Source organism: Vombatus ursinus, unplaced genomic scaffold (genome assembly GCF_900497805.2).
Source record: "Vombatus ursinus unplaced genomic scaffold, bare-nosed wombat genome assembly UNPS02014923.1, whole genome shotgun sequence".
Taxonomy (NCBI): Eukaryota; Metazoa; Chordata; class Mammalia; order Diprotodontia; family Vombatidae; genus Vombatus; species Vombatus ursinus.
In genome coordinates, this window is record NW_020954701.1 from 53,555 (window position 1) to 121,737 (window position 68,183).

At 37.2% G+C, this 68,183-nt stretch overlaps 1 protein-coding gene across 2 annotated transcripts; it reads left to right on the forward strand.

Moving 5' to 3' along the window:
* The first annotated feature begins 17,105 nt into the window (after positions 1-17,105).
* On the forward strand, positions 17,106-55,539 carry UNC93A (unc-93 homolog A). 2 transcript variants are annotated; one of them, XM_027843562.1, is made up of 8 exons: positions 17,106-17,301; positions 30,053-30,234; positions 30,681-30,910; positions 40,714-40,839; positions 44,047-44,261; positions 51,410-51,545; positions 53,224-53,355; positions 55,195-55,539. In XM_027843562.1, exons 1-8 carry the CDS (start codon positions 17,215-17,217, stop codon positions 55,458-55,460), a joined length of 1,374 nt encoding a protein of 457 aa, XP_027699363.1. In that variant the 5' UTR covers positions 17,106-17,214; the 3' UTR covers positions 55,461-55,539. The 2 variants fall into 2 exon arrangements, with proteins under 2 accessions (XP_027699363.1, XP_027699364.1); XM_027843563.1 differs by lacking the exon at positions 30,053-30,234.
* The last annotated feature ends 12,644 nt before the right edge of the window (positions 55,540-68,183 follow it).

Sequence of the window (68,183 nt, forward strand, 5' to 3'; positions counted from 1 at the left end):
ATTCATACTACCACTCCAGACCCTTATTTTCATGAACCTCATTTTGTGACCACAGCAGAACACAATAAGTTGCCTACCATGTTCTCAATTGTTAGTGTGGGGTAAAAGAGAAGTATATTTGAGCTGGCAGAGAAAAAGCAGTTTTTTCATGCAATGTTAACACCGGAATGTATTTTTCTGGAGAGTGTCAGTCTGGTACTCAGGGACTAAATAAGATGCATCTGGGATCCAGATGACCACTTTGGTCAGGCAAGAGATCTCAGCTCATTGCCAAAGTCTAAATATTTGAGAACACTTAGCAGACATGGCTGTGTTGGGTTTTCAGTTCACAACAGTAGTAGCTCTCTCTTTCCACAGAAAGAAACGTGGGCCAACTGTGGTAGGAACTCTCCTTTTTTTTTGTGCTGGGGGGTGTTGCTGAGGAAGGCTGGTGGGTTACTGTGCCTGCTTTGTTGCTGGTCAGTGCAGATCATGGTCACATTCCCACTGGCCTACAGCAACTGACCAAAGTGTCCTACTTTCCCTCTCCCTACCTCTTGGATCTTTTTTCACCTGTTCCTTTGATAGTTCCTGCCCTCCTAGCACTCCATAAATTGGACCGATCCTTTGAAAAGGAAGAGGGTAAAGGTCATTTTGATGTTTGGGTAAATAAAGTATAAGTGGCTTAGCTTGGAAGGAAATTATTTGAGAGCAAAGGTTCTTATTCTGGAGTCTGTGAACTTGTTTTTAACAATATATGGATAACTGCATTTCAATATAATTGATTTCCTTTGTAATCTTATGTATTTTGTTTTATGCATTTAAAGACATTCTGAGAAGGGTTCCAGACTACCAAAAGAATTCAATATGCAGAAATAGTTAAGAACCTCTATTTTAGAGGTTATTCCTGATCTCCAATTGCCTATAGGTCCTCTTTTCTAGAGACAGCAGTATCAATCTTTGAATTTCTAATTAGTAACGTGGCTTCTACGAGATTTTCTTTTTGTTCTACAAGTGTGTCGTATTTTAACCCTCCAACTTGAATCATTAGACTGGCCTAGTTTAAGCCTGACATAGAACGTTAGCCTTGTGATTGCTGCATTTGCAACTTTCAGTGAAATGCACCATTCTCCCATAAAATCAAATGTTCCTGTAAATATTTAGGACCCAAGCACATAAGCTGTTAATCACTCATTATGAATCACAGGGAATATTGTATTGTTTAATACACAACACAATAGTGTATTGTTTAGTCGATTATTCATGTCTGACTCTTCATGATACGGGGGTGGTTTGTTCTTTCCTTCTCTAGCTTATTTTACAGATGAGGAAACTGATGCAAACAGGATTAAGTGACTTGCCAAGAGTGATACAGCTGGTAAGTGTCTAAGGTCAGATTTGAACTCAGGTCCTCAGGACCCACACTCCATCCACTGTGCCACCTAGCTGCCCCCTCAAAAACATATACTTAGCTGAATTCTTCAACTGAGGGAAGGGTGTCTCCCCCATTCTTCTCCTCCTTCCTCCCAAGAGCTAAGCTCAAGCACAAATCTAGGAATAAATAAATGATTACATTTATCTGCAATAATACAAAAATGCCATAGGAAAATGGCAGATCAAGAATACTATCTAGGAGGATGCCTAGTATATATTCACAGTTGATCCTAGTCCAGTGGCCCTACCCTTTGCTCAATTCCACACTGGACTGTGTGACTCAAGAAAGGAAGAGCTAGAACAGGGGTGGGGAGCCTGCGGCCTCCAGGCCACATGTGGGCCTCTAGGTCCTCAAGTGTGGCGCTTTGACTGAATCCAAACTTCACAGAACAAATCCCCACCCCCAAGCTAGAGTCATGGGCACTACCATTTTGCTTTTATACAGTTATTAACATCCTTCATAAGTTCAACAAAGCTCATTTTTCAACTTGTAGGAAATGGCATATTTCTCCCCTTCCCCTATATGAAACAATAAACCTAACTATCCCACTTGCTTCGAAGGGGCGGAGTCATTGAGAACATATGCTGGGATGTAGATTGGAGTAGGGTTGCTGGTGATAAAGAAATGCTTTTTTCCTTATTTTTACCTTTATTTACTATATTGCTAATGTACAATATGCCTGTATCTGATGATTAAATACCAATTGTGCACTAGAAAAAGGTACATGGAACACAGGTGAGGTAGAAGGTGGGGGAAGGGCAGTTCTCACCAAGCACTCATTTCCTATGGAGGAGGGGGGACTTGGCAAAACTTGTTATAAATATGTCATTTTATTTTCAGACATCTTCCATTCATTCAACGAACATTTATTAAGTGCCTACCAAGTTCCAGACATAGTCCTAAGGACTATGATCTGGCACTATGGTAAAGTCTATGGATCTCTTATCAGAATAATATTTTAAATGCAAAAAATAAACACACAGATTACAAAGAAAACCAATTAACCAATTATATTGAAATGCATGTATTAATATATGTATGTATATATATATATATATAGAGAGAGAGAGAGAGAGAGAGAGAGATTTTATTTAAATAACTTTATTAACAAGTGCTTGCAGTTTGTGGATTTAGGGAAAAAAAGTTAGGTGTACTTTTATGCAAACTAAAAATGAGATTCTTAAAAATCTCAACTTGACCAGATAGGAAACAATTAAAAAACCTTCAAAGATGTATTGTGAAAACCAGGCTTTTAAAAAACATGTTTGTCATTCCCAAAAAGAGATTTCTTTAGGTAAAAATAGTAACAACCCCATGCTGCATAGATAATGCAGAGAGTTCTAGTTATCTGGTCAACAGGAAAAGCAAGCACATAGGTCTTCCATTCCAAGTCTTTTGTTCATTTCTTATTATTGCTGTAATTGCATATTCTTTCTTCTTGTATGATGACTAAACCGGATGATGATAGAGATCGTAAGCCGTCATTTACACGGTCCACCCTGCTCAGCCTCAGGAGCTGACGTATTCTCAGCTGGTGGTTCGGCTGTTATTCTCTCTTTGCCATCTTGTGATTTAGGGTTCTGTAGGCGTCTGTGTTGGTAATTGAAGTTACAGTGGTACCGATGATGAGGTGGCTGCTGACCCTGGCTCTCATTACCTTGCTTCTCTTTGTTTTTTTTTTGTTATCTTCCCACTACCAATCAAACTCTAAAATATGTAGTGTGTGTGTGTGTGTGTGTATACATATTTTAAAACCAAGTTCATGGATGCCATGCTAAGATCCCTCAGTTTAAATAAACATTTTACAAATAGAATCAGACATATTCATAGATGTCTAGAATTCACAAAATTTAGCAATTTTTACTGAAATTCGAGATGTCCTGCCACTAAAATTATGTCACATAGCTTTTCCTGGTACATCTTATCACCCTTACTGAGCAGAGAGTACCCAAAGAATCAGGCAACTGAAAATAGGTTTGGGGGCAATCTGTTTATGAGTGACCTACTATTCTCCAAAGACTTTTGCTTCTTGGCATGGTCAAAATAAATATTACACAATAGTTTCACAACATACTTGCAAAAAAAACCATAAGTCAGCATTATCTTTTAAACTGAAACAAAATCAGAGAAATTCTTGGTACTCTGAAGTTTGCAAAAGATTGGAGCAGCAACAAACTTTCTCCTGTCCTGAACTCAAGAAAGCAATACAACTCAAGTATGCTTTCTATAGATGATGTTCTATTTTCTGGGGTTCTAAGTATAAAATTTGCAAATATGTATGTTGCCCTAACAAGCGTAGAGCTATCTTTAGAGTATTTGCCAACCCAGTTTAATGTCACTGTGGTTGTGTCTCCACCCTTGAAGTAGCAAATGGAAACCATTATTTGGTTGCTTCAAACAGGAATACTGTTTGCCCCTCACTTGTCTCAACATTCCAGAGAGATATGCCTGGCTCTCAGTTACCAAATAATAGCCTGAATTCCACAGTTCAATAAAGCCATGATTATCCCCATTTGGTTGAGTTTAATATTGCTAGAAGTGTCATTCCCACTTTTCTGTAGTATGTTCAAAAGATTCCCACCAATAGTAAGACAGGTATTTCCAGATCCATATTTGTAGAGCACTATGTTTAAACTGAACAAGGGAATCTTTGTGACCTCTTCTGCTATGTTTTTTAATAGATTTGATGTATGTATTTGTGGATATGTATTTATGTATATAACTCATTGATCAAGGGACCAGAAGTAAGAATAGGTAAGAAGGAAAAGGTGGAATGGTTTTCTTGATGAAGCCAGAAGTGCCCAGAATTCAGGGGGAAAAAATCTAGTGAAACATTGCCTGAACTCATGATTCATTTAATCTTAGCAAAGTTGACAGGAAGACTGAAAGCAGTGCCAAATGTGATGTACTGCAGACCTACCAGAGACTTCCACACTGTGGTACAAAATAAGGAATGCCTTAGCCTTATCTTAGGTCATTGGCAAGGATTCCACAGAATCCTTAGAAACGACAAACTTCTAGGCGTTATTTCTAGGTTTTCAGGCTGTCCAAATTTCCCATATGTGATATGAAGTAAGGCTAACCTTGGCAAAGGAGATCTTAAAAAAAAAAACACACTTCAGAGGACAGTCAAAAGCACTTTCAAAGTGAAACTACCTGGAGGGTTCACAGGATCTACATATAATGTTAAGATGAAAGGGATAAGAGGCTGAGTCTCTGCAAAATATTCTGATTCTCCTTTAGGGTCTCTTCCAGCTGAGACAGCTGGAAGTGAAGGTCAATGCCTTCTCCCGAGGATAATGGAAATGAGCTGGAGGGGTCTCAGATGAGCACCTAACAAACTGGAGTCTTATCACAAAAGCCATTTCCGTAATTGGGCCCCTTGTCTCTTCTCAGCTGAGCAGTGAAAGACAGAATGGCGAATGTTGATTGAACCTACCTCTGATTCATAGAGGTGGTTCCTCCAGAGCCAGGCTGAAGAATTTTGCGAGGGGAAGACCAAAGCTGCTCATCTCCTTTAAAGGCTCAGAGAGTGTTAGGGCTGGTAGGTACCTGGGAAATCATCTAATTCAACAACTTCAGTTGAAAGCCTGGTAGACTTGAATGCTCTTTTCAAAAGGCTACACGGTTTGGAACAATCAGCCAAAGGAAATCTATCCTCAAGCAACACACACACACAAGGAAGCTATATTCAAGCCTACACTACTGGAGTCCTGCTGCTTTCAAAATTTTCTTTGCAACACACACACACACACACACACACACACACACACACTTGCATTGCATGCTGTATATTTAGACACTGGGAATTCTTAATGAAAGCAATTAATTTTCTCCATTGTCCATGTTGACCCAAACAACCTGCAGAAAGGATTATGTCTTTGTTGCTGCTTTTTAAACATCAGAAATACCATTTTAAAATGTCAAGAATGATGATATTAATCTGCTTACGTGAACACTTTTTCATAAAAAGACCAAGCACTGATTGCACTTCCCTTAAAATCAAGAACAATCTCTGATTTCTTAGCAAGAAGTTTAATTATTTAAAATCTGATTAAATGAACTCATACCCTTCAAGCCTCTGGGGGTTGTGACAAACATTGAGCTACTGAGGAGTAGCAAAACAGAGCCATCTAGTGGCTAGAACAATGATTAGTTAATCAAACTGCATTTCCTGATCATGGCACTTAGCCATAATACCAGCCCACTGGAAGTGATAATCAGAATTCAAACAGATATAACCAAAACCTTATTCTGCACAAGGTGATAATATCGTATAGATACTAATCTTAAGGAAACAGAATATTACTGACATGTTTTGAGAGAACATTTATCAAGATCTTAAACATTTAAATATTATCTCTGCTTCTTGGGTCCATCAAATATTAATTTTAACAAGATTGAAGGTACTTCTAAAACCCACTTGGTATTTAAAACTGACCAGTCCATCCTTCCCTCCCTACTCATATGCTCTTCTCCTCTCCTCACACCCTCAATACACAGTAATTAACTTTCACTTAAATTCTTGGAGTGAATTAGATGAGCCCCTCAGTGGTCCTTAGCCTGGGAATCTGTATCTTAATTCAAAAAAAAATTACAGCTATGGTTTCCTTTGCTATCCTACATAATTTACTTTATACATTTAAAAACATTATTCTGAGAAGCAGTTCATAGGCTTTTCCATATTGCCAGACTGTTGTTGTTGTTGTTGTTTTAAGTTTAAACTATTTAAAATGTTTAGAAAATACAGAAAATCAAATGAGTAGAGTAACAAAGGTAAATAAGACAGGAAAGTACACAGTCAAGAGATTAAGGTGTACATTGCTGGAAAAGTCAGTGAAACTCAGAATCTAAGTGTAGGTTTAGGGAAAATTCTAAGAAAAATATGTAACTGCAGATTGAACAGGTGCTTTCCCTTGTTTTGCTGGAGGCAACAAAATTCCTTTTGGAAAAGAATTTTTCTCAATTTCCTTCATCGGAAATATCAAGCTTCCATGGCAAAGAAAAGGTTAAGAACTCCTGCTTTGGTAAGAAAAGGGTAAGGAAGCCACTGTGTAACTCCATTTAAAACTTTTTCTATTCAAGCAATATTTAAAGGATTCAGAGAGAAAAACTGGAGATGGGAAAGGGTCTATTTAGGCACATTTTGATCTGACAGAAAGCCAAATTATACAATATACCATTAAAAATCTCTTTTGACATAGTTAAGGTATTATTAACCAGTAAGGACAGAGGAAAAAAATTGAGGACCAGAGAAATATGGTTGTCCTAGAAACCACATAGACAACAGATACATTTTAGAGCTAGAAAGAACCTTCCAGATCATTGAGTCTGACGTCATTTTATAGATGATATTTCTTGATGGAAGAGGGGAAGAGAGTCTTAGAAACCTAATAGGGGGAAATATATACACCTGTTTGGGCGAGGTGGGGGTGGGAATCTGTTTGGAACCAAGAGAAAAAAAAACAGGAAATTGTGGGAAGTAGCAGAGAGAATTCCACTAGAAGCTTCTCTCCTAGTTGACAGAACTGAAGAGATTAAGAAATGCTTCAGTTCAGATTAAACTAAGCAGTTAAAAATCTGAGACTAGAGACAGACTTAGAAGAAGAAATGAGAAAGGCCAAATTAAAGCCAAAAGCCTTTGGAGGACTTCAAAGCCCAGGGTGTTTAGGTTAAAAAGTTTCCTGAAGTTCGAATGGAAGCCAGAAGAATTTGTCATAATTAATGATAAATGAAATTCAGTGTAAGGAGATACCATGTATTTTACTTACAGGTTCAGGGGCAACAATAGCATCATTAGGTAAGAGATAGGTAAGAGGGACAGAGATCTAACCTGCAGGATAGTAGCCAAAGGTCACCACTTGCACCCTGCCCTCACCTGTATTCTTAAATACTTCCTTGCCACTTGTTGAAACTCCAGTGATTTTTTTGCTAGTTTCCAAGGGCAACATGAGGGTTGAATGGAATTTCCTAGTGTCAACCTAAATATTGAGAAATCTGGGAGAAAACACACTGAGGTGTGATAAAGTTGTTGGGAGGAAGAAATCAATTTTGGCCAGAGGGATTTCCTTCTTTTTCCCTGTTGGGTATACCTTTGAGCCCTAGGTATATTTTGACCAGTGCTGTAGGATCACATTAAAAAGTTCTAACTAATGTTCCTATAAAAGAAAAAACCCTAGTAGCTTGTGACAGTGTCAGCAGATTAAAACAGCCCAGCAGTAGAGGATAGCAACAGCTCTACAGACCAGCAACAATCAGCAGCTTCAGAGATAGCAAGGAACAACAGCTGCAAACACAGAGTGTAGTTAGAGTGAGACACATTTGGTTGTTGGGAATGGAACCTTAAGGGTTTTTCCAGCTAAGAAAGTGTCCCAGGATGTGTGTTTTCCAGGGAATATTCCCTCTCTGACAGGTGGCATGGAGAATAGTACATTTGGAGCTCAGGGGGATTTTTTTCCTACTTATTTACTTTGCCATTCTATCCTAAATAAATAAATTCTATCCTAAAAAAAGAGTGATTTATCACTCTTAATCTTTGGATAGGGAATTCACTGGACTGAGGCTTGATTCAGACACCCTGTACCCAAAATACTCTGCACTAAACTTAGGATAACAAGGGATTCCAAAGTCATATGGAAAACCCAGGAAAAGCTACATGAAGGTCAATTTTGGGTCAGTCAGACAATAAACATTTATTTAGCGCCTACTGTGCGTCAGGCATTGAGCAAAATGCTACAAATTCAAGTGAAAAAAGAGAGTTTATGTTCTTACGAAGTTTACATTCTAATTGGGGAAGACAATACACAAGATGACGTTGAAAAGTAGGGGGGGAAGGGAGATGAAGGAAGCGGAGGTCCCCAGCACCAGGGATATGATGAGGACCAGAGAAGTCCAAGAGCAGTGTTGCTGGTGGGGAATGGAGAGATGACTGTACTAAACCCCTTTCTTAAATAGAGGCACTGCAAGCTCATGGCTCTACCCTCTGTTCCAGTTGGGGGAGCACTGATGAGATACGCACACTGAACTAATTCAATCTTGCAGGTTAATCAGATTTCCCAATGTGTTTTTTGAGGAAGGAAGGCCCGATAGAGAGACCTAGAGATGTTCCAAAGCAGTTTAGCTGGTGGGAAATAGGGACCAATTTTGGGTCAATACAAGGAACAATTAAAAAATAGGATTATAAGGAAACAATTGAAACAATCAAAGCTGTCACCAAATGCAATTGTCTTACTCGTGAGGGTCCTGTGGTGATGTGGTGAGAGTCTTGTGGTGATGACCACTAGATGACTGCTTGTCAGGGATATGGTAGAGAAGATTCCGAAACAGGGTAAGTTGTTTGACTATATGACTTCTAAGGTCTTTTTACAGTCTAGGATTCTACGATCATAGTTATTCAGATCTTGCTCCAAATAGTATTTGTACTTATAGTCAGCATATAAACTTAGGTGATTAGTGTCTAATCAATGTTTACATGATATTGTGGAAGTTTCCCCCCATTTTAATAGAAAAAGGTCTGTTAAAGACCTGCTTATGAGTATAATTCTATTTCTCTCAGTCTGAGTCTATAGCTAATTTCATCTGAGTGGAGATTACCTAACATGTTACCTAAGGATAATTCTTTTGTGGGAGGTAATTCATCAGTAGCAGGCCTAATGAATTTCTCACTTTATAGTGCTTTTTTTTTTTAATCTTACCCTTTGTACTCCAAGTACCCTGGCTTTGAATCTGTTATTTTCAGTCTGAGTAATCTATATCCTTGTCAAACTGCCTCAATTTTAATTTTGTTAAGATTTCTGACTTGTGGCCTGGGGACCGCTTACCAGCTGGTGTTTGGAATTTTTAGAACAGGATATTATAACTGTATCACCTTTCCTTTTCTACCAGCCACTAGGCACATTCTTGCCAATTTTCTTTTGCATTTCTTTGTGGCATTGGGAAATGTGATTTCATTAATTTAGGAAACTTCTGGTATGGACATTCCCTTCACAAAAGATTAAAAGCTCACCTTCCATTTTTAGTCTTGGAAAGTTGTTTAGATCACTGAGAGATTACATGACTTGCCTATAGTCAGACAGTATATGCCAGGAGAAAGACATGAACTCGATCTTGTCTCCAAACCTAGGCTTTTATATCCCCTATGATTCTTTTCCACAATACTTAGTCCATTTTTGGCATATAATAATTACATCTCTTAATAAATCTCTGTTGACTAAGATAGGTTGAGAATGATAGAGACTGAAGAAAGACCATCAGATGTGGTCATTAAAAATCGTTGATTAATTTAGAGTAAGCAGTTTCAGTTGAATGATGTTGTAGGAATTTATATTGTAAGGGTTAAAGAGTGCATAAGAGGCAAAGATCTTAGACAACTTTTTCTAGGAGTTTGGCTGAAAAAGAGAAGAGAGATGTAGAGTGAGAGCTTGAGGGGATAATAGAGTCTTTTAAAAGTTTTCAAGGATGGGGGGAGGGGCATATTTGAAGGCAGTAGAGAAGGAACCATTAGATTAGGAGAGGTTGAAGATTAGATATACAGGGTATTAGTGAGGTTATAATCTGCAGTAAAAAAAAATGTGAGTAAATGGAAATGAGAGCATATATAGAGGGATTTGACCTTGACAAAAAAAGACCACATCGTTGTCAAAGACTAGGGAGAAAGAAAAGAAAGCAGTTTAAGGCTTTATGAGATGGAAAGAAGGGGAGAAGAAGCTTTCCAATTTTCTCAGTAAAATAAAAAGCAGCATCCTCAGCTGAGAGAGAAGAAAAAGAGGGAGGTGTAGGAGACTTGACAAGAGAAGGTATGGAATAGCATCCATGCAGAAAAAGTCAATTAATTAGAAAGACATGAAAAGCCTGCCTTATGAAATGAAGGCTCAGGTGAGGTGAGATAAAATAAATTTAGAGTGTTCCTAGTCAGTACAGGTGCATGTCTTCTAGCTTCGTTCAGTGGCACATGAGTAGGAAAGGAAGAGACAGATGATAGGAGGAATTCTCTACTAAGGTTTGACAAGGAGTGAGCAGCAATAGGACAAGGAACTAAGGTTATTGAAGAGTTTAGGACAGTCTGGAGTTAATTGGCTAACCATAGGATCCAGATTGGTAAGGGAGGAAAATGAAATTAGAGCAGGTGTAATGGATTGAGAAAATGCTGACGGTTGGAAGTACTGGAGAACATAATGAGAACAAAGAACTGGTTTAGGAGTGGTTAGACAGGGTGGAATGACAAATAATGATCATATCAAAGAGCATTAATTAAGGAAGTATAGGTAATGGTGAGATCTACTCTTTCCTATCATCTTATCATCTAGACTATCGTTCCATCTCAGCCACACAAAGAAATAGTAAACAGCGTATCTCCCCATTTCCCACAAATGTTCTCCTTGTGTGACTGAGATGGAATGATGGAATAGGTTATAAGACTGTAAGAATCTGAGAAATTAGGAAGCAAAGGAGTTTGAGGGAGCATCACTATGGATGTTGAAGCTCCCTAGTATAAAGTCAGGAATTGGGTAGAAGAGAAAGGTTGTGAGTTACTTGCTGAACTCCTTGAGAAAGGAGGGAGAACGACCTGGAATCTGGTCATGTCAGTCAACAGGGATTTATTAAGTACTTCCTCTCTGCCAAGTGTGGGTTAACCAGTGGAAATAAAAAGAAAAAGCCACCATGACCTGAATTAGGTGGAAATTTTTGTTGGAGTAAATCCCAAAGGAAGAGAGATTGCTGAGTAAGGATAGGATAGTGATTTTCTAAAGGGCAATGGAAAGCCAGGAGTATCCCTACTTCCTTCTAGGAACTAGAAGAAACAGAATAGTTTGTATATGTGGGCATTGGGGTGGGGAGGGGAGGAGTGGGAATGAAGTCTTCTCTATCCAGGTGTAGGAGACTTGACAAGAGAACGTATGGAATAGCATCTATGCAGAAAATCTCTATCCAGTTCTAGAAAGGATGATAAAAGAGATGGAGTGTTATCAAGAGGAAGCTAGCCATTGAGACCTAATAGATAGTGAAAGAAAGAGGTACAGATTGATGGGACCTTTGATCATATGGAAGAGCAATCTCATGGTACAGTGGAAGGGGTGGGTAGGTTTGAAGTGAAACATGGGTGGAGAAGGGAAGAGGAACATGGGCATGAGAGAATGAGAGTGAGGAGGGTAAGAACAGTTTGCCCATGTATGGCCAAAATTTAAGTAATACAGGGAGAGGGGAGGTTATTAGCCCTGTAACAATGTTACAGTTTCAAAGAGATATTATTGCTGGGCAAGGACCATGGCATATAGAGTTAGCTTACCATTAGCTTCATCTTTCTTATATGAGGCTGGAGGAAGGAAGGAATAGGCAGGACTGCAGCCTACCCCAAGTGGCAGAGAGTACTGGCCAAAACTTGTATCTAGGTCACTACCAGCCTGCTTCTTTAGTGTGGCTAGAGTAAAAGGAAAACCTTAAGTAACTACAACTGATAGTTATGAAATGACTTATGAATTATGAAACATCAATCCAGTTCAGCAAGGAATAGTCTGGTACAGTGGAAAGATCGTTGGACTGGGAAACAGAGGCCCTTGGTTTGAATACTAGTCCAAAGACTTCTGTGACCTTTGACATCTACAAAATAAGGGAACTGGAAGAGAAAATTGGCTTCTAATATTAGCTCCATCTCTAAATCTATGATCCTAGGAATATTCATTAAGCACCTGCCACTTTCCAGGCACTGTGCTGGAGATACAAAACAAACAAACAAACAAAAAATAGTCCCTGCCTTCAAGGAGCTTTTATTTTATGGAAAACTAGAAGATAATCTTGCTATTAGAAATCCTCTGAACTATTGTTGGGGGCCAAATTTTCTTTTTGTCTTTAACTTTTCTCTTCAGCAAATAAATATTAAATATCAACATCAGGGTCTCCTGGATAGACAGAAGCTGAAAAAAATGGTAAAGTAACTTAATATGCACAGAGAGATATGATAATAACCAGTATTTCAAAGAAGCAGCTTGTTCAAAACAAGTAGTCTGAATGAGGTCTTCAAAATGGATTCCTTAACCTTTTTGATGTTATGGACCCCTTTGGCTCTAAACAAATTCTAGAGCAGCAGAACCCACAAAAAGACAGAGTGAAACACATTTCCAGCCCAAGACAACCTGGATGGTGGATTGGAAAGGTCCATTGCACTGGGAGAGAAATGCAGTTCAGCATGGGTGTGCAGGCAAAAACTAGGCCTCAGTGAACCTGAAACAGACCTCAGGAGATTGAATCATGGGCAGTTGTGGCAGTTTCCAGACTTCTCAACCCACAAACACCAAAGACAACTTAGAAGGTCAGTAGGAAAAGTCTATGACCACGGTGAAAGAGAAGCTCAGTCCCAGCCCCAGTCCTGGCACAGTCCTGGGTCGGCGGCTGCTTCCTGAACTCTTGGCCTACAGATGGAGGGGGAATTGGGTAGCTGATCAGAAGGAGATTGCAGGGATCTCCTTGCTGGTGCTGAGGCAGGATTCTCTTACTTTGCCCATGCTTGGACTGGGTCACAGTTCTGGGTGGCAGTGCTGGGGTGAGGAGGAGTGCTGGCATGATAGAGCTTATAGTGGCAGTGGAGAGGGAATCCTCCTCATGGTTCCAAAGCAGAGAAGAGTGCTTGGGGTCATTCATAGACCAGAGCACAGGCCAGAAAAGGAGTAAACACCTTGCCCTTGATCGTACCACCTTGGAAGAACTGAAAATTTATGGGTCCCTAGAAGTATCTCTGAAAACAATGCACAAAACCCCTGAAGCTTGGGATAGTACATTCTCCACACTGGAAGCAGACCCCTACCTTAACAAAAAGTTTAAAACTCAAGTAATTGGCTGGGAATATGAGCAAAGAGTGCAAAAAAAAGTGAGACCACAGAATTTTCTTTGGTGACAAAGAAGATCAAAACATACAACCAGAAGAAGACAACAAAGTCAAAGCTCCTATATCCAAAGCCTCCACGAAAAAAACATGAATTGGTCCCAGGCCATGGAAGAGCCCAAAAAGGATTTTGAGAAACAACTAGAGAGGCAGAGGAAAAACTGGGAAGAGTAACTATTGCCATCTCTGTTGTAAAATGTGGCAGTGACATCTAGAATTTAGGGCTCTGCTCTCTAAGAAAACTTTAGCAGCAATTTTCTGAAGAGCAGTCACATCAATGAACTTTAGGCCCATTGTTCAGAAATCAAATTATGGTTAAGCACATTCAAGGAAAGACAGTACCCAGTAGGGTACTTGCCAAAGGAGGATTTTAATATTGGATTCATCTGTTTATTTTATTAAAAGAGGGATTAGTAAGAGGAGCAGACTGGAAGCCACAGTCAGCAAAGATCCAATTTCTTCTCCTTTAATCTGTGTAGTGATTATGCTCTTCTTAAGTAGCATACAAATTGGGATTCTTTCGATGACAATGTGGGTAATTTTACTTCCACATATCAAGTAGTTAAAGGCCATTAGCCTGCATCTTATCTCAGGAGTCAGTTCAACAAAGGTTAAGGATTTTTGTCGTTATAAGGTCTTTTATTTTATTGATTGATTGATTAATTGATTTTTGGTTTCAATAGAATAAACAATATCCCCAAAATAGTTTAAATGAATAGATCTCCAGGAAATACCTACTCATTTCTTGCTCCCATTGAGTTCTACAGTTAATGAATAAGTGAATATTAGTCAAATCATATGCTGTTGGTGATTTCCAAGAAAATATAAACTGAGATATTTTACAGTATTAAAAAAGGTGGCACAGATAGGTGGTGCAGTGGATAGAGCACCAGCCTTGGAGTCAGGAGGACATGAGTTCAAATCTGACCTCAGACACTTACTAGCTTTGTGACTAGCTGTGTGTCAAGTCCATTAATCCTCATTGCCTCAAGCAAACAAACAAAAAAATGAATGATAAGGGACATGGGATCAGGAGAGAGATAAAGTTTTTGTTGTTTAGTGGTTTTTCATTTATGTCGAAATCCTCATGATCCCATTTAGGTTTTCTTGGTAAAGATACAGAAGTGTTGCCTTTTCCTTCTCCAGCTCAATTTACAAATGAGAAAACTGAAGTAAACAGGGTTAAGTGACTTGCCAGGGTCACACAGCTAGCAAGCATAGCTTAGCGAGTAAGATTTGAACTCAGGAAGATGAGTTTTCCTGACTCCAGGCCTGGTACTCTCTCCACTGCAATGAGTGATGAAAGACTTGGGTTCAGAAAAGAGAATAAAATTAGATACATTTATCTGGGAGCTATTTCCATGCAGATGATAATTCAACTAGAAGGAGTTAAGTGAATATTAGTCAAATGGTATGCTATTGGCAATTTCCATGAAAATATAAACTGAGATGTTTTACAGTATTAAAAAAAAAAAGGTGGAGGCAGCTAGGTGGAGCAGTAGATAGAGCACCAGACTTGGAGTCAGGAGGACATGAGTTCAAATCTGACTTCAGACACTTACTAGCTCTGTAACCCTGGTCAAGTCACTTAATCCTCATTGCCTCAAAACAAACAAACAAACAAAAAAGGAATAAAAAAAAGGAATTCGTGTATAATGTCCATGCCTCAGGAGGGTTAAAACATTTCATCAATGATAATCCATCAAACCATGACCTCTAGAAGCATTCAAAAATTACAAAACATGATATATTTAGAGGCCAAACAACATTTGGCTCTGCCATTTACAACTGGTACACCACAAACGAGTCATTTTACTTCTCTGGGTCTCGTTTTCCCCATCTATGAAATGAGGGGGTTGGGCAGGATGAACTCCTAGGTCCCTTCCAGCTCTGATTATATGATCCTAGAATGTAAGCTCCTTGAGGGCAGGGACTTTATATTTGTATCCCCAGGGTCTAGCACATTGCCTACAGTATAGTCAGTGATCGATAGATGCATGTTGATTGATCCCATGAGCAACAGCATTTAATAAACATTTACTGTGTTCAAAATGCTATGCTGGATGACAGAACAGATATTTGTTAATCAGTCATAGCCTACTCTAACCCCATTTAGGGTTTTCTTGGCAAAAATTCTGGAGTGGTTTGCCATTTCCTTCTCCAGCTCATTTTACAAATGAGAAAACTGAGGCAAATAGGAATAGATGACTCACCCAGGGTCACATAGCTAGGAAGTATCTGAGGCCGGATTCGAACTCAGATCTTCCTGACTCCAGGCCCTGTGCTCTATCCACTGCACCAACTAGCTGCCCAATGGTGGAGTAGAAACATAGTTTATATAAAACAAGGTTTATTAACCTCATGGAAAGAGAAAGAATGCAAAATCCACAATTTCATTACACTTCTGTCAACTGGGCAGGGCTTATAGCTAGCATCTCACCACTTGTTCCCCGGGCTTTAATTTTCTCTTTCTAGTGTTTTCCTGACCTTTTCTTTTTTTTTTTTCCTTTTTTTTTTGTGAGGCAATTGAGGTTAAGTGACTTGCTCAGGGTCACATAGCTAAGAAGCGTCAAGTGTTTGAGGCCAGATTTGAACTCAGGTTCTCTTGACTCCAGGGCCGGTACTCTATCTACTGCACCACCTAGCCGCCACCTAGTTGCTCCCTGACCTTTTTTTTTACAAAATCACCCTGGCTTTTTACCCATTGCTACCAAACTCAGATTAGATAAAATCAGTGTAAAGACGGCTTAGATCTTGAATTGAAAGATCTCAGATCAAATCGTGGCGCTGTCATTTAGTACCTGTGTGATATCTACTAAATCATGTCACTTTGCTGGACCCCAGGTTTCCAATCAGTAAGATGAGGGGAGTGAGCTAGATCTCTGAGTTCCTTCCCAGCTCCAAAAGCTACCATTCTGTATTTTGCCATGTCTTTTGAATCTATCACCCTTGGGGATCTACAGCTTTTTACCCCAGGGATTACTTATTGATTAGTACCTTGGATCTTTAGAATGAAGAATGGTACTTAAGTCTTTTTTCCCAAGCTGGATGATTTCCTTCTCACCATCTAACCTAGTATGGGGCTTCGAAGGGAAAGGGGGACACAGGAGATGGTTAATCCCCCCAAGGCATAAAGTCTGCACTATCTTAAACAGATTTCCATCGCTATACACATTGGTTATATTTGCCATAGTTCATAAGGATTGTCATGCAAATTCAAACCGATTTTTAAATGGCATAAATCACAAGCTTTTAAAAATTAACCTTCTAAGGTCAAATCAGAAGTTTTTATGTGGGAAAAGTTGTTATGGTTTTGGCTATATTATATAATCTCTAGTTTGTGTGTCATAATAAAGAAGTCTTTGACCATCAACAGTGTCTTATAATCATGTTGGCTTTTCTCAGGAGCAAGAACTGGAATTTACTCTTTGTTATTTTGGAGTAAAATAGTTTACTTTTTCTGTACCACCACACCAATTTCTGCACATTACATAGATGCATAGATGTCAGCCCACTATAATCATAGTATAGAATCATCATTTGTTTGTGGGGCCTTGTCTGCTCGGAAAGAAAAAACACAGACACACACACACACAGACACACACACACACAGACACACACACACACACACACACACACACCATTTGTCAAAAGTCCTCATCTTTTGTCCTGTTGGGAAAATTGCTGTTGCTGTTCCAGAGAAAGTGAATAATTAACAATTCTTTGTGGGAGTGTTGGATGTTAGTGATAACAAAGTTCATTGACTAGCCCTCATGGCTAACACAAGTTCTTTCTCTTTAGATGAAGAAGGGAAGCTGTCACGTCAAAGCCCAGACTCTTTTTTCCCTCTGAAGTTTTGGTTGGTTACTTAAGGAACTACAGATTTATCCCCTCAGCTGATGACTGAAGGTTTTCAATAACCAAAATGGAAAGAAACTTAAAGAATGTTCTTGTGGTATCCTTTGGATTTCTGCTTCTATTTACAGCATTTGGAGGTCTTCAGAATCTACAGGTAGGTGTGTATGTTTCATCTGGAAATCTTGAGGTTTTCAAAGGGTATATGTACCTTTCCTCTTTTTTTTTTTTGGCCTCTCTCAGCCTCCAAAGATACATGAAGATGAGACATATAATTATAATAAATATAACCTGGAGTTCTACGGCATCAGAAGGTTTAGAAAGCTTTTCTTTACTACCACTGTCCAAGGTAGGTAATAGTAGTAGTATCATTCCCATTTTACAGATAAGTAGACTGAGCATCAGCCGGACAAACTGACTTGCCCATGGTCATAGAGATAGCATTAGCTGGGACTAGAACTCTACTCATCTCATCTCAATAGGAGAGGAGAATTCCTTAAATAGAATGAAATAGGATAGATTTCAATGGAATCTGCATTCATTTTCCCAAGATCTTTTAAAATGTTTTTTATTTTGTTTATAAGACAATTTTTCTTAATTACATTCTCACTGGGCCTTGCCAACAAAATAAATCATATTGTACTCTTGGATGGGGTTTACCAAGGCCTGGGATTAATTATTTGGATTTTGCTTTTCTCTCTTCTTGGGAGTAGTTAAGACAGGTGGAACAAATCATCATGAATCATCTTCTGCTTCAAACCGTTTGACTTTGTGTTAGGTTCTATCATATGAATCCTTAAAAATCTCATAAAACCTATATGGTGCCTTCAGGTTAGGTCCCGGGCAAGCTTGCAAAGTACATGAAATTCAGTTTCCGTTCCCCTTTGTTTACCCCTTTCCTTTCACATTATTCCCTCTTCTTCCAGCCCCAGTGCCCTTTCCTAGCAAGAGTTCCTGGGAGAAAAAGATATATCAGTCATTTATATCTTAGTGTAAAATACAAAGCACTTGTGATGGGCAGAGAGGGGAGATTTGCCTTTCTTGGAAAATTTTTAAAAGGCTGTTAAATAAAAGTGTGTGTGTATGTTTTTAATGTTAAAGGCATTTCAAATTCTTCCATAGAAAAGAGACTAGAAAAGGTGTTACTTTGAACAGTGATTCTTTGTGGTATCCCTGAAATCAAAACTCGTTAGCTGCCATGTGATCCAGCTGTTACTTTAGCTGATCCTGTGTGTATTCATTGACAATATGGCGCCATCTGTGCTTTTCGAGGGTATCATTATAATGCACAACATTCATTGGCGTTTCTGGTGATGTTTTTGTGCTTTCTAACATCATAAACAAGTGGGCAATACAATAACTAACATTTACATGGTGCTTTAAAGCATTGAATACATAATTTCATTTGTGCTTCACAAATCTTTGAAGTAAGAACTGCAAGAATCATTGCCATATTCCAAGTGAGAGGACTAAAGCTCATACTTTGAGAGACAACATGGTGTAATGGATAGGAGACTGGACTTGGAATTAGATACTTAGTAGCTAAATGAGACTGGGCAAGTCTCTTAAACTTCTGTGCCTCAGTTCCTTCAATCTGTAAAAGAAGTGTATTGGACTCAGTGGCCCGTCTCTAAGATTCCTTTCAGCTCTAAAGATATGTTCCTACCACTTGTCTGTTGTCATCCATATTGGGAGTCACAAAGAGGTAGAACTTTGTCTGCTCAACAGGCTTGCCCAGGGCCTAACCTGAAGGCAACATATCTAGATTTTATGAAAATTTTATGGATTCATGTAATAGAACCTAACCTCAGAGTCAAATGGTTCCAAACAGGATGATTCATAATGATTTGTTCTACCTGTCTTCCCCCTCCCAAAGAAAAGAAAATCATATTCCAAATAATCTTATGCCTTTGCAAACCCTATCCAAGAGTACAATATAATTTATTTTATTGGTAAGACCTAGTAAGAATGCAATTGGTTAAAAATAGTTTTTAAGGAAAAGTTTTAAGCAAAAAAAAATCTATTTTAGAATATCTTGGGGGAAAATCATTATAGATTCCATTGAAATCTATCCTATTTCATTCTACTCATGGCGCCAGGTGGGCCTGTGGAGGAGCTAACATAGCTGACAGACCAGTGCAGCCCTCCCTCAGTACATGTAAAAGAATGAGGATGGCAGAGGCAGATGGTAGCTATTAGCAGCTAGAACAACTGTGCTGCTCTCCTCAGTTCTAATATTTTCTTCACACACTCTGCTGGATCATCACCTGCAAGCCCACAGGGGATGTATATCCCCCACCTTGGAGACTACTATTCTAGACCATAACATGCAAGCCCTTTACGAGGCCCTGAAGGGAAATCCAAAGAGCTATTTAGAAAACACTGAGCTAAGGAGCTTGTTCAGAATCTGGAATTCAGTGACAGTGAACTGGGGAAGCGAAAAACTGGCTGCTCTCCCTCCTATTACGTAAAACAAAACAAACCACCACCTCTCCCACACACACACAAAGGAAATCAATTTGTCAAAAAGCTCACATTCAGTTTCGAGTTTGTCATCACATATTTTCTACTTTGATTCTGGGGCTGTGGCTAATTTAAATGTAAAAATTAAAATTACAGATAATGGGGGCAGCTAGGTGGTGCAGTGGATAGAGCACTGGACGTGGAGTCAGGAGGACCTGAGTTCAAATCCAGCCTCAGACACATAACACTTACTACCTGTGTGACTCTGGGCAAGTCACTTAACCCTAAATGCCTCGGGGGGAAATAAACTGCAGATAATGTTGAGTTATTAAAAAACAATTGATGCTCTGATTTCCTTGAAATGCCTTTCTATTTCAGTTTTTGAAGTTATTGTCCTATTTAAGACTTAACAACATAAAACTGGGTATTGATGTTTTTCTTAAATAGCCTTGTCTAAAATGTGTAATATTCTTTTTTTATGCTGAATCTAATGTTGCATGAACCTGTGCCCAATGGGAAGCAATGTTTGCTGAGATATTGATGGAATACGGGAGATTTTGAATTCCCTTTTCACTATTCAAATAACAAAGCTTTTTCCCTAGTAAGGGACAATGACTGGAATTGTGATCATGGGTCAGGCCTGGGCATAAGTCCAATGATGCTGGAAATTTAGCTCCCCTAGATATTCAGCTAAGAGAGACAATAGGCTTCAGGAGTTGGGAGATGTGAAGAGGAAGATTTGCAAATTGACTGTTGGACATGGAATCCAAAGGAGAGGATTGTCTTCACTACAACCAGCCTTGCATATACTTTGACACAGATTTTATCACCCATCACTGCCCGTCACTCATCCTGTGGGGCTCATCCATGTCTAATTTAAATCTTCCACAGGAGGTCCATTTGAAGGGGAACCTCCCTTGAGCTCTTTTGACATTGTATAAGTATCAAGGAAGGAAATAATAATAATAATGATAATAATAGCTAGCATTTATATAGCACATTCTAAATGCCAGACCTTGTGCTAAGTGCTTTACAAATATCATCTCATTTGATCCTCACCATAACACTGTAAGGTATGTGCTATTATTATGCCCATTTTACAGTTGAAGAAATTGAGCCAAACTGAGAGTAAACGATTTACTCAACGTCACACAGCAAGTTAGTATCTGAGGCCATATTGGAACCCAGGTCTTCCTGACTCTATCCAATGTTACACTTAGCTGCATGAGGGCTATCCCTCTCTGATCCCTTTTTTTGTTATGTAATGAGTCTAACTGCTTCTCAGGCTTTACAGCTCTTGGATGACATCTTTTTATGATGCTTTTGGAATGTAGTCAATCCTTCCTCGGGAATATGCTACAGTCTGTTGCCAACCATGTGCCTCTCTATTTGTTGCCCTCTGAGTAGCCCATGACTTTAATTATTCTGAAATCCTTAATCATGTAGTTCAACCAAAGGAACTTTAAAGCTCTAAATGTATTAGGAAGCTAATAACTATTTGCTGAAACCACCAACACTTCAGACCAATAAAGTCTAAGGAGTCAGGAGACTTGTGTTTTATCTTTGCTCTGCAAATGAATCCTTGCTTGACTCATTTATCTTGGCTTCATTTTCTGAATCTGTGAGATGAGAGGGTTGGACTTCACAAGATGATCTCTAAGAGCCCTTCTAGTTCTAAAACCCAATTTAGGATTGACAATCACTAGACTATACTAATCAACATAGCCAGCTTTTTCTCTTTTCCTTCCTTCCTTCTTTCCTTCCTTCCTTCCTTCCTTCCTTCCTTCCTTCCTTCCTTCCTTCCTTCCTTCCTTCCTTCCTTCCTTCCTTCCTTCCTTCCTTTCTTTCTTTCTTACTTTCTTTCTTTCTTTCTTTCTTTCTTTCTTTCTTTCTTTCTTTCTTGGCATTGCATACAGTGAGTAAGAAGCTTGGATGAACCATCATGGATAGCTCAGGTCAGGACACCCGTTACCACTAAATAACAGAATTTAATGGTGTTATGTTCCAAACAAAAGGTCCCAAGTACAGAAAGGGTTTTTGTAACGACCAGAAGTTTTAATTAAATAGTGAGTGTTTTAAATGAACAGCTGCTAGAGCCTTCCCTTATAAGGTTAATATACATTTTTTGTATATGTTTTCTATATACCTATTTATTTATATGTTGGCTCTTTCTTTGAAATGTCAGCTCATTGAGGGCAAGTACTATTTTTGCTTTATTTGTTTTGCCAGGGCTCATCATAGCACATGGCACATTGTAAGCAATAAATACTTGTTAATGCAACAACCTACAGCACTAACTGAAGTTATCAAGGAAATATGAAAAGAAAAAGGACTAGAGGAAGAGCCCAAAAGAGAGGAGATGGAGTTCTACATGCACAGGGTCTCAGGTCTCTTTAAGGAAAGAAGGTTCTAGAATTGTATTTTTGAGTTTTACCAGATTGGATAAATGCATAGAGGGGAAAAGGACTTGCTCTACTTACATATATTAATATTGGTTCAGAGTCAGTGGGCTCCTTCACACAGAAAATAGACTTATCATTTTAAGTTTTGCTTTTACTGATTTAAATCTCTCACCCACTTGTAATAAGGCTCAGATGACCAAAACACACCTTTTTGATTTGTAGGAAAGCTGTGGGTGGCAAAGAAATACCAATTTAGTGATATGCACAATGGGATAAGCTCAATAGCTAATCCTCAAGAATAGGAAAACAATCTCAGATCCGAACCACTCTGGCTGTACTCCCAACTCCTCATATAAAAACATTTTGGTTGTTGCTCAATGTCAGCCAACTGTGACTGTTTTGGGGGTTTTCTTGGTGAAGATAACAGGGTGGTTTGCCATTTCCTTCTCCAGCTCATTTTATAGACGAATAAGCTGAGGTAAACAGGGTTAAGTGATTTGTCTAGGGCCATACAGTTAGTAAGTGTCTGAGGCCAGATTTGAACTCAAGTCTTCTTGACACCGGGCCTGGAACTCTATCCACTGTGCCATCTAGCTGCTATAATAAGTTAAGTCTCACATATTTCCTCCCAAAAAGAAGCAGTATGGCAGAATGAGAAGAATTTGGGAAATGGAGTTTGCAAGGCTTGTGTTCAAATCAAGACTGTGAGACTGACTGTGACCCTGAGTAAATCCCTTCACTTTGAGCTTTAGTTAATTTCCTCGTTGGTAGAGTGGAGATAATCCTATTTGTGCTTACTTCAATGGGTTATGAGTCAGTGCTTAGTAAAATTTAAAACACTCAAGTCAACATGATTTATCATTGATTTCTTCTTTCTGTTTCTGATATTCTATGGAAAAGTTCCTTCCTGCCCACAGTTTTAGGCTGTGACTAGTTTAAACATGATTGTTAGCCTTGCTTCTCTCCATTTATTTCTTTTGCATGGCTCTGAGAAGGCTTGAAGTGCTGTGCCTACATGAGTTATTATTGACTTTTTCTCTTTCTTCCTGATATTCTGAGGAATTGTTCTCTCTTGTCCAGGATTTTAACCAATCGATCAAACAACAGATGTTTATGAAGTACCTACTATGCGTAAGACACTGCGGAAGATACAGATATAAAAGCCTTCAAAGGCTTTACAACCTAGTTGAAGAAATAAGATATATATGTATACATATACATACATACATACATATATATATGCATGCATAGATACCTAATGATAAGAGATATAGTACATAAAAGAGCCAAATCTGGAATGGACCATTTTCTACAAAAGTAGGTTTAGTCAACCTAAATAGCTTTCTTATAAGGAAGCAACTAAAAGAGCCTAGAACCTGCCTTAACCGGCAAACACCTGATATTTGTTCTAAATATAGATGCATGGAAGTCAAGGGCAGCACTAGCCTAAAAGATAAATCTCATTTGCAAAATTTTAAAGCTTAATAAGAACATAGAACATAAGTTCGAGTCAGGTTGCAAGAGGCATTAAACAGTAATTTATGGAGATTGAATTTTATCATCCACTCACTAGGAAACCATTTAAGATTATCAAATAGGGAATAGATAGAAAAGAGACTCAGTTTTAGAGTGGAATAGGACTTTGTAGGTCATTTTTTTTAACTTTCTAAAATCATTTATTTTTAGTTTTCAACATTCACTTTCATAAGATTTTGAGTTTTAAATTTTCTCCCCCCCTTCTCTCCCCCTGTCCCAAGAGAGTGTGCAATTTGATCTAGGCTCTACTTATACATTCATATTAAGCATATTTTCCCGTTGGTCATGATATAAAAAACAATTAGAACTAATGGGAGGAACCACGAGAATGAAGCAACAAAACAAAACAACAAAGGAAAAGGAGAACAAATACTGTGCTTCCATCTGCATTCAGGCCCCATGCTCTTTCTCTGGATGTTGATGACATTTTCCATCGTGAGTCTTTTGGAGTTGTCTTAGATCCTTGCAATGCTGAGAAGAGCTAAGTCTATCAAAGTCAGTCATCCCACAGTGTGGCTGTTACTGTGTACACTGTTCTCCTGGTTCTGCTCGTTGTACTTAACATCAGTTCATACAAGTCTTCCCAGGTTTTTCTAAAGTGCGCCTGCTCATCATTTCTTAGAGCACAGTAGTATTCCATTACATTCATATACCACAACTTGTTCAGCCATTCCCCAATTGATGGGCATCCCCTCAATTTCCAGTTCTTTGTGACCACAAAAAGAGCTGCTATAAATATTTTTATACATGTGGGTCCTTTCCCCTTTGTAGATCATTTAGTCTAATCCCATCATTTGGGGGGGGGGGCTAGGCAATGGGGTTAAGTGACTTGCCCAGGGTCACACAGCTAGTAAGTGTTATGTGTCTGAGGCGAGATTTGAACTCAGGTCCTCCTGACTCCAGAGCTGGTGCTCTATCCACTGTGCCACCTAGCTGCCCTAATCCCATCATTTTATAGGTGACAAAACAAAGACATAGATAGGCTGTAGACATAGATAAGCAATAGAGCAGAGATTCCAACTGAAGTCTTTGGACTCCATGTCTCATATGCTTTCCTCTGTACTAAAAGGTGCTTCTCCACGTTTACAGTGATTAATCAGGAAGTGGTTTGCCAGGCAAATTGGAGTGGGGAGAGGCTGGTGACAAGAATTCAAGAATTCTTTTACAGTAGCTTTGGTTTGAGATGATAAAGGCCTAATTCAGGATGGAGGCAGTGGTATTGAAAAAGAAGAGAGAAATTAGAGATTTTGTTGTTCATTTGTTTCAGTCATAACTGACTCTTCATGACCCCATTTGGGGTTTTCCTAGCAAAGATGCTGGAGTGGTTTGCTATTTCATTCTCCAGTTCATTTTATAGATGAGGAAACTGGGGCAAACAGGATAAAGTGACTTACTCACAGTCACACAACTAGTAAGTGGCTGAGGTCAGATTTGAACTCAGGTCTTCCTGACTCCAGGCCCTGTGCTCTAGCCACTATACCACCTAGCATCCTCAGATTAGAGATAACATGAAGGAAAAATTGGCAGGACTTAGTGACTAACTGAATGTGGAAGGAGAGCAAAAGGAAGGAGAGACAGATAACTGACTGGAATAATGATGGAAAAGTAAAATCAATTTTGGTGGGGTAAATGATGAGATCAGTCTTGAACATGATTAATTTAAGGAAAGGGCATAAACTGAAATGATATAGTGACAGGAAATACAGAAATGTTTTTGTGCAGTTATGAGCCACATACAGTAGAATTAAAGTCATGAATGTGCTTGAGATCTCAGAAGAACTGTGGATAAAGGGAGAAGAAATGAAGGTCAAGGACAACATCACAGAGAAGGTTGGTGGTAAAGGGGGCAGGTGGAATAATTAGTCCAAATAAAGAACAGAAAGGATAAATAAAGCAGGAAAGTTTGGAAAGGCACAAGGAAAACTTAGGGATAGTGGTGTCTCAGAAACTAAACTAGAAGAGAGTTTCAAGAAGCCAGAGGTAAAAAGAGAGTATCTATGCAAATTCAGTACAAATCATGGTATCCTTGCATGAATTTTTAATTTTTTTATTTTAATATATTTCCCCAACTAAAAGTAAAAACAATTTTAACTTTTTCCCCCAATTTTGAATTCTGAATTCTTTCCCTCCCTCCTTCCCCTGCCCCATTGAGAGGGCAGGCAATTTGCTATAGGTTATACACGTGTAGTCATCTTACATGAATTTTTTAAAGGACTTGGCAGCCCTTTTAATGTATAGGCTGAATTAGCAATAAATTCTTATAATAGGGTTGGGAAGAAAGAATGCTTTTTATTTGAATGTATTCAGCACCTTCACTAGAACTTGGCTAATGGTCTGGGCATAGTGGAGAATTCTTCCTTTGCCCTTTGGTATGTAAATTTTGTGTGGATTCTGAAATTCTGATGTTACATCAGTTTTGCAGTTCTCCAAAATGGTATTGACTGGGAGTAAGTTGAGAGTGGGATAGATCTGGCAAGGTGTGGTTGAACAATTCTGCCATTGTCTTCACAAATTTCCTCCTCATGTCACTCAGGGATGAGTTACTTCATATCAGGCATTAAGGATGACTTTCAAAGTTTAAGGCCAGGTCTTATTCCTCTTGGTATCCTCAATGTCCTACATTTAGAAGGCTCTCACATTTTGATTGGTTTAAAAAAATAGCCGGGGAAATTGCTGTCAGATAGAGATGGTGGTGTTTGTTAGGGTAGCATGAACCTTATAGTTGAGCTTTTCCTCAAACAAGGCTAACTGAAATACCAGAACAGTTAGTACATGAATCAGCGAATATTGATTTTTTTCTATGAAAACGACACTTTATTAAATAACATTATGAAATAGTTAATCACTTTACTCAATCAATCAATCAATCAACAGGTATTTTGTACCAATTATGTGTCAGGCACTGGGTCAGCACCTGAGATGAAAAGACAGAAGTAAACTGGTGTCTGCCTCCAAGGATCTTACATTCTAATAGGGAAAACAACATACACGTACGTAGGTATGTACACAACACACAAAAAGCAGATACAAGGTAACCTTAGCAGGGGAGGCACTAGCCAATTGGGGACTGGGAAACAACTTATACAGATTGACATGCTTGCTCTGTCTTGAAGGAAGACTGGGATTCCAAGAGATGGAGGTGAGAAGGGAGATCATTCCAGGATGGAGGAAGGTCATGGCAAAGGTCACAGAGATAGGCTGTCATATGTGAGAAATAATAAGGCCAGTATGACTGAAGTGTCTATAGAGTATGTAAAGGGGAAAAATATGTAATGAAGTCTCAGTGGTCAGATGCGGCCAGACAAGGAAGAGTATTAAATGTCAAACAGGAGAGTTCATACTTTATTCTAGAGATGATTGGATGTGTGTGTGTGTCTGTGTGTGTGTGTGTCTGTGTGTGTGTGTGTGTGTGTGAGAGAGAGAGAGAGAGAGAGAGAGAGAGAGAGAGAGAAATGGTCAGACCTAAAGTTTAGAAAATTACTTTGGTATCTGAATAGAGGATGGATTGGAGTGGGGAGAGGCTTGAGGCAAAGAAAGCAAATATAAGGCTTCTGCAATGGTCCAATCTAGAGCTTTCCCACATTTATTTGGCCTACCATCCCCTTTTTAAAAAAAAATTACCCAGCACCTCCCTAGAAATTTACTTTCTTTAACTCTGATGGTTTTTTAAAATTTGCATCATTTCAAAAAATTAATTTTTTAAAAAAATTTACACATTTTAAATTTAATAATTTATTGTAAATTTGTAGTTTTTTTCCTGCATCGAAATTTTAATGATGCAATATTGCATCATGTTACTATATGGTATTATAAACAAGTCATTACATGCACATATTTCTGCCAATGCATACTTGAGTTTCCAACAATGTGTGACATGGTCACCTGCCAATACTTGCTTGTTAAAACCTGTCAACAGACTTGACCACTGATGGGTTATAACTTGTATTTTGTGTGTTTATTTGGAAAATAATGTAATCACTATAACTTTAATTCTGTTACACAACAGATGAAACATATATGAACGATTTTTCAAAATTTTGTCTTCTCTTCTTTCCTTATGCTTCCAGCACCCCCTTATTTTTATTCATTGACCACCAGTTACACCCGAGGCTACTACCACACCCCTGGAACATTCCAACACCCCAAGGGGAAACATTACCCACCTTGGGGAAGCTATGGTCTAATCTATCAGTGTTGAGAACCTGAACTAGGGTGTTATTGTATGAGCAGAGAGATGGGATAGATGTGAGTGAGAGCTGTTTTGGAAGTAGAAACAAGATACTTTGGCAACTGATTGAATATGCACATGAGATGAGTGCAAGTGAGGATTAAAAGATGATACTGAGGTCATGATCCTCTATAACTGTATAGTAGAGTCATTGACAGAAATAGGGAAGTTTAGGGTGGATTTATGGGAAAAGATGATTTCTGATTTGGATATGTTTGTTTGAGATGCCTATAGGACAATTATTATCACGTGTCCAATTGGCAGTTGGAGAGGTGTGATGGGAGCTCAGGAGACAAAGGTATTTAGAGATTGGAGTAATGCTTAGAGACAATAATTGAACCTGTGGGATTTGATAAGGTCCTAAATAAGGCAGTAGAGAAAGAAAAGAGAAAAAGCCTTGGGGCTTGCCTGCAGTTAATGAGAATAAGGTGGATGATCCAGAAAAGAACACTGAGGAGAAGTCCAGTGAGCAGGAGAAAGAAACCAAGAGGGGAGAATACAAAAAGAGAACACAATCAATGCTTTAGAGAAGTCAAGAAGCATGAGGACTGGGAAAAGACCAGTAGGTCTGGTCATTAAGAGACTGCTCCTATTTTTGGAGAGAATAGTTTCAGTTGAGGAATGAGCTCAGTAGATTGGCTATACAGCAGGTTTAGAAGCCAATGAGAGGAGAGGAAATTATGGCAAGAGAAGGACTGAGTTTTAAGCTAAGAGAAGATTAGTGTAGAAATGCTATAAGGAACGAGATTTAGAAGTACAATGTGATCTTTTCTCTATGTTCAATAAATACTTAGCTTGTTTTTACTTGCTATTTTCTCTATTTGTCATGTGCTAAATCTATTTTTAATCCTGCTCATTGATGATATTGCTTTGGAAATTAAAACCTGGATCTGGAAATTCTTATTTCACTTTATGGGCATGAAAGCTCCTCCCTCTTTGCCTAAAGTTTGAGAGAGACATGTTATTTGCTTCTTGTCCGGTCTAATTCTTATTTAGAATCTGTGTGGGGGAAATTTTATGTGGGTGTCTGTTCTCTGAGTGGATTTTCAAAACATTTTGTCAAATATAATCTTTATTCTTGAGTTTTGAGTCAAAAAAGAGGGAGAAAAAACCATGGTGGATTTCATTTTATTTTTTGTCCATGCAAACTTTTCAGTAATCCTATGACTACATCCTACAATCAGGTTATGGTTTCTTTAGTGTGCAACCAGAATAACCACTCATTCCTTTTATGAAGGAAAAGTTCATGTTGGACTTATTTTACTAATTAATATTAAAGGTTATTCATTACTTTCCTCAATAGCTTTTGTAGGTTTTTCCTTACCTTTCGCTAAATTTGTAACCGAGGCTTTGTTCTTTTCCCCTTCAGAGAATTTTAAAGATACTTTAGTATGAATGCACAGATTTGTTAAAATTATCATTTGTTTTACATCACTTTAAATTCCAAATATCTCTCTCCTCTTTCAACCAAGTCTGATATCATACGTAGCCTCCCACTTCTACAGGGAAAAGAGGGAGGTGCATCCTTGTACCTTTTCTTTGCCTGAGCTAAGCTTAGTCATAGTAATTTTACAGAATTTGGTTTTGATTTTTGTTTTTCTTTCCATTTTCATTGTTGTAGTTGCTTTGCATATTTTTTTTATTGGTTCTGTTCAATTTGCTCTGCATGAGATTATATGTCTTATCAGGGTTTTCTTCTTTTTCATTATTTTATTTAGAGAATAATAATATTCTAATACATTCATGTACCACAATTAAGATAGTCATATAGGAGGGCATCTACCTTGCTTCAGGTTCATTACTACTACAAAAAAAAATGATGCTATACAATTTTGGTGTTTTTTTTATACCACCTCATGGAATTTTGAGATATGGCACTTGTCATACCACTCACTTCTTGCCAGAGAACTGATGAATTTGAAATACAGAGAGAGGTATACTTCTCTTTGGTCACAGTCAAAGTGGGAATTTGTTTTGTTGAACTATGTTCATACTCAGAGTTGGTTTGTTTTTGTTTTTGCTTTGCTTTGCTTTGTTTTGTTTTGCTCAGTTGATGTGTGTGTGTGGGTGCAGTGAGGAAGACAAATTACAAGTGAATTAAAAATAAATAAATACATTTATCTCTACAAAAAGAAAAAAGAGAGATGGTTTTTGTTTGATTATTCAAAGTTTTTCAGGAAAAAGAACAGAATAACTGAATGATCTTTTCTTTTGTCCCTCTCTTGAATTCATGTAACTGACCTTGCTTTTTTTTTTTATTTGTTTGTTTATTTTCGCAGAGCAGCCTTAATTATCAGGACGGACTAGGAGTGGCCACACTCAGTGTTCTCTATGGAGCCCTGATCCTGTCTTCCATGTTCCTTCCTCCAATTCTCATTAAGAAATTTGGCTGCAAATGGACCATTACAGCCTCCATGTGCTGCTATGTTGCTTTCTCTCTGGGAAACTTCTATGCCAGCTGGTATACCTCCTCTTCTCTCTTTTAGTAAAAGCCTCAATCTTCAGCCAACCTCATCCTGTTACACATTAGGTATAGGGAAAATATGGAGAGAAGTCAGCAATGGAAGATGCCAGAAAAGATCAGTTGGCCAGTAGTATCCTTCCTCCTTGTACTCTAGCAGCATCACACAACATTCCAGCTGAGGAGGCCTGGACTTTCTTATCATTCTAGCACCTTCAAATTGTTAGAAATACCTAGCAATCATCTCCTGGACTTTTCAGCACCAGAATTCCCTGGCACTTATTGCCTTCTCTACCCATGTACCTCAGCTAAAAAGGATGTTGCTCACCCATTTCTTTAAGTGTGATGGTGAATGGTGTGTCTTTCTTCATCATTTCTCTCCAAAAAGCCTTAAAAAGGAAGACCATGCCATTTTATGTTGACTAACTGAGATTCTCTTTTTGTAGGTATACCTTGATCCCCACCTCCATGATTCTGGGTCTAGGAGGAGCCCCCCTGTGGTCAGCCAAAAGCACTTACCTTACAATCAGTGGAAATACGTATGCACAAAAGACAGGAAAACGTGGGAAAGATGTCATCAACCAGTATTTTGGCATCTTCTTTCTCATATTTCAGTCCTCTGGTGTCTGGGGAAATTTGATTTCGTCTCTGGTATTTCAACAAGAGTCTACCACAGGTAAATGGAGCTGGCTGAAATACTGTCCATAGAGCAGTGTAATTTCTGTGGTGATGAACCAGAGAAATATGTTAATTCAGTCTTTTAAAAATAATTTAATTTTTAATTGGTAAATGTTTATTTTTCTCCCTCTCCCACTCGCCCTCAATTAAAAAACAAGAAAAAAAATTAAAACTCTTGTAATAAATACTCATAGTCAAGCAAAGCAAATTCCCTCATTGACCATGTCCAAAAATATATGGCTCAATCTCAATTTTGAATTCATTCCCTCCCTATCAGAAGGTATGAAACATGCTTCATCTTCAGTCTTCATAGAGGCCTAGAGGTGGCTTGCTGGGTCAAATAGTATTCATAGTTTCGACTTTGGGTGCATGGTTCCAATGGCTTTTCAGAATGCCTGGACCAATTTTCAACACTGCCAACCATGAATTAGTATTTCTGTTTTCCTCCAGTCCCTCCAACATTTGTCATCTCCATTTATGTTACTTTTGCCAATCCGGTGGCTGTAAGGTAGACCCTCAGAGGTGCTTTGCTTCTCATTCGTCTGATTTTTAGTGATTTGGGAGTAGCCATGTGGTTGTTGATAGCTTGGATTTCTTCCTTTGAAAAGTGTTTGTTCATATCCTTTGATCATTTAGCTATTGGAGAATTGCTGATTCAGCCTGAGGACATTTCTTTATTCCTTTTGCAGTCTATGTTGAGAGAGCACAATATAACTTGTAATCAACTTTGTAGGACTATTTAGTCATAATTTGCCCTTTCAGACTTTCTACATGATACAAAATTAGCTTGACTTTCTTCCCTCCCTCCCACAAACTGAATCACCCTAGTTCTCTACTAGGTTTAAGGGTCACATAGCGATAATAATTCAAGTCAACTGTGTATTTTATCAGATGTGCTGGGAACCAGGGATTGCCAACCGCCTTAGAGACTAACACATTGAGTCATCCAGGATCAAAGTTTCTCCTTGCGTATATTCTCTTACTATATTCATCTGTTTGTAAGTGCCTTTAGGCACACATAGATATAAAACTGTGTTGCATGATGGTTTTCATTTTCATTTATCTTTAGTAAAAATATTTACTGAAAGTTCAAAAATCAAATGAAAGAAAATTATTTGATTAATAATAGCTCATATTTATATAATACTTTACCATTTATAAAACCACCCCTCAAAGCAAGGCAGTAAGCCACCTTGCTTTGTTCCCCATCTCTACTACCACCCTGCCCTTACCAATGGAAAAAAGTATCTAATGGACATGTCTCCTCATAGTCTGCCAGTAAATGCCTCATTATTCAATTCAACAGTTCCAACATCTATTCCCTGTGATTGCCAATAACACTATCACCTTCAACCAGGCTTGTAACTTTGGTGTCATCCTCAATCCGTTACTTTCAATCATTGCTGTATCAAAATCTTGTCAGTCGGCAAGTCTGTAAGTATATAAGTCAGTAAGTATGAAGAAGTGCTTACTATGTGTCAGCCACTGTGCTAAGCACTGTGAATATCAAAAAGAGTAAAAACAAGGTCTCTCTTTGAAGGAAGCTCATCTTATAACGGGAGAGACAACGTACAAATAACCACGCGTAAAAGATCGTGTAAATGGAAGGGAACCTCTAAAGAGAAGGCACTGCCTCAATTCTTACCCAGCCTATAATTATTGAATGGACATTGCCTCAGACAAACTAAGACTAGGAAAGACCTTAGCTTATAAAAGCCATGGTCTGCCACTGCATCTGGGGCCATCGCCAGTATGAGCATTCCATGCAAGGCTGCAGGATTACAGTGCAAATGTACACATGGGAGATGGAGTGTCATGTTTGAGGAAGAGTAAGTAAACCAGTGTGGCTGAATTGTAGAGTGTATAGACAAAATTAAAGTATAAGAAGGCTAAAAAGATCATCCACTTATTACTTTTCCCATTTGATGAATGAGAAGACTGAATCTCAAAGAGTTTAGTGACTTGCTCATGGCTATTGAACTAGTAAGTGACATAGGTGGAAGGTGAATCCAAACCTCCTGGCTCTCATTCCTCAATACTCTTCAGATTGGTTACTAGACCCTGCACTCTACTGAAACTCTTCTTTCCAAGATTTCTCTTGACCTCCAAGTTGGACAATCCAGTTACTTCTTTTTCAGGAGTTTCATCCTCTTTGACCTTTCTATAGCATTTGGTGCCCCTTAATTCTTAATCCTCTCTGATCTCATGACTTCTGCCATACTATGCTCTCTCTCCTTGTTCTCTTCTACATGTCTAACTGATCTTTCTTGGTTGACTTTGTTAGGCAGTTAAGAGTAAGAGAGTAAGCTTCCTTTGAGGAGTTCAAGTTACCTGAGCCAGCTGAACTCCATTCTAGGGTACCAAAAGTGCTGGTAAAAGTGATGGCAGATGACCCACTGCTGGTGATTTTTGAAAGATAGTGAAGAATGGGAGAAATGCCTGAGGGATTAGGCACAAATTTTGGACAGATTTTGCCTCCATTTTTGTCAAAAGAAAGATAATGTATACTAATAGGCTAGTGAGTTTCAATTTGATTCCTGGCAAAATTCTATGATGTATTATTAAAAGGATTATTAGTGTACATGTAAAAAAGTCATTCACAATGATTGAGCATAGTTTCATAAAGAACATGATCATACCACATTCTGCTTAGTTCTATTTCCAATATGTTTACTAAACTGTGTGATCAGGGAAATACTGTAGATCAGGGAGTCAAACTCATATAGAAACAGGGCCACTAACCGGTATACAAGGACTCCTACAGGCAGCATATTGACTTAGAAAATGACAAGTCTGCCTTACTTAAATCCAATTCATGCACAAGTCAAGACATCACTCTTCTGATGTCATTGGTCCTCTTTGAGAATAAAGCACTAGTAACAACAATTATCTATGTTCTATTGTATTTTTATTTATTTTTTTTAATTTCCAAATTACATTTTAATCCGGTTTCTCCTACTCTCGGGAGTGTTGCATTGTGACCCACTGGTTATGTGTTTGACAGCTTTGCTGTAGATAATGTTGGCTTAAATTTTAACACAGAATTTGACAAAGTCTGTCATAATATGTTTGTGGGGAAAGTGAATATATGGGATATAGATGATGGTATAAATATGTGAATCTGGTCAATGGTTGAATGACCAAAACCAGAGAGTAGTCATTAACGGGTCTATATTAATTGGGAAGGTCTTGAGGGAACCTCAGAGATCTGAACTTAGTATTGTAACATTTGACATTTTATCCATGATTTGGAAAAAGAGTTAAATGGTATCCTTATCTTTGTGCACATGGCACAAATTTGGTATGGATATCTAATTTCATTGGATAAAGAGTCAGGATTCAGAAACATCTGAACTGTAAGAAAATTGGGCCAAAAAGAAACAAAATATGATAAAGAATATATGTGAAACCTCACATTTAGGTTAAAAATAATCAACTTCACAAGTACAAGACAGGGGAAGTGTGGCTGTACAGAATTTTGTTAGGAAAAAAATATGTGAATTTTAGTGGATTTCAAAGTTAATGTGAATTAGTGGTGTGGTCAAAAAAGTCACATGATCTTAGAGATGGATTCTAGTCCATTGTCCACACTGGCTCCCTATGTGTCTATGACAAAATATAAAATTGTTTGTTTAGTTTTTTGAAGTCCTTTAAAACTTGGCCCCAACCTTCCAGTCTAAATATATATTACTTTCCTCTTCCACATTCTGCAATCCAGCCTAACTGGTTTTCTTTCTGCATCTCATATACAACCCTCCAACTTCTTTCTCCACACCTTTGCAATGGCTATACCCCATGTCTGGGATTCTTTCCTTCATCATCTCTGTGTCATAGAATCATATGTTAAAAGTAGACTTTCTACATGAAGACTTTCCTAATATACTACCTCCTACAGCCCTCTTTCACAAACTATTATCTGTTTACCACCTTGTATTTATTGTTTTTATTCTATATATACTTATAGATATTCTCGTTTCCTTCTTTAGAGTGTAAGTTCCTTGAGAGTTGAGATAATTTCATTCATTCCAAAGGAATTTGTATCTTTAGTCACCAACCCAATGCTTTTTATGTTGTAGAGGCTTAATTGATTGATTGATTGAGAAAGGCACAATATTCAGGATTAAGGAAGTGATAGATTTTCTACTCTGGTCAGACCACATATGGGGCATTGAGTTTATTTTGGGGTGCCATGATTCAGGGAAGATATTTATCATCTGGAGAATGTATTCAGAAGGGTGCAAGTAGAATGGAGAAGGACTTTGAGTTAAAGTCATGTGAGTATCAGGTGAAGGAACTAGGCTTGTTCCTTCATAGGGAAGAGAAGCATTAGCTGTCTTCTTCAAGTTTTTGAGGTGTTGGCAGATAGAAGAGGGATTGGGTTTTTTTATTGGCAACAGAGGGAAGAATTGGGAGGAATGGACAAAAGTTGGCAAATGGCAAATTTAGGCTTAATGTAAAGAAAAATTTCTTAACCATTAGAGGTATCCAAAATGTTATTGGACTGCCTAAGAAGTAATGTGTTTACCTTCACTGGAGATTTTCAAGTAAAACTGGATGATTAGTTCTCAGGTATGTTGTATGATAAATAGTTTTTCTACTATGTGTTATATTAGATGGAAATTGTAGTCTTTCCCAACTCTGAAGTTCTTTGATTTTGTGATTCCTATATCTTCTCTCAAACTGTGCATGTGTATGTGTATGTGTTGTGTGTGTGCACACACGTGTGGCCCCTGTTGAAAGGCCTTGTCCTTGGTCTTCTTTTCTCTACAAATCTCAGGAAGACCTGAGTTCAAATTTAGTCTCAGATGTTTACTAGCTGTGTGACCCTGGGAAAGTTACTTAACCTTTATCTGCCTCAGTTTTCTCATCTGTAAAAGGGGAATAATTATAGCACCATCTTCTTAGGGTTGTGAGGATAAACAGATAACACTTTCAAGGCACTTTGCAAACCTTGAAGCACTATAGAAATGTTAGCTATTATTATCTCTATGAGGTCTTTCCTCCATTAAATCTTCTCTTCTTAATGTGATCACACAATACATACAATTTTCTAGAGCACATTGTCTAGATTATGGTTTTGCCTTTATCTCATTTTATCTCGTATCACCCTTTTTTGTATACATGTTGTATATTTACTGTTAGATTGTAACTTCTCGGAGAGCAGGGATTATGTCATTTTTCATCTTTGTATCATCATTAAGAAACTCTGCACACAGTAGATGCCCAATAAATATTTATTGCTTTGAATTATTTCCTTTTTCCCAACACCAAATGGTTTCTAATCACCACAATATTTTAGAGTGTAAAGGAGTCTTAAATAACAACTAGCTCCATAAATAGTCCTGGATTTGGAATCAAAAAATGTGGGTTCAAATCATGGCTCTGATACTTACTAGTGATATGATCTTGTAAAAATCACTTGAACTGCATGGGCCTCATTTTCCTTATTTGTCAAATTAGGAGGTTGCACTAGATGATCATAGAATACTTTCTAGCTCTAAATCCTATGGGTCATAAAACACAAAACTGAAGCCCATAAAGGCAAGATGACTTGCTTAAAGTCAGATAGCTAGTTACTGGAAGTCAGTCATAGAACCCAAGTCTTCTGGACTCCAAATCTAGGCTCCTTCTACAAAATCATGCAGTTTCCCGAACCTTCCCTTCCAACTGCAGTTGAATATTTTGGGGGAAGATACTGCTGTTGTCTATATTCCGTTCCATTTAAAAACACAGAAATACCAAAACAGCAAAAAGACCATTTCTCTCCTTTAATTCAATATTTATTTTTATATTTATTTTATTTATTTTTTATTAGTATTTTTGTTTATTCATTTTATTTTTTATTTTTTATTTAGTATTTTATTTTTATTTAGTATTTTATTTTTCCCCAGTTACATGTAAAAATAATTTTTAACATTTGTTTTTAAAACTCTGAGCTCCAAATTCTCTCCCTTCCTCCTTCCTTACCCTCTACCTCCCCATTGAGAAGACAAGTAATTCAATATAGGTTATAAAGGTGTAGTCATACAAAACATTTCCATAATAGTCATGTTGTGAAAGAAAATGTAAACAAAAAAACCCTCAAGAAAAAGTATGCTTCAAACTGCATTCAGATACCACCAGTTCTTTCTCTGAGGGTGGCTGGTGTTTTTCATCCTAAGTCCTTCAGAGTTGTCTTGGATCATTGTATTGCTGAGAACAGCTAAGTCATTCACAGCTAATCATCTTACAATATTGCTGTTACTTTGTACACAGTACATTTCACTTTGCATCAGCTTATACAAGTCTCTCCAGGCTTTTCCAAGATCATCCAACTTATAATTTCCCATAGCACAGTGGTATTCCATCACAATCACATACTACAACTTGTTCAGCCATTCCCCAATTGATGGGCATCCTTTCAATTTCCAAATCTGTGCCTCCAGAAAAGAGCTGTTATAAATATTTTTTGTACATATAGCTCCTTTTCCTTTTTGATTTTTATCTCTTTTTCAATACAGAAGTAGTTGCAACACACATTTATTAAGTTTCTATTATGTGTAAGATACAATGCTAGGCACTGGAATACAAAGACAATAATAAAACATAATCTGTCCTCAAGGAGCTTATATTCTATTGGGGTTAGATATAACATGTAGGCCTGAGTACATATAAAATAATTTTGAAGAGGGAGTATTAACCCATGAAGGTTTCCCAGAGGAGGTCATACCTACATTGAATATTGAAGGAAAGAGAAGATTCTAAGAGGTGCAGAGGAAGCCAAGGAGAACATTCTTGGATTGCAGGACAGTTATGCAAAGATAGAAAGGAAGGAGGAGGAAGTTAGGGGAAGCACTTGTAGTCTAGTTGCTACACAGACCCCATAAAGGTGAGTGATGTATAGTAAGGATTATGGAAAAACTAAACATTCAAGGCTGAGAAGTTTATCTTTTCTTTAGAGTAAGGAAATAACATCATCAGACCTGTACCTTGGGAAAATTATTTTAGCCACTGTGTCAAGATGATTGAAGAAAGGAGTGGCTAAAAATAGAGACCAATTAGAAAGCTATTAGACTATTATTTCAGGGGAGAAGTGAATAAGGCCTAACTAGGCCTCATGGCAATATGGTAGATAGAGTGGTAGACTTAGGGTCAGGAAGGCTTGGCTTTAAATTCTATCTTCAAAACTTCTTAGCTGTACAATTTTAGACAAGTCACTTACAGTCTATGTCAGTTGTAGTCATTGTTATTGTCAGTCATGATGAACAGAGAGATGAAGAGAGATTGTAGGAAAGTTCTGGCTGTAGTTTAACAAAAGTAGGTTTGGCTTGGATATGGTTGGTGAGGCAAAAGTCAAGGATGGATCTGTGGGGGTGAGAATTAAAACACGGTTGATGATGGACTAAGATGCATTGTATGCTAAAAAAAAAAAAAGAATGTCACTTTAAGAGACCTCAGCTGAGTTACAAGGTTCTAGGAGCCCTAAAAATGATCATGCTTGTATTCTCATTATGTTTCCACTTTCACATTTCCCCAATATATTACTTTATCTTTTTATTATATTATTTATGCTTGCCTATGTGAACATTAATATAAATACCATTGTTTCAAAATAAAGCAATGATGCATTCTTCATTGGAAGAATGATAGTGCCCTCAATAAAAAAGTAAGGAAGTTTGAAAGACGTTTTAAGGGAAAAGATAATGATTTAAATTTTGAACATGTTGAATTCAAGATGCTGATGAGACATGTTCAGGTAAGTAAGTCCATTAGGCAATGAATAATGAGGGACAGGTTCAGAAGAGAGATTAAAGTTTTTATTGTTTAGTGGTTTTTCAGTCATGTTCAAATCCTTGTAATCACATTTGGGATTTTCTTGGCAAAAATACAGAAGTGGTTTGCCTTTTCCTTCTCCAACTCAATTTACAGCTGAGAAAACTGAGGCAAACAGGGTTAAGTGACTTGCCAGGGTCACACATCTAGTAAACGTAGCTTACCAAGTAAGATTTGAACTCAGGAAGATGAGTCTTCCTGACTCTGGGCCTGGTACTCTATTCACTGCAATGAATGATGAGAGACTTGAGTTCAGGAAAGAAATTAAAGTTAGATACATTTATTTGGGAGCTATTTCCATGCAGATGATATTTCAACAAGTAGGAATTAAGAGCAGTGAGAGAGGTTATTTAATGAGTGGAAAGTCTAGAGTAGACTGTTAGGGGACACACATGCTTGGGGGGTGGAAAGTACATGACATCAGGCAAAGAAGTCTAAGAAATAGCAATCAGATAGAGGATGAACAGGCAAGAACAGTACTACACAAGCTAGAAGAAAGGGATAGTCAACTGTTAAAAGTTGAGGATGGATGAGGACTGGAAAAGACAATTATATTTAACAGTTAAAAGATTGTTGTTAAATTCAGGGAAATTGGTTTCAGTGGAACTGTGAGATTCTAAGTTAGATTCTAAATGGTTGAAAACTAAGAATTGAGAACTAAGTGGGTGGTTAAAAAAAAAAAAGTAGAGGCAGTAAGACTTCACTATAGTAGATAGAAGGAAATCTTACCAAGGAGAGAGAATCTTCTTCTCCAGTACCTCTATTATGCTATTTTCCCAACTAAATACATACAAACATACACACACACACACACACACACACACACACAGAGTGCTTTAAGGCTTCTAAAGTTCTTTGCAAATATTATCTCATTTTATCATCACAGTAACCCTGGGAAATAGCTGCTATTATTACCCCTATTTTTATTGATGAGGAAACTGAGGCAGTCAGAGGTTAAATCACCTGCCTAAAGTCACACAGCTATTAAGTGTTTAAGGCCAGATTTGAATTTAGATCTTCCTGATTCCAGATCCCTTATTTTAACCATTGTGACACATACCTACCCAGAAAACATCCCAAAATGTATTTAAAATTCTGCTTTTTAAAATCAAATGAAAAAAATTATACCTTGAATCACTTAGTAAAATAAATTTCTGATCTTTTTAAAAATAATTGTAGATTTAAAACCAGAAGGGACCTTACAAGTTCCCTCGTCCCTTAAAAAACGGATGAGTATACTGAGTCCTGAAGAGATTAAATCAATTTCTTGAGGGTATAAGGTAAGAAATACCATGGCCAGGATTCAAATCCAGATTCTCTGACTCCAAATCCAGTGCTCTTTACTATGTTGTGTTTCTAGTGCTAGATTACTCAATAGACGCACTAGGTACACGTCAAGAAACTTCCAAAGTTGGAGAAATGAATCGGAAAACAGAAGTCAAATAGACAATTATTCAGAGATCTCCTGCTATATGGTACCATTTTCAAGCCATTTCTTTACACGCTGGCCATGTCCACATCCATCTGTACCAACCATTCTTTAATTGCAACAATGGAACCCTGTCTTTTCAGTCTTGACATAGCACAGAAACTGTGCTTGAGGGATAAATTCTAGAGAGTTTTATGGTGATGAGGCTGTCCAAATGTCGCCAAGCTAGCCCTCAGATTATAAATACCCAGTTTATCAGATGTCCCATATTTTCCAACTTGGGAGGAGGTGCCAGAGTTTGCAGTTATTTGGCATAGCCTTTGAGTACCCAGGGTCATTTCCAAACCATGATAAGGCATCAGAGGAGAGCTCTAGTGACAGCCTGGTGATTGTTTTTTAAGTATAAATTATGGGAGAAGATTTTCAAAGTCTTGGTGTCAATGGACCATAAAGGATCATAATCTGTCATTGCTGGATTCCAGATATTTACTCCAATTTATTATTTGAAACCAGTGGGACAGTACTCAGTACCCTAATGTGTTTTTATTCTTATTTTACAGGAGAAATTCAAGAAGACCAATTGATGCATTGTGGAGCAAGTGATTGTTTTACAACCAGCACACCTACAAACAATACTAAGCGCCCAACAAATGATTTAGTCTACACCCTGCTGGGCATCTATACTGGTATGTGCCTAGAGTAAATACCAATTAGTTATCAATAGTAAGACAACTCTGCGCAACCAAAATTCTCTTCCTTTTTCTTCTGTTTACCCAAAAAAGAGCCACCTCCCAACATTAAAGAATTTCTCTTCTAGAATGTGTCTGATGAATTTGTGAAGGGTTGGTTTGCTTTGGCAGGTCTTTCTCGTGTGAAGTTAGATATATCAGAGTTACTCTTACCCCAGTGTATTGTCAAAGCTAAGCCTAATGATTCATTGGTGAAATAAACAGGAATGAAAGGCTCAGTGAACCTAAACTGTCACGTTTAGTGGTAGTCTCCCCGTAGTTCCAGAAGAAGCTTGTGTACACAGCCCTGTAGCATTTAGTGGTTATGCCCATTCCCTTCTGTCTTCAGCTTTCTTTCAGACCAGAATCTTGGGCTCTGGTTCATGCAAGGCATCTTATCTTTTATGTCTTCAGAGAATGACTCTGTAGATCCCTGCTTGCCAGTTGGTGTTCACAGAATCCAGAGAATTATTCTAAACAATTCAAATGATGAGAGGTTGGGAATTGCTGATTAAGAGTCAACTTGCAGGCAGTGCTTACATAGATTTCTGTGAGACAGTATTTCTGAGGTCCCACTTGTGTCTGAGATTAAAAAGTGCTACAAAATATAATAAATTACCCTCACAATCAGGAAACAGTAGCCATGTTTCATTTATAGGGTTGCATAATTGAAACAGTGGTAAGACAATAATGCACCACTCATCCTAAGATCCAGTTCTAATTCCAGTAAGTTCTGAAATCTCTAGATAAACAGTTAAGGACAATTGATGTGAACAAAAAACTAAGGTCATATTTACCTGATCTCTCTGCTTAAAGATGGCAACCTTTATAACACCCCTTTGTGTTCTAGGCTAGTTATGTCAACCATATAAGAGAAATATAAAGAAGAGATTACATACCAGTGCTTCTCAAACGTTTTCTGCCAAAGATTCTTCTTAGTATCCAAGAGGCAATGTGGTACAAAAGTAAAAACAGGATGGGGCTGCACTGCAGGACTGAGTTTCAATCTTACCTCTTCCCCTAGCTAATTAGTGGAAGCTAGGGGAAGACCTCAGTTTCTTCATCTGTAAAATGAGTGCACTGGACTTGATAACCTCAACAGTATCTTCTAGTACTGTTGATCCTATGATCCAGTACGGTGTGATCCTAGGATCTCTAAAGTCTGCTCCAGCCCTCTGTGCATACTTTTTTTTAGTGTTTTCATGTTTTCCTCCTTCGTTCCATTACAGTGAGTTCATTTTTGACCTTCCTAACTATTGACAGATATCCATCCCATTGTTTTCCTTTCTCCTCTGTACATAAATGGATCACTATGACTTTGCTTTTGCTTGAAGAGCGTATCCCCAAGTGAATTTTAACACCTTCTCTGATGGCTTCTTCTGGTCTGTTTTATAGACAACAAAAAAGTCTTCAGTGACCCTAGGCCACAAATTGGCTTAGATTAAAAAAAAATCTAGAGATCTATTAGCTTTTCAAATCTAAAAATGCAAAATAGAAATAATACGCATAAAACATAAAGAAACTATTATTATGTTAATTTGAGCCATCAACTCTGCTGAAGATACACATATTTATGATAAAAAGTCATACTTAAAAATGTAATAATATATTGGGAAATAAAAAAATAAAGAGTATACTATCACAAGGAAAAAAATTCAGACTCCTAAATCCTCTATTCCTATGAGAGTCTCTTTTAAAAAGTAATTTTTTTTTGAAGCATATAATATATTTTTTTCTCTTGTGGCCATGTTCTAATTGTCACCTCTCCTGAGTTGCTTTGGTAACTAAACTTTACGTAGAAGCAAGACAGGTCTGAGACTCCATATATTTATATGTAACATCCTTGGCAGCTTATCTATTTCTCATTTCCTCTTCTTTTCAGGAAAGTGTTTCAACATCCCATTAAGCAATTTTTAAACTAAAGATCCTAATAACATCATGGAACCATGGGAAGAGAATTCTATGCAATAGGTGAAGATAAGAGAATTCTATGTTTATATAAAGAGAAATCAGCTAATGGAGTTGACTTAGAAATGTACTATAATAATTAGAAATCTATGAGAGAGAACAGTGTGAATGACTCAGGTACATGGACTAAAAGAAACTTTTTTACATCACGACTAGTAAAATATTATGCCTTTGTATTATAAAGATGAGAGATCAATGAAGTGACAGTGAGCATAATCTCTTGAGACTTTCAAATAGTTCTCAATAAGATTCCATTCTAATTCATTAGCACCATCGAATTAACATGATTTTTGGAAAGACATGGAGTTGGGGCAAGTGGTAAAGATATATTTGGTCATGGAAAATGCACTGACTGACTCAGCCACAAGAAACAAAGAGTAAGAATGAATGAGAACTGCTCTAAATGAAGCAGTGCTTTAAAATGCCGATCCTAAGAGATCAGTGCTGAGACTGGTCATAGTGAATTTTATGAATGTTCTAGAAAAGGCCATATTCGTTGAAATCTAGTTTTCAGTTATCTGAAAACTTTCACATCTGGCTTTTCCAAGTAGTGAAATGTAAAACCTATTGGGACAAATTGGAAGAAGGTTATAAGTCAATACGTTTCAGTATGAGTTAGTGTAAGGTAAAGAAATATACGAGAAGCTAGGTGGTGCAGTGGATAGAGCACCAGGCCCTGAAGTCAGGAGGACCTGAGTTCAAATCCGGCCTCAGACCAAACACTTGACACTACTAGCTGAATGACCCTGGGCAACTCACTTAACCCCAATTGTCTAAATATACATATATACATATATATATATATATGTATATATGTATATATAATCCTATGGATTCCTAGAATGTTAGAGATGGAAGAGCTATTAGATATTATGCAGCCCAATTTCTCCCTCAAGCATAAACTGCCTCTACAAGCTCCCCAATGAGTTCACACCCAGGGGTTCACTCAAAGACCACTGGTAATAAAGAACTTATTGGAAGTTCCCTTGCAAAGTGCCATTCAAGTTAGTATGCAGTATATTTTTGTGCATCATTAGTTAATTTCCACACCTCCAGGTTGCTCAGATTGCTATTGGATTCTAGAAAGAGTCACTATTCCAAAAGGCATGGGTTCCATATTCTGTGATGTCCACAACATTTAACAAAAAGTCACATTTAGATCACAGTTGTCATATTAGGTTTCTTTTGTCTCCATAGGAAGTGGTATTTTGGCAGTGTTACTGGTAGCTGTATTTCTTGAGCAGATCCCAAATGATCAACTGGAAAATGCAGAAGAAAAGAAAAAAGCATCTTTTGGGCTCAATTTCCTGGCAACTTTTAGGCATCTTAAAGATAAACAGCAATGTCTCCTCATTCCACTGACAATGTATAGTGGCTTTGAGCAAGGATTCCTTTCTGGTGACTATACAAAGGTACGGGAGAAAATGAAAATCATATGCATAACTAACGATGATGTGTGTGTACTATTTCTACCAATGACTTAAGTGGATTCTGCTGAGAGGCAGGGCAGATACAGGGGCAACTGTGAGTCCTAGATGTGTTTCCCTCTAATAATTAATATCAAATGAGGAATTAAACAGGGATACAGAGGTTTGCCAAGGGATTTGACATGGTCATGAAGAATATTCAGTGCAATATCCAAATGGAAGAGTTTTATTGTGGATGGTTGGGTCCCCCACATGCATCTGTGTATGGACAACTTTGTCTGGACTAAATCAAGACTTGAGCATTGTAGAATCTCTAAATTAGAAGCATAATTACTCTAAAGATATTGACCTGAATCCATATAAGAAAAACAAGTGGATGAAGAATGCCTATTGAAAGGCTGTGATAAGCAGTTGGATAGAAGACCTGGTCCATCAATACATCTGGCTTGGATAGACACTGTGCATGAACAATGAGCTGCACCCAGAATTGAATAGGAAAAGGAGGAGAGAAACCTGGGTTTCTTTGGGGAAACTGAGTAATGTTTTCAGTGATCCTGAGTTAGTCCCTGAGTGATCTCCCATCTCATCGACCACAACAAGAATAAAAGCTAGCATTTACCTTAAGGTTTGCAAAGCGCTTTACAAATATTATCCCATTTCAACTTCACAATAACCTGGTGAGGCAAGTGCTACTATTATTCCTCATTTTATAGTTGGGGAAACTGAAGAAGACAGAGTTTAAGTGACTTAGTGGCCCAGCATCACAGAACTAATAAGGCTCTGAAACTGTACTAGAACTCAGGTCTTCCTGATTCCAGGGCCAGTATTCTACCCATTGTACCACTTTAGCTGCCAATATTCTTGTGTTGATGCAATGACTGTGAGTCATGAAATGCCACCATCTCTGAAGAATTAAGATTGATGATCATCCAAAGACCAATAGAAAGGTGGGTATGAACACACTCCAACACATTAGCAGCCAAGAATATACAGATATGTATGATAGAAAAATAAGTATGGACAAGTCATTTATTGAAAATGAGGGATATGTGGTCCACAGGTCCTTTCTGCCTTACTAGGCAGAAGGATACATAGTATCCTTCTCCCCTTGCCTTTCTGCCCCTGGTATTTTGGTTGGCTGCCATTTTGTGCATTTATAGGAGGATATGGACAAGAGTCAACTTGTAAGCAGTATTATTTTCATCCGGGGAGATTTGAGATTGCACTTCATGAAGGAGACAACAGTTGATCTGAACCTGAAGAAAGATTTCACCGCATAGAGGAATGTGAAGGGCACTTTATGTTTTGGAGATGCAGCATAAAATTTAGGGGATCTGATTTCATTGCATCTTTTCTGAACGCAGCTTGCATGCTGAATATCACCTCAGTCAGGAAAGCCTCAGTCAATCAATATATACAAATGGAATGAAGTTTTAATATAATATCTCAAAGCTACACATATAGGACATTTATTTATTTTTGAAGACATATCCTAGACACAGCTAGTGACATAAATACAAGGACAATTTTAGATGGGAGGTTTATTTGGGGGCTTTCACTCTACAACCAATTACAGCAGAAGATTGTTACCTGGTGTCATTGCAACAACACACACACATACACACATACACACACACATACACTTTCTAGCAAAGAAGGCCATAGACTCCCAGATGCATTTGGTCAACCTGGTTTCCTTTCTTGAGGGATACCTCAATTTACGGAGAGGCTGGACTAAAACAGCCAGTACCTAACCTGTTATGCAGGCTGAAATGTACTTCCACAGCAGATGTCAAGCCTAAAAGCCAGCTTACCTCACAGAGTCCTTTAAATAGGCAGTGCTTTTTGGACTATTTGGCAACCACCCTGGAATGGGTATGTACCCAGGATCTCAGGGCATCTCCCTTGAAGATTAGAGCTAGTCAGACCCTTTCAGTTTAGACTCCCCTGTTCCTAATAGCCTTCCCTCCTTCCTAAAGGTAACATTAGGATTATGTGAACTGGAGAATTTGCAATGTGAGGTAAATAAAGGGCATAGTAGAGCTGTGAGTTGGTTCTAAGCAGGTGGGATCTGGCCTCTCTCATCTTTCCTATTAATAAGCCTTTTCTCTCTCTCTTGTCCCTAGCCCTATCTTGTGTACCATTCTGTTAATTAACTCATAAAGAATTAGAGATGAGAACTTTTGGGGTTTTTTATTTTAATTAAGAGCTCTTAAAAACCAAGATGTCTCTCAGAAGAATGAAATTGTAGAGCTAAAATTATATGAAAGATGAGCTTGATTTCTACCTTTCTCCTCTCCCAACATCAGGGTGGGGATGAGACAGATAAGGTTGGGAAAAATGAAAAGTGAGGCATGGATTCTGGAGATTGTTATCTGACCTTTCACCGGGGTTAATCCAGTGTCCTCCTTATTCACAAAAGGACAATGTCCCATCTCCTTCCCATTCTAGAGAGAGAGTGACAAAGAATAGTTGACATTCCTAGAGAGTTTTACTAAGGTTTATAAAGCACTTTACACACATTACTGAGAGACCAGAGGAATGTTGTAGATTTAATTTAACCAGACTTTAGAAAAACATTTGACAAAGTCTCTCATCTTCTATGCAATGGATGGAAGGCTATGAGTTATAAGGAATAAAATTAAGTGAACTTGGAACTGGTTTAATGGCTTTACTTAAAATGGCAGTCATTACCAGTCAGCTTCAACTGCACATGTCTTAAGCTGTTTAGCATTTATATAATGACTTGGAAAAAGGCCATGCTTATAAAATTGCAGATGACCCACAGCTGAAAGGGATACCTGACTTACTAAATAACTAATGGAGTCAGGATTCAAAAAGATCTTGACAGACTGAAACAATGGACTGAATCAAAAAAGGTGAAATTTAATATGAATATCCACTTAGGCAGCTAGGCAGCACAGAAGATATAGGGATGGGCATATAGTCACCAGCCTAAAATCCTGACTAGCTGTGTGACCCTGGGCAAGTAACTTAATTTGTTTTCATATTTCCTTGTCTGCAAAATGGGGGTGATAATAATAACACCTACCTCCTATGATTATTGTGAGGTTGAAATGAGATAATATTTGCACAGAGCCAAAATAGCTACTTCTATTAAATTGTAAGTGTAAAGTCTTACATTTTTATTTTTAAAATCAATTTCACAAGCACAAGATTAGCAAGGCATGGCTATATAGCAATTAGTCTAAAAGAAATAAAAAAGGTTTTAGGTTACTGTAAGCTCAACAAAATCAAAAGTCTCAGCCAAGGAAGCTCATAAAGTGTTGACATGCATTGAGAGAAATAGGGAGGTAATAGTTCCACTCTACTCATCCCTGGTCAATTCAATTTATCAGGTAGAAGAGAAGAGAAGAGTGAAGACTGAGAAAAATCCATTAGATTTAGCCATTAGGAAATCATTAATAACCTTATAGAGAGATTTCAGTTGATCTATAGAGTGAGACATCATGTTAAAAGGGTATAAAAATGGGTAAAAGTAAGGAAGTAGAGGAAATGAATGTAGATAACTTTTTGTTTTGAGTTTAGTAGTGAAAGGAGAGAGATAGGGGGCAGTAGCTTGAGGAGTCAAATGAAAGTTGTTTTTGAGAATGGGAGAGATCTTGATGTATTTTTGACACTAGGGAAGGATAAAAAGGAAAGATAAAAACCTTAGATCAGAAAAAGGAAGAATGAACAAAGGGACAAGTTTATAGAGGAAATAGGAGCAGATAGGATTCAAGGGCACAGATCTTAGAGCCTGAGGATAAGGTGGGTTGAAACATATACCAAGGAGCTGGAACAACCACAAGTTTATTTTATTTTATTTTATTTTCTGTTATTTACTTTTATTTTTTCTCAATTACATGTAAACAAATTTTTTTAACATTTGGTTTTTTTTTTAAATTTGAATCCAAATTATTTTTCTCCTTCCCTTTCCCTCTCCTTGAAAAGGCAAGCAGTCTGATATAGATTATACATGTACAATCAAGCAAAATATTTCTACATTAGCCATGCTGCAAAAGAAAACAGATTTTTAAAAAAAGGAAAACAAAACTATGCTTCAATCTGCATTCGTATTCCATTAGTTTTTTCTCTGGAGATGGATAATATTTTTCATCATAAGCCCATTGGAGTGGTATTGGATCACTATATTGTTGAAGATACCTAAGGTATTCACAGTTGATCATCATACAATATTATGCTATTACTGTGTACAATGTCCTTCTGGTTCTGATAATTTCACTTTGTATTTTACTTCATGTAATTTTCCCAGGTTTTTCTGAAAGCATCATATTTCTCATTTCTTATAGTACAATAGTATTTCATTACAATTATATATGACAACTTATTAAGCCACTCCCCAATTGATGGGCATCCTCTCAATTTCCAATTCCTTGCCATCACAAAAAGAGCCGCTCTAACTATTTTTGTCCATATTAGTCTTTTTCTTTTTTTCTTTGATCTCTTTGGACTACAGACCTACTAGTGCTATTGCTAAGTCAAAATGTAGGCCCAATTTTATAGCCCTTTGGGCATAGTTCCAAATTGCTCTCCAGAACGGTTGAATTAATTCACAACTCCACCAATGATGCATTAGTATCCTTATTTTTCCACATCCCCTCCAACATTTGTCATTTTGTTCTGTCATATTAGCCAATCTGGTAGGTATGAGGTGGTACCTCAGAGTTGTATTAATTTTCATTTCTCTAATCAATAGTGATTTAGAGCATTTCTTAATATGACTACAGATAGTCTTCGACCATTTGTGAATTGGGGAATGACTTGTGTTCTTATAAATTTGACTCAGTTCTCCATATATTTGAGAAATGAGGCCTTTATCAGAGATATTTACTGTAAAATTTTGTTTTCTGATTTCCTGCTTCCCTTCTAATTTTGGCTACATTGGTTTTGTTTTGTGCAAAAACTTTTTAATTTTACATAACCAAAATTATCCATTTTCTTTCTGTAATGCTCTCTATTTCTTATTTAGTCATAAATTCTTCCCTTATGCATAAATCTGACAGGCAAAATATTTCATGCTCCCCTAATTTGCTTATGATATTATTCCTTTTGTCTAAATAATACATCCATTTTGACTGTCACAGTCAACACAGTGAGATGTTGTTCTATAACTAGTTTCTGCCAAACTGCTTTCCAGTTTTCTGAGCAGTTTTTGTCAAATGATAATTTCTTATACCAAAATCTTGGATCTTTGGATTTGTAAAATAATAAATTGCTATAGTCATTTACTATTGTGTATTGTGTACATAACTATTTCACTGATCCACCATGCTATTTCTTAGTAAATACCAGATTGTTTTGATGATTACTGCTTTGTAATACATTTTGAGATCTGGTATGGCTAGGCCAAATTCCTTCATATTTTTTTTTCATCAGTTCTCTTGATATTCTTGTCCTTTTGTTCTTCCAGATGACTTTTGTTATTATGTCATCCTAGCTCTATAAAATATTTTTGGTACTTTGATTGACTTGGTACTATAATATGTAAATTAATTTAAGTAGAATTATCTTCTTTATTATATTTATTCAGCCTACCCACGAGCTATTAATATTTCTCTGGTTGTTTAGATGACTTTATTTCTGTGAAAAGTGTTTTGTAATTGTGTTTATATAGTTCTTGGGTTTGTCTTGCCAGGTAGACTCCCAAGTATTTTATATTGTCTACAGTTATTTTAAATGGAATTTCTCTTTCTTTCTCTCGCTGCTGGGTTTTGTTGGTAGTATACAGAAATGCTGATGATTAATGTGAGTAACCACTAGTTTATAAAAATAGTTTCTGAAAATCTTTTACATCTATTCAAACAGGAAATCTTTTTCTACTTCTCATTTCCTGTTGAGATTTTTATCATTTTTATCATCTTCCTTCATTGTCTTTATGGGAGTCAGCTAGGTGGCACAGTAGACAGAGTAATGGATGCAGGGACAGAAAAATTAATTTCATTTCTGCCTTAGACACTTCTTTAGCTATGTGTCCTTGGGCAAGTCACTTAACCTCTGCTTGTCTCAGTTTCCTCAACTCTAAAATGGAGACAATTATAGCAGCTATCTCATAGGGTTGTTGTGGGGATCAAATGAGAGAATATTTCTAAAGTGCTTATCAATAAGTGCCTGACACATAGTAGGCACTTAGTAAATGCTTGTTCCCTTCCTTCCCTTCCCCAGTAATCAAGGCTATAAATAATGATCAGCTCCATCAATCATCTTCTGACATTGTCCCTGAAGAAAACAACATGGATATATTCGTAGAAGAGGGATTGGGTTGAATTTTGTCAATGAGCCTTGAATTCAGTTCATTTTTCTTTGCATCCAAATTCCATGTGTAAAATTTAGCATTACCCTTGGAACACAAGGAGCTAGATAGTGAAAGAAGATTTCAGGCTAAATTAATATGTCATCCATCAAATGGCAGAATGGGTTAAAGCATGATTTAGAATCCCTTCTGAAAAAAGCTTAATTCTCAAACTGTGGCAATTAAAAAGCAATGAAGTAGCTAGAGCTGGTCTTGTAACCAAGAAAGTCTGTGTTCAGATCCTACCTCTGACCCATCCTGACTGTGTGACCCTGGGTAAATCACTTAACCCCTCAGGGCTCTAGGTGCAGGACATCTCCAGTTGTCCTGATCTATATCTTGCCTCTGGACCCAAATGGCTCCAGAGAAGAAAGCGAGGCCGGTGACTTTGCACAGCCCTCCTTCACTTAAATCCAATTCACTTGCAAGTCATGGCATCACCTTGCTGATGTCATGGTCCTCTTCAAGAACAAATGACAGGGGTAGCTAGGTGGTACAGTGGATAGAGCTCTGGCCTTGGAGTCAGGAGGACCTGAGTTGAAATCCGGCCTCAGATACTTGATACTTACTAGCTGTGTGACCCTAGACACATGACAACTCCAATTGCCCAAGCAAAAAAAAAAAAAAAAAAAAAAAGGAAAAACAACAACAGGGCTCTAAGCTCTCCAGGACTGTAGTTATGGAGAAAAGGCTAAGCTACATTGGTTGAGTTTCCATCTGGAAGTTTCTTGTAGTCATGAAATCACAGGTTCAGTCCCCATCCAAGAAGAACAGTCATGAGTGCAAACATCATTGTAACATTTCCCTCTTTCCTCTTCAGTCATATGTCACCTGTGCCCTGGGGATACAGTATGTTGGCTATGTGATGATCTGTTTTTCGGCCACCAATTCCATTTGTTCTTTGCTGTTTGGAAAGCTCTCCCAGTACACGGGCAGAATAGCTTTGTTTGTACTAGGTATGTAATAATTTTTATTCTTTGTAAGTAGTAATAAGAAGTTGCTATCGTTTTATGTCTGGAGATGATTCTTCTAACACATTAAGCAGCATGGTAGGATAAAGGGCCCTGGTTCTTGCTTGAACTCTTTACCATTAATGCTAGTATTAATTAATTAATGCTATTAATTAATTAATTAATGCTACTATTAATGACAATTAGCATTTATATAGTGCTTACTATGTGCCTAGTACCATGATAAGTGCTTTTTTACATATATTATCTCAGAACAAAAACAAAGCAAAATTATCCAATAATGCTGATGATGTATAATTGTGGGGATATGCTGTAGGACCCCAATAAAACTTAGGAGAAACCTAGAGGTAAACTTAGGGAACATTTGTCTGGGACGGACCTTAAAAACTACCTAGTCAAATCCTCTTATTTTACAGATGAAAAAACTGAGGCCTAAGAGGTGAAGTGACTTATCAGAAGTCACAGACAGTAAGTAGTAGAGCTAGGATTTTAACAAAGGTAGTTTTCTTGCTCTAAATCCAAGGCCTTTTCCTTTTGCTTTCTTGCATGTCAATATGGAAATTGGGAGACTAACATGGGAAAAAGACTCATTTATTAAGACATTGTTATTTAGATTGTTATAAGTCTATTCACTGCTGCCACCATGCCTACAAATGTAGGCTTCCTTCCCAGCCTGCGATGCTCTAGCATACTTCCTTTAGTCATTATCTAAGACTTCAAATTTCATAGATTTTATTATTTTAGTTAACAAAGGAGAAGAGAACAGAGCTCAATGTGAATGATAATAAGCAAGGATTTGAACTATGAAATTGGAAACAGATACCCAATCAAAGCCTGAAAGAATTGGAAGGTGGAAGAATTCAGCATTGGGATATGTGGGCAGGCACTTTCCCATTCCAAAGATATATATTTTGTAGAGAAACAAAAAAGTGGCTTATGATTGAGAAGCTGTGATAGACATCATGCAGAAGTCACAATTGTCAGAAACATTGTGAGGCAGCATGATGTGGTAGTAGGAACCCTCAATTTAGAAAGCTTTTCTCGGTCCCTAATAGTTAACTTAGCTGTGTTTTCCTCCTTTACTGGCAACTGTCCTAGGTCCTAAAATTGCAGACTACTACTGATGATGAGCTCTCTTTTTGGGTCTGATCCTTATTAACCCATTGGCTGTCTCAGGCTCAAGGTTTCCCTGTTTTGATGTTTTCAGTTTAGTTTTCAAAGTCAGTGAGCCAATCAATTAACCAGTTAATCAACAAGCATTTACTAATTGACTATTATGTACCAAGCCATATTCTAAGTGGTAGGGGTACAAAAAAAAAAGGCAAAAACAAAAAAAAATCTATGGATGTTAAAGTAGACCTAGAATCTCTATGGTAGATTTGTATTGATCAGAAATTCTGCATCCCAGTAACATCTGTGCTTTGTCTTAGTACAAAAAGGAGACTTATAAAAGGTCAAATACTAGTTTAGACTCAGTGAAGTGGGTGCACACCAACCTGCTCATTTTTTGAAGGAAAATTGGACAAAGAAAACCTGGAAGGATATTTTAAGATCAAGGAATGAGTTCCTTCTGCAGATCTAAATTCCACAACCTGCTCTTTAACTGATTTTCAGTGATCATTTGTTTCCTTTTTATATTTCTGCTCTCTCTTCAAACTCATAGCTGCAGTAATACACCTTTCCTGCATCATCTCCCTCTTGCTGTGGAAACATCACCCCAGTCAGATGGTTGTATTCTTCATATTTCCTGGCCTCTGGGGCATGGCAGATGCTGTTTTGCAGACACAAACCAATGGTAAGTATCATTCTCTAGCTTTTTCACCTTCTGATCATAAAGACTATGGAGGGTTCCGAAAGGGAGGGCACAGCTGGGAAATCCAACAACAGCTCCATCAGTGATCATTTATTAAATGCCTACTTTGTGCCAGGCACAGTGCGAGACCTTGGGGATACAAATAGAAAGAATTAAATGATCCCCAGTCTAGCTTAGGTTGTAACTGGGAAACAAGAAGTAATACATACATACATATATATATGTGTGTGTGTGTACATACAGAAAATATATAAAGAGAATAAATGCTAATAAATACAAGGTGGTTAAATACAGAGAAATTAGGCAAGGAAGGCACTAGCAGCTGAGATGCTTCATGTATAAAGTGGTGATTAAGTTGTGATAAGAAGGAAGAGAATGATTCTATAAGGAGCAGATGAGAAGGAAGATGGAATACCATGTGTGAGGAACAGAGTGAAAGGCGTTTTGCTTGGATCACAGAGCGTATGTGTGTGGGGGGGTAATGTCCAATGAACTTAGAAAGATAATTTGGGGCTAAGACAATGGAGATGTTTGGGATGGGGATGACAATAGCATCTATTTCATAGGGTTATTGTGAGGATCAAATGAAACCATATATAATAAGCACTTTGCAAATTTTAAAGCATTAAAATGTTATCTTATTATTACTAAAAAGGTAAAGACCTATCTCCTACAGTCATTTTCATCTGCTTTGGAATTTAAAATGACTTTCACAAAAGAACCTGATGTCTTCTTCTGGCTACTAGGGGTCGATATCATCCTTCTAAACCTGGTTCTCCTCAAACTGTTGTAACCTTCCAGAGAGAACACAGTTCTTTCTTTTATCCTTTGTCCTATCCCTTAAAACAATAGAAAAACTTTATTTTGGGTGTTTAAGGGCTTTCCTAGAATAAATGATGGTGTGGGTATGAGGTGGGATTCATCACAACAAAACAAAGAGGAAAGTTTAAAAGAATTACAAGGGTCTTATCAGTCAATTTTGGTGGTATCAGGATACATATAAGACACTAAATAACATTCTTAGTGTCTCCCTTTTCATGGAACTAATCTCCTAATTCTACTAATACTTGTTTGTAGTGTCAACTGAGCTATTTTTATCTGACTTAGATGTTGGATTAGCTTTTGTTTTCAAAACAAGGACTCAGTTTGACAATGCTATCAGAGCCCTAAGCTTTAATAGGTACCCCTTACTGTCCCAGAGAAGACTTTCTTCTTGATTTCTTACATACAAGTAAGAACATATGCTTACTTCCTTTATCCTAAATTAGCAATTAGCACTGCTAGCAATCTTCTAAGAGAAATGAGACATTATTTTAAGAATATGACTTTTTTGAAGGGTAGCATAATATAATATGTATGTGCATGCTTAATTAAATGCATGTTTAACAATTAAAACTTGCTGGGCGCAAAGGATGCTGGGTTGTAAAGCATTGGGAAAGATGCAAAAATAGAGATTATGATCAGATAAAGGAAATCCAGAGTTCTTAAACATGGAATTGTGTGGGTGATTCTCGAATTTACTTCTGCGAATGAATGGATGGATGCTGCTAAATGTTGTTATTGCTTCTTTTGTTTATCCTTGCTTTTGACATATTGCATTTGGTCCAGATAATAATGAGTTAATAACAACATGCTATTATTTTTCACTTCTAGAGAAACATAGAAAAAAAAAAACTTGAACATATAACAGTGATTTAGTACCAAAATTTTGTTGGGAATATTTGGGGAACAGTGGTGTATAAGTGTCTAGTCTCAGAAATAATAATGAAAAAAGCATGGTTTCAGGACAAATTTATCATTGCTTTCTTTTTTTCCTTGCAGCCATCTATGGAGTTTTATTTGTGAAGAACAAGGAAGCTGCTTTTGCCAATTATCGACTTTGGGAGTCCCTCGGTTTTGTCATTGCTTATGGGTACAGCACATTTTTGTGTGTCAGCATCAAGCTGTACATAGTACTTGGGGTACTGATTTTGTCGATGGTGACCTATGGGGCTGTTGAGTACCTGGAACACGGGAAGCCACCTGAGACAGTTGCCAAAAAAAAGGAGAGTCAAGCAGAAGAAATAGTTACTCAAACAAAGATGTAAAAATGACAAGGTGCTTGAGGAGATACAATAAGAAGGCCTCAGAATGGTTTTCTCTGTAGAAGCACCAAAGTATTAAATTATTTTCTCAGAACAGTTTCAGAGTTGGTCACAATACTTCAATATATCTATGATCTCATGGATGTGAGTATTCTCTCCCTCCATTGGTGTAGATCACAACCACCAGGCCTTTTTAATCCTGTATAATTCTTGTCCATACTCTCCCATACATCCTCCACAGGGACTTTGTGCAATATTCTGGAGACATTCTTCTGGATCTTTTTACGTGAGGGGATGGTGAGTGGTAATGTAAATAGCGATATCCGTCCGTTATCCTTTCCTGGCCCACTTCTTTGACTGGGCCACTTTCTTTTCTTATCATACATTTCATATTCTATTTCTTACATGTGGGTCATTATCAGAAATATGCTTCAGCCCACTTAACCTACCTTTTCAGTTATGATTCTTGGAAGACTGTGGTGTTCAGAGATTCGAAACTATACAGCTTTGCTGAAAGAAATTTTGTATAAAAGATTTGGATCTTCAAAGTACACCATTGCAAGTGCACACAATCTTCCAAATGCAATATAACCCTTTTTCTTCCTCCTGTTCAATTCTGGGCCGAAATCATCATCTGTAGTCCCTGTCCTTATATGTACCAAAGCTTAATGTAATGACCATCTAACGTCTTTTCATAGTCTAGATAATAGACATTTTTCATTCTTTCAATTATTTTTTCTGGGTATGTTGTTATATCAATCTTTTGCATAATCATGAACCTAACAGAGGAGGTGTTATGATACTCCCCAAGGCCTAAAAATTCAGGCTAATATCATCTTCAATGAGAAATATCCAGAAGACTTAACATATATCAACATAGCAAATTTAAGAGTTGTGGAATTGGCCACATTCACTTTTAGGTCACTTCTCAGCCTCTAGGATGATCCAGGGAGTAATTCTGGATATTTTCTCAGTAATTAATAAAAAGTATTCTCCTTCATTAAATATTATGTATTTAATAAACTGGAGAAACCTTGTTTTCTTATAAATGATTGCTTATTTATTAAAGCCACTAATCTCCTAGATTTAAACATCATGAGTACTAGCGATATAGTTGACTAGCAATGTAAGCAATGATAACATAAAGACATAAATAATTATTTACAAAGTTTTCACTGTGAGAAATGTCACCCTTAAGTCACCTGAAACTGTAACTGTAACTACAGCTATAGCTGTCTTCGCTTAACCCCTGAAAACACACTCCCATTCAGTTTCTCTCAATAATCTCCTTCATGAGGCAGCTAGGTGGTGAAATGAGTAAGAGCTCTGTACTTAGCATCAGGAAGACCTGAATTCAAAACTGGCCTGACATAGTTTCTAGCTGTATCACCCTTGACAAGTCACATAAGCTTTGCCTTAGTTTCATCATCTATAAAGCAGGGATAATAATAGCCTCTGTTTCACAAGGTTGTTGTGAGAATCCAATGAAATAATATGCAATGATATAACATAACTTAAATTGGTATTAAAAGTGAAAATAGCTTCTTCAGAAAAGAAGATATTTCTTTGTCTTCTCCATCTTTTCTCTAGTAATGACAAGAAAACAGTATGCAGTATTAAAGAACTTTATTATCATTAGGACAGTTAGAAAGAATCTACTTAGAGGGCATGGGTGTGAGTCTATTATGTTAGGTTAATCTCAAAAAAATGAAAGGGTGAGAAAGAGGAATGTCCTGGGAGAAGGGGGAAGGCAGAGGAAGAATGGGAAAAATTAGTTCACATAAAGGAGGTGTACAAGGAAGAGTTTTAACAATGGAGGGGAAAATGTGTGAGAGGAAACAGGCAACATTTGAACTTCATTCTCATCTGAACTGGTTAAAAGAGGAAAGAATACACACACAAATTCAGTTCAGTACAAAAATTTATCTTAACCAACAGAGAAGTAGGAGGGGAAAGGTTAAGAGAAGGGGGGATGATAAGAGAGAAGGGAGATTAAGTGAGGCAGCGGTCAGTAGCAAAACGGGCCTTTGAGGAGGGGAAAGGATTGAAAAAAAAGGATAAACAGAAGGAAGTGGGATGGAGGGAAACACACAGTTAGAAATCATAAATGTGAAACTGTAAAATGGAAGTGGATAGCGAAGTGGATTCAAAACCAGAATCCAACAATATGTTGTTTACAAATCAAACAAAAACACTTGAAACAAATATACACAGAGAGTTAAAATAAAGAGCCAAAACAGAATCTATTAGGCTTAATCTGAAGCAAAAAATGCGGGGGTAGCAATCACGATCTCAGACAAAGCAAAAGAAAAAATATACTTAATTAAAAGAGATAATGAAAGAAAATACATTTTGCTAAAAGGTACCATAAACAATGAAGTAATAGCAATACTAAATATATACTGTATGGACTAAATAGCATAGCATTCACATTCTTAATGGAAAATTTAAGTGAATCATAGGAGGAAATATAAAGTAAATTATGCTAGTAGGAGATCTTAATTTACTGTTGTCAGAACTAGATAAATCTAACCATTAAGTAAAAAAGAAAGAAATGAAGATGAATAGAATTTTGGAGAAATTCTATATGATAAAGCTCTGCAGAATTGGAATGAAAAGGAGTATACCTTTTTCTCAGCTGTACATAACCACATAACAGGGCACAAAAATGTAGAAATGCAAAGATATAAAATGCACCATTGTTGGACCAAAATACAATCAAAATTACATACAATAAAGGGCAGTGGAAGCATAGAAAAAAAATTAACTGGAAACCAAATAATCTAATCCCAAAGAAAGAGTGAGTCAAAGGATTAATCATTGCAATTTGTAGGATGCAGACAAAGAAGTACTTAGTGGAAAATCTATAACTCTAAATCTTTGCATCAACAAAAGATAAAAGGAAATAAATAAATCAATTGAGCATCCAAAAAAGGAAAAAGAGTACAAATTAAAAATCACCGATTAAACAACAACATAGAAATCCTGACAGTCAAAGGAGAGATTGATAAAATTGAAAACACACAAAAAAAATCCCATTGAAATAATACATAAAACAAAGAGGGGTTTTTTTTACAAAAAAAAAAAGACAAATTATTGGTTAATTTGATTTTTTTTAAAAAGAAAGAATACCACATTACAAGCATCAAAACTTAAAAGGGTGAATGCACCACTAATGAAGATGAAATAATGCAATTATCAGAAGCTATTTTTCTCAATTAAATGCCAGTAAAACTGACATTTAAATGAAGTATAAGAACCTTCAGAAAAATATCAATCACTCAGGTTAACAGAAAAGGAAATAGAATACTTAAATAATTTTATCTTAGAAAAAGAAATTGAACAAGGCATAAATCAGCTCCTTAAGATTAAAAACTCCAAATCCAAATGTATTTATAAGTGAATTCTATTAAACATTTATAGAACAATTATTCCCAATACTATAAAAAAGACTTGAAAAAATAAATATAAAGAGTTCTATCAAATTTCCTCTATGGCACAAATATGGTTTGTTATCTCAACCAGGGACAGCAAAATGAGAGAAAGAAAACTATAAACTGATTTGCCTAATTGGTTTATTTTGCAATTTGCCTGATAAAATATTAATGCAAAATTTTAAATTAATGCTAGTAAGAAGATAATAGCAATATATCACAAAGATCACAATAACCAGGTGAGATTTATACCTGGAATGCAAGACTGGTTCAATATTAGAAAAACTAAGGATAATTGACCATATCAACAACAAATACAACAAAAATCATAAAATTATATCAATAGATACAGAAAAAGCTTTTGAAAAAATACAATACCCATTCACATTAATAACACCAGGAAGCATAGCAGCAACTGGAGCTTTTCTTAAAATGATAAGTAGTATCTACATAAAACCAAGAGCAAGCATTATCTTGTGTCTTTCCTAATAAAATATTATCTATTATCTATTATCACCATTATTATTCAATGTTGTACTAGAAATGGTATCTAAAGCAATAAGACAAGAAAAAGAAATTGAATGAATAAGAATAGGCAACACAGAAGCAAAACTACTCCTCTTTTCAGACGACATGATGCTATACTTAGAAAACTTCAGAAGATCAACAAGTTCTTTGGTTCGTGGGTTTTTTTTTAACTTGTTGAAAGAATTAACAACTTTAGCAAAGATGCCAGATATAAAGTAAATCCATACAAATCATTAGCATTTTTATAAATTCTCAACAAAATTCAGCAGGAAGAGATAGAAAGAGAAATTTCTTTTAAAATACCTGCAGATAGTATTAAATGCCTGGAAGTCTACCTGTGAAAACACCCACCAGAACTATGTGAACACAATTACAAAACATTTTTCACACAAATAAAGACAGATCTACACAACTGGAAAAATATTAACTTCTCACAGGTAGGTCAAGACAATATAATAAAAATTATTATGCTGCCTAAATTTATTTATGCGTTAAATGCCATGCCAATCAATTTACCAAGGAATTATTTAATACAGCTAGAAAAGATAATAAAATTCTTCTGGAAGAACAAAAGTCAAGAATATCAAGGGGAAAAAAAGTAAAAGAAGGTGGCCTAGCAGTATCAGATCTCAAACTATACTACAAAGTGATAATCATCAAAACAATCTGGTAATCGCTAAGAAATAGAGTGGTGGATCAATGGAGTAAATTAGGTATATAATACACAGTAGTAAATGACCTTAGTAATCTAAATTTGATAAACCCAAAGATCTAAGGTTTGGGGGCAATAACTCACTGTTTAAAAAAAAAACTTCTGGGAAAACAAGAAGGCAGTTTGGCAGAAATGGAGTACAGATCAACATCTCATACTGTATACTAGGATAATGTGAAAATGAGTACTTCATTTAGAAATAAAGATTGATATCATAAGCAAATTATGGAAGCATAGAAAGTTTTATTTCTCAGATCTATGGATAGAGGAAGAGATTATGATCAAAGAAGAGATAGAGAAAATCATGAGATGCAAAATAGATAAATTTGATTATATTAAATTTAAAAATTTTGCACAAACAAAACTCATGAAGACAAAATTAGAAGGAACTTATTTTAAAAATTAATAGACTCAGTATGGCACCAAGTATGGCCTCAAAAAAATTGCATACAGCCTTTGCCACTATGCCACATTTCTGAAATCATCTCTTACACATATTTTGTTCATTCTAATCAGTAGGTCTGATTTACAATCCTGCCTTTTCCTCTCTTCTTGAATGCCTTTGAAAAAAAACACCCAAGTGTACGCCATATTGTCTAAAAGGAGGACAGTTACAAAGGAGAGAGAGGGGACTTCCTCTTCTCGTTATTTTATGAAATAAAGTTCAATGTTATTCAATGTTATTATGAATTTGTCTTTTTAGTTATCATCCATAATTATAAGTAGTTAGATTTGTTTCTCTAGCAATAAGCAAAAAGGATAAAGAAGTGGAAGATGATTCTTCCTATGGCATAAGTGTTTATCTCCCACAAGGCTCTGGGAATTCTTTCAGCCCTTGGAGCAGTGGGGCCAAGAAAACAACTCTGATTTGTTCATTCACTTTGACAATTCATGAGAGATGGGCAAAATTGTCATGGCAGCTCTAACATGCTGATGTGCTTTATTTAAGATACAAAATGCTGTCTTCTAAAAATAACTCTTTTCCTGATAAATTGTTAAAGGAGATTTGTCAGGATCAACAGACTCCAAAAAATTGAGTTGCTTTTAAACGTCTGCCACTTTAACCTGTGTTCCCTGGGACAAGTACACAAAACTTACCTCCCTGATGAACTTTCCTCTGTCCCCATTCCTCAGGGTAGGATTCAATCTTTCATGCTTCAGTTCCTTGTCCATCCAAGAGAATAAGGGAGACAAGTGGGCTTGAGAGCAGGGCTATTTTAGATTTCCTTTCCTTTTCCTTCTACATGACTGTCTCCTCTGCCCACAGTAACATTAACAACTGGCATTTTGTTTCCATGGTGATCTGACAGAATACGTGGGCTATTTTCTAGATGCTTACATCCAAACAAAACTGCATATGGCCTATTTATTAATCTGAGGATAATCTACTCAATCATTCATCCCCAAAACATTATTGAGTGCTTATGTGCAAGTAGTTTTCCACAAGAAATTATTAATTCATTTGTAACTGTCCTCCCAAAACTCCCCTTTGAAAATGGGATTACAAATAGTGGTTCATACTCATTTTGATGGATTTTCACCTGGATATTTATTTTAGAAGGCAATGGCAATTCCTAACCTCAGGTGAAATAGGATTAGGAGTCAATCTTCTCTTCCTCTGGCCCCAAACATGGCATGATACTTTTTTTTACATTTAGTTTTGTGAGAAAAGAGGAAGTCCCTTTCCTCTCCTTTGTTTTTTGTCACTCTTTGTCTCATAAGCTGCACCTTTTTTTTTCTCCAGTCAAATCTACACCCCTTTCATTTGGCTAATGCTTACAGAGATACAATATTTATTGTGACTTCTAAGTGTCAATAATGTCCTTTTCTCATACTTCCTTGCCCAGCTTTTCCCTGTGCCTCTCAGAGGTATTTATCTTAATTTGAGCTCATGGGTCCCAAGATGACTCACATTAGCTTTTTTCTTAATCTCATAAAACTTCTCTATTTGGTATTTAAAACTCCTTGCAACATCACGTTAGTTAGCAACATTCGGTTTTATTACACAGTACTCCTTCAAGCACTCTATGTTTTCACCAAACAGGTAAACTTGCTGTTCCTTGTTGGTTTACAACATTCCATTTCCTGTCCACGTGCCTTTGCCCAGGATGTCCTCCATGTTTGTAACACATGTTCACATGTTAGAATTTGCATGACTGATCCACACAATTATTATGGGTGAATTTGGAATTCACTGAAAGGGATCAATCTTTGGACCTAGAAAAAAAAATTTGCTACAATATCGGGATTTATAGGGCTTTCTTGCTTAAGCCAGATGTATAGAATCCCAGGATTTCAGAGTCTGAAGCTACCTCTAATCTGACCCATACCTGAAAAAAATAATAACTACTCTAATACACCCAAAAGTGGTTATCTAACCTTTTCTTGAAGAGGAAGAACCTGTTATCCCTATGGATAGCCCATTTTATTTGGGGATATCTTTAATAATTAGGAAGTTTCCCCTTACATTAAGCCTAAATCTACCTCTTTATAACTTCCATTTCTTGATCCTGTTTCTATCCTTTGGGACCAAACATTTGTCCATGATGTAGAGAAAAGGAATACATGACATTCTTATTGCAGATGACACAAAGCTCTTTAAAAGAGAAATCACTAACCCACTTAAGATGCATAAAGATTTTTGGCAGGCTAGAAAGTCATGTGGAATCTCACACGAACAATTCAAATCTCTGTTTCCGCTGACAGCCTTTCAAGTATTTGAAGACAGCTATTCTGTTTTCAAAAGCCTTTTCTCCATAGTAAACACTCTCACTTTCTCCAACTGACTGTGATATGGCTGGACTCTGGGCCATTCACCATTCTGCTTATCCACCTATTTATCAATGTCCTTTCTAAAATGTAGTACCAAGAATTGAACATAATATTCCAGAGGTGGTCTGGCCAGGACAGAGAAGAGCAAGACCATCACCTCTTCAGTCTTAGAAACAATGCTTCTCAGAGCAGCCCAAAATGTACTGGCTATTTTGACTGCTCTTTTACATTATTGAAGGGAAACTAGGTGGTGCAGTAGATGCAGGTACCAGGCCTAGAGTCAGGAAAGTTCATCTTTGTGAGTTTAAATCTGTCCTCAGACATTTACTAGCTCTGTTACCCCTGGCAAGTTTCCCTCAGTTTTCTCATCTGTGAAATGAACTGGACAAGGAAATGAAAAACCACTCCAGTATCTTTGCCAAAAAAAAAGCCAAATGCGGTCATGAAGAGTCAGACAAATGAAATGACTAAATAACAACAACAAATGGCGTTATTGACTTATATTGAATTTCTAGTTGGCTAAAATTCCCAGATATTTTTAAAATGTTGAACCGCTTACCAGCCATTCCTTCCTCTCTCCCTCACCTTGTAATTGTGATATAAATTTCTTGAACTGAAATGTAAGATTTTTTATTTATTTCTATTAAAGATCATCACATTAGGTTCAGCCCAATTTTCTTGCCTGTCAGATTCTTTATGGACTTAGTATACAGTGTGTTAGCAATCCCTTTTAGCTTTGCATCATCTACAAATCATTAATAAAAATATTAAACATGGACTCAAGCATTGACCCCTGGGGTACTCTACTGGAGACATTCATCTAACTTAACATGGGGTCATTAATAGCTACTCTTTAGGTCAGGCCATTTAGCCTGTTCTAAATATGTCTAATTATACTATTGGTTGTGTCATATCTTTATCTTTTCCACAGGATTGGTTTCTTATCTCTGGTATGGAGATACTGGGGATGGGCCAGAAAGGGGATTTGGCCTAGTGGGACAGGTATAAGACATTCCAGAAAAAGGAAGGACATTTCCAACAAAGGACAGGACTTCCAGTGGAGGGCTTGAGTGCCTGTCTTCAGCAGAGTTGGTCACCTGCTGCAACCAGGACTAGGCCCCGAAACACTAGAGAGGTTTTCTGAATGATCCCATTCTGCTACTCAGCAGGCTGACTTTGCCTTGAGATAACTACAGTTAGGCATAAACAACAGAGAGAGAGAATTTCTTTCCCCTGCTTCCTCTTCTAGCCCAGCTCCAAGAAACAGGCAGGTGTGTTTGTCTCTGTTCTGTTTTGTTTGTCTCCCCAGTTTCAGGTGCCAGGCGTGATCCCCACCCAACCTGGAAGTTCAAGCCATCACGACCTCAGAACCAGGATAGTAGAGCGTATGGTGCATTCAGCCAGACTAGCAGGGAAGCTCCGTGAAGCCATGGTGCCTGAGATGCAAGCCTGAAGGGGAAGAGGTACGGACTTGAAACCGAGACTGGGCCCTGTAGGAACCAAATTAAGAACCTAATTCCACCCCCTTTCCCAGAGACTGAGGTGGCACAAGTTGGAGTTGGGGGGAGGAGATTTGCCTCCCACATGTTGGAGGAGTAAGTTTATATATTTGTATTATATCTTTGAATAAATAGTTCATTGTAAAAGTTAATTTGACTGTTAGTGGCTAAATGGACCTGGGGTACAAAGACTCCCCTACACTGATAGGAATATCATCAATGAGAGCTGAGTCTGTGGCAGAGAGGCTAGATATCCCAGCCCCCATTAAGAGTACTGGAGAACAGTGGAGCATAAATGAAATGTAGCATACCTGGCTTCCAGAAAGTAAGGGCCAGGCTAGTATGTGGTACATGTTCAATTGCAATGTGTATGTGTAACATGCATGTATTTTTACATGTATGTGCATGTGTGTGTCTGTGTATAAACAAACATATTTATTTTACAAATATATTTATAGCATTTATAGTTATTATAAATAAAATAATTTATATGTATTTTATAAATATAATATATATGAAACATTCATTACATGTATAATTATATATATACATATTTTTTTAAACAAGTTCATGGATGCCTGGCTAAGAATCTCTAGACTAAATGATCTTTAAGATCCCTTCCAATTCTTGATCTTAAAGAACTATCCTCTGTCCACCTAGGTTTTTTCAATACCCTTCTTTCTGTAGATGAATGAGGACTAGCAGATGTGTTTCTCCTCCTCAGGGTGAAGTAGGGATCTTTAGGTGGTTGGGGCTGGTGATTGTGACCCAGGCAAATATAGCCTAGGAATGGTGATTGAACTTTGGAGAACTTTCTTAATCACAACATCTTTGATGGAAATATAACATTACCAGCAGAAGATAATTAGAAACAACTTCAGATCTAACCTACATGAAAGAAACCCATTTATTCAGTAGACCTTAATTGTATAACTTATAAGTGTTGTGAGAAGAGCTGCAGGAGACCCAAAGAACTATGCCATAGAGTCCTGCTTTCAAGGATCTGACTATCTATTTTGGGAGATTAAGTATGTGGACTCACACAAAAACAGAAATCCAATATAAACATTAAATAGCACCCAAACAATATGACCTGACAAGACTGTGCCCCAGTGCTGTATGAATAGCTTCAGAGGTTTCTCATGATGGGATAGCACTTTCCTTTTTATTCTACTCTAAGTTTTTATCTCTCAAATTCAAGACACAGTTTTCATTGTTCATTACCTCTCTAGTGCCTTTTCAGATTTGAGTCAGCAAATATATCTCGATTTTGTGGTCGCATTGTGATGAACTATTAAAATGTCCTTATAGGCCAGAATTAAAGTGCTCTACTTAAAACAAGAGCCTAGCCTTCTGCATAGCATCAGTGGAATGACCATTCAAATCATCATATAGAAGTACACTTCACAAAATTTTTTTTTATTGTTGCATCATTGCATTGTGCTGCCTTGATTTGAGTTTCTGTGAATCAATTGTACAGATGAGGTGGGAAATTACTTCTTTCACTGCTTTTGAGAAAAGGTCACACAATTGAAATGCCAAATGCCATACTCAGTTCCAAGATTCCTTAGTTTATAGAGATTCCTTATTCATTTGATATATGATTTGGGGCAAGGTTTTTGAAGTTATTAAAAGCTATTGATATTAAAACCTTTGATTTCTTAGTCAGGTGGTGTCCAAAAGTCATTTAAAAAACTTGGAAAAGTCTTAGGCCTCTTTGAAAGTACATATTTCTACCTTTACACTACAAATCTCTTTATATAAATGTTAAAGTATAACACGTGTTTGAAAATGTCTTTAATCCTTTAGTCAGCACTAATCAATGTCCACTTATTGTTTAGGGCCAAGGCCATTGAATTTCCCTTTGTTTTTCTTTATATGTTTTGCTGGTTCTTCTTCCTCCTTCATTCCTGGAGATTCAGAAGTTACCTCTCTTGTCTACCTTCTGAACACTCTCACTATTGTAGAACTTAGTCATTCGTGTTTTCAAGTATCATTTTTATACAGATAACTTTCAACTCTGGATCCCCAGCCCTGACCTTCTTCCTTTGTTCCAGTCTTATGTTTCCAAATGTCTTCAATTTGATTGGTATGCCATTAACTCAAACTCTAAAATCAAACTTATCATCTTTCCCTTGAAGATAATGATGACAAAGAGAACCTAGAAGCCTAGAAGGAGGGTAGTGTCTCTGATGGAAAGAGGGATTTTCAATGAAGGGGAGGAGGATTGGAAGAAAAGATGGTGAATTCTGTTTTGGCCATGTTAAGTTTGAGATGTCTATGGTAAATTCACTTTGTAATGTCTAATAATTGGTGATGTGGAACTAGAATTAAGGAAAGAGATTTAGGCTGGAAACATGGATCAGGAAGCCATCTGCATAGAGCAGATAATTAAACCCATAGGAAGTCGATGAGGTCAACAAGTGAGACAGCACAGAGACTCAAGAGAATAGGGTCCAGCATGGTGCCTTCGGGAACACAGAGAATTAGGGGATATAATATAGATCACAAGCCTGCAAAGTAGATTGAGGAGAGGTCAGAGCATCATTAACAAACCAGGGAGGAGAGAATGTCCAGAAAGAAAAAGTTATTGACAGTGTCAAAAAGGCTTCAGAGAGGTCAAGAAGAATGAGAGTATAAAATTTGTCAGTTAAGATATCTCTGGTAATTTTGGAGAGAGCAGCTTCAGTTAAGAAGTGAAAGAAGAGAAAACGGACTGTAGTCAGCTTTTTATTGGAGTCTGCCAAAGAAAGGGTGAAAAAAATGAGTTATATTAAAACACTTTCCACATAGTAAGTACACAGCTAATATATTGATTGTTTGATCCCAAGCAGACAGCATGGTATAAAGGGAAAGAGCATTAGCTAGAAAAGGAGGTTGAGCCAAGATGGCAGAGTAGTAGGCAAAAGTACACTTGAGTTTTACCTTAAAATTCCTCCATAGAGATCTAGAAAACTCACCAGACTGAATCTTTTTTTCAAAATTTATTGCTTATTTTTTTAACATTCTTTTATTTTTAAATTTTGAGTTCCAAATTCTCTCCCACCTTTCCACTCTCTCCCCCCACCCACTGAGGAGGCAAGTGGTAGGACATCAATTACACGTGTGAAATCATCCAAAACATATTTTCATATTAGCTATATGTCTAAAAAGAGCAGGAAAAATAAAGAAAGTGAGAAAATCAAACTTCAATTTGCACTCAGAGTTCATCAGTTCTCTCTCTGGAGGTGGAGCATTTTTTCAGGGTCTTTTGAAATTGTCTTGGATCACTATATTGATCAGAGTAGCCAAGTCTTTCATAGTTGATCATCATTACGATATTGCTGTTACTGTGAACAATGATCTCCTTGTTCTCATCACTTCACTTTGCATCAGTTCATCTAGGTCTTGTCATGTTTTTTTTTTTCTGAAATCACCCCTCTCATCATTTCCCACAGCACCATAATACTCCAACACAATCATATGCCACAACTTGTTCAGCCATTCCCCAATTAATGAGCATCCCCTCAATTTCCAATTCTTTGCCACAACAAAAAGAACCTCCACAAATATTTTTGTACATATAGGACTTTTTACTTTTTCTTTGATCTCTTTGGTATATAGACCTAGTAGTGGCATTGCTGGGTCAAAGGGCACGTAATTTTTTAAAATAATGTTTTATTTTTCCCCAATTACATGTAAAAACAATTTTTAACATTTGTTTTTTTTTAATTTTGAATTCTGAAGGAAGGCAGGAAGAAAGAAAGAAAGAAAGAAAGAAAGAAAGAAAGAAAGAAAGAAA

What these genes read in the sequence shown, in the direction of transcription:
- UNC93A (XM_027843562.1), top strand. Translation starts at nt 17,215, where the DNA reads ATGGAAAGAAACTTAAAGAATGTTCTTGTGGTATCCTTTGGATTTCTG. An exon ending in CCTGCTGGGCATCTATACTG is followed by an intron (nt 40,840 to 44,046) that starts GTATGTGCCTAG and finishes TTGTCTCCATAG; the next exon opens with GAAGTGGTATTTTGGCAGTG. An exon ending in AATAGCTTTGTTTGTACTAG is followed by an intron (nt 51,546 to 53,223) that starts GTATGTAATAAT and finishes TCAAACTCATAG; the next exon opens with CTGCAGTAATACACCTTTCC.